The following is a 60,948-nucleotide window of genomic DNA, read 5'->3' as shown; positions in this document are numbered from 1 at the left end:
TTTTTATGAAGTTGAAGTCCAATCAACTTGAAACTTAATACACATGTTCCCTATGATATGATCTTTCTGATTTTAATGCCAAATTAGAGATGTCCTCCTGTTTTCACAGTCCAAAACATAGAAAATGAAAGTGCGTGTACTGGGGACACATTCTTGTTTTAGCATTAACTTGGCCTAACTGCAGAAACCAGCATATACATGTACCTTGGAAATAAAAAAAATATATGAGTTATTTCCCCAATTGGTATATCAAAGGCTCTTTATATCATAGCTCAGTTTAAATATCTGTAAGTGTTGAGATCATTTCAAACTTGACATATACTTTTAACGCTGTTTAAATTGAGTTTTTATAAAATGTGTAGTCATTATTAACATGAATAGGCTTAAACATATTGTTTTCTTTATATATGATATTTGTAATCGGATGCTTTTCCTAAGTTGGATATGGTACCTATTCAATTATATCAGTGGTTTACAAATCTGCAGTTTTCTAATAATTGAATTATTTTTATATTGTAGATGATGTTTTTGGGATATAGCTGAATTTAAAAGAAGGGGACAGCTGTAGATGAAACTTCTGAGGTAGAAGATCATATGTTGTACAAAGAAGACAGTTCTGCTGAGAGTAGTTCTGCTGATAGTTTTGTGATGTAGAGGTTAGAGCTTCTCTTACTATAATTTGACTTAAAAATATTGGTAGTGTTATTGGTTAAATTAGACATTTAAAAAATAAGGATGTTTTTAAGGGCTGATGATCCATTTCCTGTATTTTCTAAATATACATGTTCCCAGAAATGAAGTCTGCAGATGACTTATTGCATTTAACTACATCCCGAATCCTGTGAAGAATCGGCTTACTACTTTACTGTTAAAAAGTCCCCAATTAATAAGTTATAAATGTTTATATATGTTTATTAAATTATTATGTTTCTTTTTAAGTAACCACCAAAATTAAGTTGAAATTATGCTGAGATATCAAAATATTAGAATTTCCCCCAAAAAACTCCAGCCTAATTTATATTACACATCTCTTGTTGGCGCGGCGGTATATTTAAGAAAAATGAAAAAAGTTTTAAAAAAATGTAGAGAACTGAAGAAAAAATTATGGTCCTGCTGAAAACCTGTGTGATATATAGAGGTTTGAGTTTCTCTAAATTGAGTTAAAAGAAATTGATTATAAGATTTGTTAAATAAGACCTTTATAATATGTTTTATAAGGCCGCAGATCTATTTCTTTTATTTTTCATTACACTAGAAATAAAGTCTGCAGATGATTTATTGCAGTTTTAACTTCATCCTGAATTTGACTTTTAACTTTATCTTTTAAAACCCTAATTGTTCAGTAGATTCAACAGCCATTGAAATTAAGGGAAAAATTTGGATAAAATAATAAATTTTAAAATTTCCCAAGAATAACTAGCCTTTATATTACACATCTTTTCTTGGCACAGCAGTATATTTAAGAAAAATGAAAAAAGTAAAAAACTGAAGAAAAACATGATACTGCTGAAAACCTGTATGATATAGAGGTTTGAGTTTCTCTAAGTTTGAGTTAAAAGAAATTGATTTGTATAATTATACAAGACAGTTATTTTTACAAGTGTTTTATAAGGCCGAAGATCTATTTCCTTTATTTTTTAATACACATGCTTCCAGAAATGAAGTTTGCAGATGATTTATTGCAGTTTTAACTACATCCTGAATTTTAGTTTATGAATCATGGGAAGAATTGACTTATAAATGTATCTTTTAAAACCCTAATTATTCAGTAGATTCAACAGCCATTGAAATTAAGGGAACATTTTTGAAAAATATGAAATTTAGAATTTCCCAAGAATATCTACTTTTATATTTCACATCTTTGTTTTTGATGGGCAGTAAGCGAGAGAAAAACATAATGGGAAAAAAATTATACTGCTGAAAATTTATAAAATTTTTATAAAATTTGATTAGATTTTTGGCATTTTAACTCCACTTTTAAGCAACGCATTTAGGCTATTTCGTGGCGATCAGTTTTTATTGGTAGAGAAAGCCAGATTTCCTGGAGAAAACCACAGACATTCGCTAGGAAAACTGACAATCCTAGTCAATTAAGAGCGGAGTCAAATGCACCCACGCAAGCAGGTTCGAACTCACAACCTCAGTGTTGACTGGCTAGTGATTACAGTAGTAACTAATTCGGCCACCGAGGCCCCCTATAAAATTTGAATATAAAGATCTATTTAGTATTAAGGATCATGTACAGTCAAGCCTGTTTTAAGCATGTCACTCATGGGAAGTATCAAAAGTGATGACTAGAGAAAAGTGACTTTAATTCAAAAGAGGTTCTGAAAAATTCCCAGTCCAAAAAAAAACATGTGGCTGGTATTGAAACTTGGTTTATTTTTATAGTTGGAAGATTTATTGTTCATTTGAGCAGACAAATATTAAATGGTGGACTCTTATTTTTCATCATGATTATAATCATGACAATTGGTACTAGTAATTGAAAACAGTAAAGTGACGATTTCGTGCATAAATAAGGTGACCACTGAAATATATAGAGAAAATGCTTTAGGTGGTATCCAAGAGACTGTTCGAGATAGTTGACCTCTTAAACAAGGTGGTGACCTTAAGGCAGGTTTGACTGTATATGATTTTTTTTTCACATCTAAAATTTTTGTTAAGAATAAATCATGTAAAGAATGACTAAACTCTATCAACTTGATCATTAACAATCCTTATTTCAGAAGTTTCTTTTTAAAGCAGCAACTTTTTTTTTTAAAGGAAATACCTGAATGCATGAGATGCAAAGAGTGAAATAATTAGCAAGGAGACATGAAATTCATTTACAGGTATAATTGGATTGCTGCTACATAAGAAAAGTTCACAATGGGGAAATTGAAGTCTCTTTTGTCAAATAAATAGCTCTCAGCTGGTCCTTGCTGATGGCTTCTGGGCGACGGCAAGTAATGAAGTACAGCGCCGTATCTGTTGTATCCTTCTTCTGGATACTTCAGTGGGTTAGTTGGGATCACCTTTTAGTTACCTTTTAAGAGATCACCTACATTGTGGAATGGGAAATTAAGGAATAATGCTTGATTCTTTTTATCCTTGATTAGTACCTGTATGGAGTCTGCCTTAAAAGGGGCAGGGTTCCCATAGCAATGTCAACATTTTTTATTTTAGTTCTTTTTTAAATTTTTTAATAGTTTTCTTATTAAAACTTTTTCCGGTTTTGTCCTTTTTTCAGATTTATCAAATTTCCCCCTCTTCAACATTATTTCATTATTTAATTATTTAACTTTTCTCATTCTGAATCAATATTAAGGTCTGCAGCAATGCATTTAGAAATTTAAATCGTTATTTTCCTTTAAATTTACAGTTTATTAATTATGAGATAATTATATTATCTCTTTTGGCTTTTTAATGATCATGTCAATTGGCTGAACAAAGTTTTGGTCTCTGGCAATCTTAATGAAGGTTATTCCACTAACCAGTTGGCTACACTGAAAATTGTAACATCCATTCATTTAAGTTTATGAAATATTTTAATTTCTTTAAAAAGTTATACTTGTCCCTCCATGTCTAGTACTTCATTTAAAAATCTTTTCATTCTATGAAGTATCAACACTAACCTGGGGGGTTACTAACATGATACTTCCTAAATAGGATGTTAAGGTATTAGTGGCGTGATAGAGTGTCACAAGGGAGAGAGAGATTGGTGTATGACATTCTAGTAAGGGTTTGGGGTACTAACCAGATGGAGGGATATGGTTGCTTTGTATTCATTAAGTATGTGTGCAGAATTGAATTTATTGGGTTGAGACTGACTGTCGTTAGTAAATAACTTTCAAAAGACAAAGTGCCATAAATTTAGTCTTGCATGATTATAACTTCAGATAAATACCTAGTACCTAAAATTCAGAATGGGACAGTTAAATGAGCAATTTTTTTTGGGGTGATGAAATGTAAAATTTGAAAATTTTTCTTTCTTTAGACCTATTCATGTTTAGAATTTTTTTATTTCATTTGTTCTTTTCAATTTCGATTGACCATTTTATCATATTCAAATTTCAATTTGATGGGGAACAGATAAATCAGGCCACCTTCTTTTTAAAATCAATTTATCACCAATTTAATATCATATTTTTGGAACACAGTTGACATTTCTATAGGAACCAACAACTGTAAACCAACTTATTTTATGGACATTTTATTCGTGTTGCGCCATTTCTATCGATTTTCGCAGTGCTTTTTTTTTCGTGTATCAGTCCTTTCTATCGTTTTTCACATAGGATTTTTTCCTGTGTATATACGAAAAAAGAAGATGTAGTATGATTGCCAATGAGACTTTACACCCCACAAGAGACTAAATGACACAGAAACTAACAGCTATAGGTCACTGTACTGCCTTCAATGATCAAAGCAGAAAAAAGATGTGTTATGATTGCCAATGAAACAACTCTCCACAAGAGACTAAATGACACAGAAATTAACAGCTATGTGTCACTGTATGCCCTTCAACAATGAACAAAACCGATACTTTTTCTCTCACAAATATATAAAGAAGGTGTGGTATGATTGCCAATGAAACAACTCTCCACAAGAGACTAAATGACACAGAAATTAACAGCTATGTGTCACTGTATGCCCTTCAACAATGAACAAAACCGATACTTTTTCTCTCACAAATATATAAAGAAGGTGTGGTATGATTGCCAATGAAACAACTCTCCACAAGAGACTAAATGACACAGAAATTTACAGTTACATGTCTCTGTACAGCCTTCAACAATGAGCAAAGCAGATACCACATAGTCAGCTATAAAAGGCTCAGAAATCACAAATGTAAAAATTAAAACGGAAAGGATCCCATATAGCCTTTTTTAGCATATTTTGCATGGATATGTTTCGTGATTATCTTATTTTTTCGGGTTACTTCATTTAACAGACAATTCTATTTTGAAATATTCGTGATTTATATTCGGCTTATTTCTTTTCGCTCGAAGTCTCGTTAATAAATTGTCTGAAAAATGAGTTGGTTCACAGTATGCTCTTCTTCTAGTCTTGGTTTCCCCCTGCCTTCCTCCCTCCCCCTTGTAGCAGTCTCAATAATCCTTTATTCCCCGCCCCACATGAGTCAAAGGCACAGTCTTAAATTGCATATGCTATGATTGCCAATAAGACAAACTCTTCATCTGAAGACCAAATGTCAGAGATTGATGCAGGGTCTTTAACAATGGAGCAATGACCTAATATTTCAACAAGTAACAAATATGGAGATGTGATATGATTGCCAATAAGACAAACTCTTCATCTAGACCAAATGTCAGAGATTGATGCAGGGTCTTTAACACTATGGAGCAATGACAGTGACCTAACAAGTAACAAATTTAGAGATGTGATATGATTGCCAATAAGACAAACTCTTCATCAAGCCCAAATGTCAGAGATTGATGCAGGGTCTTTAGGAATGGAGCAATGACCTTATATTTCAACAATACAAATATGGAGATGTGATATGATTGCCAATAAGACAAACTCTTTATTAAGACCAAATGTCAGAGATTGATGCAGGGTCTTTAACAATGGAGCAATGACCTAATATTTCATATTCAAATCACATTTACATATAAACATCAGATGTGGTATGATTGCCATTGGGACAAGTATGTGGCTGGTTTTAGATATCCACCCTATCATTCATCTTTACATATGTAGTAGACTTGATTCAGAGGCTTCTTGGGGATTAACAGAGGAACTTGCATTGTACTTTTACCTCACATTCCCCAATTTAGGCGTTTCTTTTTTCAAAATTCAAAATTACTTTTTTATTTTTTTTATTATTGATTTTCATTTATATAAAGATAATTCAAAGTTTGTTGACATTATTGATTCCTTCTGTAAATCCTACATTATATTTTATAAGCTAGTTGTAAGGAGCATCTGATACAGGACGAACTGGCTCATATCTTGACCTTAGCTTGGGGGTTGTTGGTGAGGTCAGTTGGGAACTATAAAAAATTACAACAAAGGAGACTTCTTTTTTTCTGATTGTGAACCTTCTATTATTATGTAGCAATAATCCAGGTATACTTGTATATATGGATTTTGTATCTCCATGTTGATTATTCCACTCTTTGCATGTGCTGTACTGGGTAACAAACTAAAACCGAGGGAATCACATCAACTATTAGAGGAAAACAACAAAACAACAGAAACACTGAAGTGCAACAAAAATAAACTGTAATGGAACATAGATAGAAACAACAAAAATGACATAACAATTAAAAACTCTAAGTTACTGTATAATCTTTAACAATGAGCAAAAGCCATATGTATAGTCAGCTAAAAAAAGGCCCAAAAATGACAAATACAAAACAAACCAAATAGGGTTTAAACTGGTTTGATGGGGCTTGAACGCTCCCTTTACCTTTCACATCTGATAATTTTTTATCTAGAGCTCTTAAAAAAAAACCCAAAAAATAATATAAAAACAAAATTGTAAAAAAATATGAAAAAATAAAATATGAAAAAATAATATGAAAACAAAATGGTAAAAAAATAATGAAAAATAATGAAAAAATAAAATATGAAAAAATAATATGAAAACAAAATTATAAAAAATAAAAAAAAAAATATGAAAAAAGAAAATACCAAAAAATAATATGAAAACAAAATTGTAAAAAAAAAAATAAAAAAAAAATAAATAAAATAAAATACCAAAAAAAAATAATATGAAAACAAAAATTGTGAAGAATTCTAGATAATACACATGGAGATTGGTGTATAAAGTAGGATTATTTTGAATATTATTTATGCCCTGCTGTACGTTCATTCCAAAATTGGTCTCCATTCTCATAACTTAAGCTTAGCTTGAATTTAGAAAACAAGTACACAATGCCGAATACTACAAATAGATATAGGAAGATGTGGTATGAGTGCCAGTGAGACAACTCTCCATCCATGTAACAATTTATAAAAGTAAACCATTATAGGTCAAGGTTCGTCCTTAAACACAGAGCATTGGCTCACATCAAAACACAGATCAAGTTTAAATTTGGTTGGCGACACTTTTACTTTTAGGAATTGTGCCACTTAATATGAAATTAAGTGTATCATTTGTGTCCCATGGAGACATAATCTATTAATTTTTCAATAATATATGAAATAAAAAACATCTGATATTTTAATTATCTAGATGGAGCTTTGCATGAAAAAAAACAACCTTAAAAAAGATAATATGACAAAAAATAATATGAAAACAAAATTGTAAACACAGTTCTAGATAATAAACATAAAGGGTGGTGTAAAAAGTGGTCATATTTTAAATTTATCCAAATTATCCAAAATTGTGAATATTTTTAACAATGAAGAAGAAGTGGAAGGGTACTTATAAATCCTCACAACAAAAAAGACGCTACTGTGTAGCTAGTTCAAAGACAATAACAACTCATAAAAAAATGATGCATCTAAGACTAAAGTATCAATCAGTACACATTCACACCAATGAATTTAGTGTCAAGACGTCATTGACAATTGGAGAAAACCATGACCTTGTGCATGTTCATTTCTTTGTATGATTTATTCATGATTAACCAAAATTCTAGAAATAAAAAAATATTCAAGTATTAAATCTTATTATGTATGATAAATATAAATATAAATTCATAAAATATTTAGAAACAGCATCAAAGACAAAAGTTTGATCTTTATTTAATTTTTGTATATTACTGATGATAGACTCTCTCTCTTTTTAAATTCAATATGACTCTGACGGCAGCAATAGCAGGCGAAACATTATGTTCTGTGCAACCCCTTATGAAATCTTTAATCTTTGACAGAAATCAAACCGACTAATTCAAATGGTCCCAAACCATCACATGTTTTTGCCTGTATTTTTTTTTATATATTTATGTGTACATCATGTGATATGAACATCTGCAGACTTCAGAGGACATCTCAAGATTTAATTTGATGGACCTTCTTTGTCTAAAATCCATACAAATGTTTTACTTTTTTGGGAAATCAAGGCATTGTCCATTGGCTTTTTTTTTAACTTTTGTAAATTGTATATATGTTTTAGAATAGTTTAAAACAAATATGAGAATTTGGATCAGATTCTTGAATCAGAATCTGACAGCTAAATGTTCCATTAAAACCCAATGATTCAATTCATTATTCATAAAATTTCCATTGGCATATAGCACTGATCCAGCTGTATAAAAGTAACAACATATCTTCCAGGATTAATTTAAATAAGTACATCTAAGGACTTCATTTTGGAGGAACATGTATTCTTGAGATAAATATATATGAAAACAAAATTGTAAAAAAATAAATAAAAAAATATGAAAAAATAAATTATCAAAAAATAATATGAAAACAAAATTGTAAAAAAATAAATAAAAAAATATGAAAAAATAAAATACCAAAAAATAATATGAAAACAAAATTTTAAAAAAAGACAAAAAAAAACAATGATTCCAATTCATTATTCGTAAAATTTCCGTTTACATATACCACTAATCCAGCTTCATTAAAGTAACAACATATCTTCCAGGATTAATTTGAATAAGTACATCTAAGGACTTCATTTTGGGGAACATGTATTCTTGAGATAAATGTATCATATTTTCTTCCCTAAATACAGGAGGTGAGGAATCATTGATTTTTTTGCATTGTAGAACTAGGTCAACAAAACTGTTATTTCAGGAAATATGAATATTTTTTAACCAAATGAATGGATCACAAAACTTTTGAGAAATTCATTTTGAAATTATTTCAAGAAAATCTCACCAGTGATATTCATACCTGCCAACTTTTCAAAATGCCCATGGGGGTTTTGCTTGCAAGATGGCTGTCATAGTCCTAAAAATCTTTAAGAGGGCCTTCAAATACATTTTAATGTTGTTTTTCGGCTTCATGCTTTTATAAGCCTAGAGTCATTGTAAAATTAACTGTATTGTTTAAAATTGTGGACAAAATAATAAAATTGATCTTTCAAAATTTCAATTTGGGAGCCTCCATGGGGGAAATCCGCTGCAAATAGTGACAGTTGGCAGGTATGGATATTTGAGGCTAGAGTATTAGAAAGTCAAGAACCCAATACATACATTGAGGAACTTTAAACAAAAAATATAGTAAAACCTTGAGATTCAGAATTATGCACTACAGAGATACTGTATAGTAAAACCTTGAGATTCAGAATTATGCACTACAGAGATATAGTAAAACCTTGAGATTCAGAACTTTACACTACAGAGATATAGTAAAACCTTGAGATTCAGAACTATGCACTACAGAGATATAGTAAAACCTTGAGATTCAGAACTGTGCACTACAGAGATATAGTTAATAGTAAAACCTTAAGATTCAGAACTATGCATTACAGAGATATACTTCTGATTTAAAAAAAAGATTTTCAAAATTTAAAATATAACAGCAATTTCATTTATTTCCACACCTTTACTAAAGTACTGGCTACTTGCAATTTGCTAGTGATACTTTAAGAAGGAAAAGTCCACCAGCCATGATATGTTCAGAGGCGGATTTAGGGGGGGGGGCCCAGGGGGCCCGGGCCCCCCCTTTTTGGGAAAAAATTTGGTTGCTTATATAGGGAATCACTGAAGCGTGACTGGAGCGGGCCCCCTCTTAGGTCAGTCAGTGGGCCCCCACTTATGAAAATTTCTGGATCCGCCATTGATGTTCACAGTGATAATGATGACCCTTACTTATGTTTTTAGATTTTGGCAAAGTATGAGAAGGTAATATATATGATGGCATAATCCCCCTTCAGGGGGTCAATTGTACTAAATTGCAAATTTCAAAAGCAGTACAAATTTATTTTAAAACTAAAATCCTATTACAAACATTGAGGAGATTATTAAACCAAGAAGAATTAAGAATAATTTCAAATTTCAAACAATCACAACTTATGTTACAAATAATATGAGTTAAAAAATCTTTTGAATTATTCATGTTCTTATTCCCCCCCCTCCCCCCCCCCCCCCCAAGGGTGACTGGGGAATAGAAATATGGTCACTTGGTCTTCTTCCAACCGGCAGTAAAACGCTTGCCAAAGTGGGGCATCCGTTTGGCTGTGCAGGATGTATCAAGTTTGCAGCCAATCCGATGCTTCATGTAAAGAGGGTCCGATGGTCTTTGCATGCTAAGAACCCTTGCAACAACTCTTTGAGGGGTCCGTAGGTAGCCTGTTGCATGGCAAAATTTCTGTCCCTATCCAATATACCCTCATTTTCCAGTGGCAGTCCAAATTTCCCAGACTATCACGATGGCTTCTATAATTACAAGACCTACCTATTGTATTTATTGTTTAGTTGTTCTCGTCCTGATAATGCATGAACTATTTGCCACTTTTTTTTTATCAGTATATTTTATCTGAGACTACTGTGTTATAGTAGTCTCAGATTTTATGCAGGGGTCACTTAAAATTGAAATGAATGGGTTTGTTCAGAGAGGGAAGTGGATAGGGAACTGGATTAGAATGTCAATAACATGGCAAAAGGAAATGATAAAATGTTTTTTTCTTTGTCAATCTACATTTTTTTTGGCCTTAAAATGGCTTCCAAGTTGGAATATATAAATGGAAGTACATTCTTTTAACTAGAGATATTTGGAGTCAAAACCTATCTTCTCTATATTTTCCACTCTAAAATTGTCTTACTATTTAGCAATACTCTGATTTAGAATGACTATTTTAATACATGTTACCTTTAACATCTGATATTTTTATTATCTAGAGCTCTGTGAAAAAAAAAAGAAAAAAAATATATAAAAAAGAAATACCAAAAAATAATATGAAAACAAAATAGTAAACAGTTCTAGATAATAAACATTGAGGGTGGTCTCAAAAGTGGGATTATTTTAATATTTTTTATGACCCCTGTCTAAAAGTCTTCTAAAGTTAAGAGCACCTGAGATCACCCCTAGTTTTTTGGTGGGGTTCGTGTTGTTTATTCTTTAGTTTTCTATGTTGTGTCGTGTGTGCTGTTGTTTGTTTGTCTTTTTCATTTTTAGCCATGGTGTTGTCAGTTTGTTTTAGATTTATGAGTTTGACTGTCCCTTTGGTATCTTTCGTCCCTCTTTTATCAATTGTTTAAAACAAACAAAAATTTGAAAAGCAATTTAAATAAAAAATATAGGTCCTATTTGTAGGGACAGTGCAACTCTGCACGTTAAAGAACCCTTGCCACAACTCTTTTGAGGTGTCAGTAGGTAGTTATCAAAAATACCAGGATTATAATTTTATATGCCAGACGCGCGTTTCGTCTACATAAGACTCATCAGTGACGCTCAGATCAAAATAGTAAAAAATCCAAACAAATACAAAGTTGAAGAGCATTGAGGACCCAAAATTCCAAAAAGTTGTGCCAAATACGGCTAAGGTAATCTACTCCTGGGGTAAGAAAATCCTTAGTTTTTCGAAAAAGTCAAAAAGTTTTGTAAACAGAAAATTTATAAAAATGACCATATAATTGATATTCGTATCGACGTGACTTGTTGCAAGGCTAACTTTCTGTCCAACATTATCCTCTCTCGGCTGGCAGTAAAAATTTCCCCTCCATTCATCATCGGCCCACTTTAAAGAACCTACGAATTGATTTGTTATGATATCAAGAGATGTGAGACAACTATCCTACAGAGACCAAATGATGTTAATGTAAAATAGGTTACTGTATGGACTTCAAAAATGAGAAAATCCACGTACAATTAGCAGAAAGAGCCTCTAAGCTGGAGGATACAAAAATTTCAGCAATTTTTTTTTTTTAATTTTCATTACGAATTTAATTTATTACTTTATTAGTTCATATGGTACAAAAATCAACCAAAATAATTTATTTTGGCCCCAGTTGACTTTTTAAATGTGTATATATTGAAAAAGCTCCAAATTATCTGCCTTTGGTGCAAAAATGCCATTTTTTTTGCATAAAAATTGAAATATATCTTTTTTAACTCATCAGTGACCTATATTTTTTCATTTTTTTTCTCTCGATTAAGCTGAACTTAAAATAAACAGTTGTAAAATTTAAGCGATTTCTGTAATTTAGTTCTTTTTTTATTTCGACATTACCTCTATTTCTCCTATTAGTTCATCAGAAAAAAAATACCTTTACAAAATTGTATGTTTTTGATGAAGACCCCATTTTTGTCGAGCCTTCGACTTTAGTCGAAAAAGCGAGACTAAGCGAGACTACATTCCGTCGTCATCAGTGTCGTCGTCGCGGCTGCATCCACAAATATTCACTCTGTGGTTAAAGTTTTTGAAATTTTAATAACTTTCTTAAACTATACTGGATTTCTACCAAACTTGGACAGAAGCTTGTTTATGATCATAAGATAGTATACAGATGTAAATTTTGTAAAAATAAAATTCCATTTTTTCATTATTTTACTTATAAATGGACTTAGTTTTTTCTGCGGGGAAACATTACATTCACTCTATGGTTAAAGTTTTTAAAGTTTAAATAACTTTCTTAAACTATCCTTGGTTTGTACCAAACTTAAACAGAGGCTTGTTTATGATCATAAGATAGTATCCAGAAGTAAATTTTGTGAAAAAATAAATCTATTTTTTCCGTATTTTACTTTTAAATGGACTTAGTTTTTCTGCGGGGAAACATATTACATTCACTCTGTGGTTAAAGTTTTTAAAATTTTAATAACTTTCTTAAACTATCCTTGGTTTGTACCAAACTTGGACAGAAGCTTTTTTATAATCATAAGATAGTAAGTATCCAGAAGTAAATTTTGTAAAAAGATAACTCCATTTTTTTCTGTATTTTACTTTTAATTGGACTTAGATTTTCTTCCAGTTAACAATACATACAGTCTGCAGTTAAAGTTTTCAAAACATTTATTAATAGATTCATTAACTATCCAAAATTTTTACCAAACTTGGACAGAAGTTTCTTACAATCATAAGATAGTATCAAGAGAAATGTTTTTATTGATTTTTTTCCTCATTTTTGTTGAGCCTGCGATTTACAGCAAAAGTAGGCGAGACACTGGGTTCCGCGGAACCCTTACAAATTTTTTAATTTTCTTTTTCTGTTAAGTATATATGATAGAGTATATATGATAGAGTTCATTTATTGAAACATATAGCAAAATCCTATATTTAAAAAAAACCTGATTTATACCCATTAGCCCTCTTAATTGAAGATTTCAATCTATCGATGGTGATAAATCAACAGCCTGATTTAATTATGGGCATAATTGAAACAATGAACAGTTCAAGTATTCATTATACCCCCGCTTTGAAAAAAAGGGGGGTATACTGTTTTACCTCTGTCTGTCCTTCCGTCAGTCCGTCAGTCTGTCAGTCTGTCAGTCAGTCCGTCCATCCCATGAATATTTTTCGTCACATTTTTCTCAGGAACTACACTACCAGGATTTCTGAAATTTGGTTTCAGGCTTGATATAAGTCAGCTATACAGTGTGATGCGTTTTCAGATTCATCACTCAACAACGTCCTGTTTACCGAACACTTGTTTGATTTTACACATGATAGCCAAGTTGAAAATTGTTCATCACATTTTTCTCAGGAACTACAATACAAGGATTTCTGAAATTTGGTTTAAGGGTTAATATAAGTCAGCTATACCGTGTGATGCGTTTTCAGATTCATCACTCGACATGCACTTCCTGTTTACCGAACACTTGCATATGTTTACACAATTAATATTATCCACTTGCGGCGGGGGTATCATCAGTGAGCAGTAGCTCGCAGTTTCACTTGTTTCTTCTCTATATTGAAATATCAAATGTTAAAGATAAAAAATACAAAAAAACAATTCAAATATTGGTTGAGGGGTATACCAAAAATTAAACCATAGAAAGAAAGTTTTTCACGATAGCCATTATCATCTGATATTTTTATTATTTAGAGCTCTGTAAGAAAAAATATGAAAAAAAAAATAAAATAATATGAAAGCAAAATTGTAAACAGAGTTCTAGATAATAAACATTGATGGTGGTTTAAAAAGTGGGCATATTTAAAATTTCTTTTTATTCAATATATTTAATATGATGGTTTTTTTGTGAATTCTTTGTGCTGGATAGGTTTTTTCTTTCATAAGTATATTAACTTGTTTTTTTGTCAAGCTGTACATTTTGTATGGTATCGAACAATGGCTTTAAAGTTGGAATATTTAATTGGAAGCGCATTCGCATTTCTTTAATTTTAGTAACTTGGAGACAACATCTATTTTCTCTGAATATTACACGCTAACATTGTCTTAAAATTTTGCAATAATTTCATTTTGAATGACTTTGTTTAAACCTATAACCTTAAACATATGATATTTTTATTATCTAGAGCTCTGTAAAAAAAAAAAAAAAAAAAATATGTAAAAAAATAAGAAGAAATAACAAAAAATAATATGAAAACAAAATTGTAAACAGAGTTCTAGATAATAAACATTGAGGGCGGTATAAAAAGTGGGCATATTTAAAATTTCTTTTTACTCAATATATTTAATATGTACAACTCGTGGTTTTTTTGTGAATTCTTTATGCTGAATAGGTTTTTTCTTTCATATGTATATCAACTTGTTTTTTTTGTCAAACTACATTTTGTATGGTATCCAAAAATGGCTTTAAAGTCGGAATATTTAATTGGAAGCACATTTCTTTAATTTTAGTAACTTGGAGACAACATCTGTTTTCATGCTAATATTGTCTTAAAATTTTGCAATAATTTCATTTTGAATGACTTTGTTTAAACCTATAACCTTCAACATCTGATATTTTTATTATCTAGAGCTCTGTAAAAAAAAAAAAAAAAAAAATATGTAAAAAAATAAGAAGAAATAACAAAAAATAATATGAAAACAAAATTGTAAACAGAGTTCTAGATAATAAACATTGAGGGTGGTATAAAAAGTGGTCATATTTAAAATTTCTTTTTATTCAATATATTTAATATGTACAACTCATGGTTTTTTGGTGAATTCTTTGCGCTGAATAGGTTTTTTTCTTTCATAAGTATATTAACTTGTTTTTATATGCCCGTCTTTTAGACGGAACGTATTATGGTATACCATGGTCCATCCGTCCGTCTGTCCGTCCGTCGTCCACACTTCGGACAATAACTCAAAAACACTTTCACCAAATTCCATGAAACTTAAGTGAATTGTTTATATCTATTGACGTAAGCTCCCTTTCGTTTTTTTTTTTTTAAATTTCAGATTTGAAGATTTGGATTTCTGGGGCTTTATTCATAAAAAAGGGGGGGATTTTCAACACTTCGGACAATAACTCAAAAGGCTTTCACCAATGTCCATGAAACTTTGGTGAATTGTTTATATCTATTGATGTAAGCTCCCTTTCAATTTTTATAAATTTCAGATTTTAAGTTTTGGATTAATGGGGCTTTATTCATAATAAAAGGGGGATGTTTAACACTTCGGACAATAACTCAAAAAGGCTTTCACCAATGTCCATGAAACTTATTTTTATTATTATTATGAATAGTGCACTGTATAATTTGTAAAATGTTTATTGTGAAGTCTTGGAAAATTGTTAATCTTTAGAACTGTGTTTATTTGAGATGTTTATATTCAATCTTCAATAATGGTCATGGCAATGGAGGACAATAGAATATTGCTCTGAGAAGAAACTGACTTTTATCAAGAAAGATCCAACAACAGTAATCAATGATATCTACAAAGACAAAAGACTGAGCTATAATAGCTAAATAAAACTGAACTTGTATAATAACATGTATGTTCTATAGTAAAGATATGTTCCTACATAATGTTCTATAATGAAGACATGTTCCCACATACTGTTCTATAATGAAGACACGTTCCTACATAATGGTCTACAAGAAAGACATGTTCCTACATAATGTTCTGAGAAGACATGCTCCTACATAATGGTCTATAGTGAAGACATGTTCCTACATACTGTTCTAGAGAAGACATTTCCATTCTCAATTTTATGTTCCTACATACTGTTCTAGAGAAGACATGTTCCTACATAATGGTCTATAGAGAAGACATATCCCTACATAATGGTCTATAGTGAAGACATGTTCCTACATAATGGTCTATAGTGAAGACATGTTCCTACATAATGTTCAATGGTGAAGAAAGATGTTCTATAGCACAAACAGATGTTCCTTAGTTGCAATAAAGTGTTCAGAAGACGGACAGAGTTTCCTTTTGCAATGAAGTATCCAGAACTCATAGCTGATAAGATTTCAAGCTCTTCATTACATATTCTGCTGTTTTCTCAAGAAAAACTCAAGGTATTGATAGTTTAAGTCTGTAAAAAGTGTATTATTTGCACGCAATTTAAATTTTGAATTTAAATAGCCAAACCTGTTAGTGTGGATTGATTGTGTTAATTCTAGTTCTAGATTTATGATCCTCTTTGAATATTTAGATTAATGTGAGGGAAATTTCTCCCTTGTAATATCTTTTTGATAGTGTTTTGTAATTTTTCTTGTTTTCTTTTCTATTGATGAATATGAAGAATTGTGAAATGTGTATGACTTGATAGGATAATGAAAAGAAAAATTATATTTAAACTTTCAATAAATACTTTTTGACAATTCTTTTCCTCAGTTTAAAACATTGAAAATGCCTATAAAAACAATAGCTTAATATTTCATCAGAATGTATTGTAAGGCAGCATGCTATTTTGAATGTTGGTTATCTGTACGATCAGCCTAAACTGATTATACATAGTAAAAAAATAAATTGAAAGCTAACAAGGGTAAATAATTTATCAAATTTTAAAAGAAAAATACCAGTAAGCACTTGAAAAAAGCTTAAAAGTAAGAACTGTACCAGGCTTACATCTTACTGCAAGTTAAAGTTGGCACCAACTACCAAAGTGAGGGAGTTCTTTGCAAAATGCGAATCTTCTTTCAACCATTTATTGAAAAACTAATAACGAACATAAATAATATTGATAGAAAAAAAAAAAAATATATTTAAAAATAATTACATATTAGCTATGACATTTAGATGATGTGGTATGATTGCCAATTGAGACATCTATATAGCAGTGACCAAATGAAATCAATTAGTTTGATGATCTCCTTATAGAATTTAAAAAAACATACGGAAATCTTAATTAAATAGTTTTAATTTAAAAGATTATTTCAAGTCTTAAGTATGTGAATGCCATTCATAAAAATGAATTATTTTTATTCCAGATTTCAATGTTCAACCTGAAAGTCGAAATTCTTAAAATTTATGCTGGACATCTCAAATCAAGGATCCATCACAAAAGTACTGGATATCTACAGATATTAGACTTGTGGAGAATATTCTGATAAATTAATGGTAAGTGTTTACATTAAGGAATCTGGTGGGTTGATTGTGATCCCTTATGTATACAATCACCAAAATTAACATGGAATTGGAACCATTTTACAGCACTATAATAGAAGCCAGCATATGCTTTTTAATATTCAAAACAAACAAAAAATCTATTTTCAAAATACCTAGTAATTTCTTGTAATTGACTGTCAATCTGTTTGGCAAATTTGATTGGATTGATAAAAAAGTACTGCTGGGGTAAATGTGAGATGTATTGGACCTAATAATGAGTTCAAATTGTTTTAAGTATTATAAGGGTATTCTCACTGTTTTCAAAATACTGTAAAATTCTGAATATCCTAGAGCGTGTCAATCAATAAAGCAGATAAAATAGGGATTCCCAATATGCTAAAATGCTAAACAATGTTTTTGCTATCTTTTACTGAAGATTTTTTTTGTCTTTTCTTGTTGCCATTCTAAAACAATTAATTTTCAAGCGTATTCAGCAGATTTTGAACTGTTACCTATGTATTGCAATTTAAAAGAGAGCAAGTTATATGATGTGCCAAGTAGACAATTGGTGATTAATGTATTACTCTTTATCTATAAAAGTGGATACTTATGTCTTTGGGAATAAATAAACATTGTTAATCAGATGATCCCAAAAACTAAGAAATATTTTCTGTGTTTTAGATGTACGACAAATCCTGCTTCAAGTATCAAACCAGCAAAACTACTTGATGGGAGTAAAACATACCACTGAATCTCACTTCGTACAAGGTTGATAACCAGCAAAATTATTTAATGGGAGTAAAAAATAGGAGCAGGATCTCACCTCATACAAGGTTGGTATTCTTTAACTTCCGTAGTGAATTAATTATCTGTCCATCTATCTGATGTCGCAATGTTCTAATAAAAATAAGAAGATGTGGTATGATTGCTGATGAGACAACTCTCTACCAGAGACCAAAGGATGTAGAACAACTTTGAGTTCCAATGAAAAACTAGCTGTTTCACTGGGTCAACTTATGAATATGATGTACTGGAAAATAACCAATTGATTAAAGTAACTACTTTTAATGTTGTTCTTTATCATAACAGTTGCTGCAGTGTCTTCAGCTATGAACTGAAATGCTTATGCTTAGCAATAATGTCAAGACGACCCCTATTGTCAACTTGAATATTGTATGTTCAATAATGGTAACATTACTCCAACTGGAGGTATCAACTGTATTAAATACCGCTACAAAATAGAAGAATATTAGAAGTGAAAGAAATTAGTCTAGATGTATTTTGGTTATTTTTCTCATACACTTCACCTCCTTGTATTCATATCTGCATGGCTGTATTGAGACTTTAATATACTAAGCCTGCTTGAGGAAACAAAATCAGGGGAAACATTTCTATGGGGATGTAATTAAGTCTAAAGAATAGTACTGAACTGCTCACCATTGTTGCTGTAAAACCTTCCAAATTCATGTAATGTTCCCATTTTCTTTTGCAATTTTTATTATCCAATTGAATTAACTGATTACATTGTTGTTTGTAGTGAGGAGGGACAATTGAAGTGATGAACTAAGAAACATCTGAATGGTGTACACAAGAAAAACAGACCACATAGAATAAGGAAAGAGAAAGATTAACTCATAGAGTAAAGGATAGATGAAATTAGAAAAAAAACCCTGAAATTAACCAACATACCAGCTGACTTAGATTATAGCTGACTCAACTGATGAACATAGTCAACTGATAGACATAGTCAACTGATAGACAGAACCAACTTTAACATATTAATATCATAGTAAAACAATCAACATACCAGCTGACTTATCACCAACTTAAAGGTTAGAGCTGAACCAACTGATGAACATAGTCAACTGATGAACATAGTCAACTGATAGACATAGTCAACTGACGAACATAGAACAAAGTTTAACATATTAACAGCATAGTAAAACAATCAACATGTCAATATTAACAGCATAGTAAAGCAATGAACATGTCAGAGACTAATATTCTTGTCAATTAAAATATATGACTGAAATTTCATAATTGTATATGGTCAGCGGGGGAGAGAGACATGTAGTTTGGTCAAGAGTGGGAAAGGGTGCACACTGGTGTATCAGGATGAGAGAGGAGAGAGAGAAGAAATATTGCAACTGGTAAATTTGTCTTCAACCAATCACATGGCTTGTGATGATGTGTCTAATCTTAGACATCTTATATTTTTATTATCTACAGCTCTGTTAAAAAAAATGTAAAAAATAATATGAAAACAAAATTTAATTCTAGATAATATAATCATTGAGGGTGGTGTAAAAAGTTGGCATGTTTTATATTTTCTTTTTTTCACCAATATATTTATGATCATTTATGAAATTCAAAACGAGAATGTTTAATTGGACGTACAATTCTTTTGATTTTAGATATTTAGAGACAAAACCTATTGTTCTTTATTACAGTCTAAAAGTGTCATAGATTTGCACTATTCTTATTTTGAATGTCTGTGCTTATACCTCTAACCTTAGACATCCAATATTTTTATTATCTATAGAGCTCTGTAAAAAAAATAATGTAGAAAAATAACAAAAATAACAAAAAATAATATGAAAACAAAATGTGAACAGAGTTCTAGATAATAAACATTAAGGATGGTGTAAAAAGAAGGTATATTTTGAATTATCTCCACCCTCCAAATATATTTATGAAATTAAATACCAAAAGATATTTATTGGTGAATGATGCATGTTAATTAAATTGGGATAAGTTTTTTCTTTTCATTAGTGTACATATTTTAAAATGCTTTTTGTCAAGCTATACATTTTTCTTAGGCATTGAAATTGCCTTTTGGTAAATATGTTTAATTGGAAGCATATATATCACCCTTACAGTGTCTTTTATTTGCAATATTCTGATTTCAAATATCCTTGCTTATACCTTGAACCTTATACATCCAATATTTTTATTATCTAGAGCTTTGTAAAAAAAAAAATGTAAAAAAATAAAAATGCCAAAAAATAATATGAAAACAAAATTTGTAAACAGAGTCCTAGATGATAAACATTAAGGGTGATGTAAAAAGTGTGTAGGCTTCAAAATTCCCCCCCTCCCCCCCCCCTCAATATATTTATGAAATTAAATACAACATTTAATTTTATGTGAAAGATTTGTATTCAATAGGATTTTTCCTTTCATTGGTATATTAAATTGATTTTTTTGTCAAGCTGTACATTTTTCTTGGGTATTGAAAATGGCTTTAAAGTTAATATGTTTAGTTGGATGTAGATTCTTTAAATATTAGATATTGGAGACAAAACCTATCTAAGCTGTATATTACACTCTATTTTAACAGTGTCTTAAATTTGCAATGTCTTTGCTTATACCTCTAACTTTAGACATCCAATATTTTCATTATCTAGAGCTCTGTAAAAAAAAATGTAGAAAAAATAAAAAATAACAAAAATCATATGAAAACAAAATTGTAAACAGAGTTCTTGATAATAAACATTAAGGGTGATGTAAACAGTGGGTATATTTTGAATTCTTAAATTGCCTTAAAGTTTGAATGTTTAAATGGATGTTTTGAGATAAAACCTTTCATCTCTGTGTACTGTGTAACAGTGTCCTAAATTTTGCAATATTGTGAATTTGAATGTCCTTGTTAACTTAGTTAACTCTAACTTTTATTGCGAACCCAATTGTACCTTTCTATAGATTCACCTGATAGTTACCTGTCCATTTAAAATTTAGGCCCATCTAACAAATACAACTCACATGCAATTTTATAATGCCGGTAAACCTGTTATTTCTATCTATTTAACAGATTAACCTTTTACTGGGTAGATTAATCAATGAGTGATAGATTTCTCTTAGAAGAAATTTAAATGTCTCAGTAAATAAACTACACAGAGAACAATACCTGTTGTATTTGTTAGATGGGACAATAGAACTGCCAAAAGTTTAAATGGACAGGTAACTATCAGGTGAATCTATGGAAAAGGTATAATTGGGTTCGCAATAACATTTGAATTACATTCAGTATTGAAATAATATGTGATGCAAAATTTTCTTGTTATTCTTTGTTATTAAGTCCCTATTAAGGATAAAGTATTAAATGTTTTTGTCTCACCTGCCACAAAAGCTTCAGAATGCAAAACGTAGGATTTACGGCGACAGAAGCTATTTGTATAAAGCTTTATATTTCAGAAATTGATAGGCTTGGAGGATTCATACCATTAATACAGACAGATGCCATATGTTTTGAAGTTTCTGTCTGTCATATGTCTGTTGTCCTTGATCTTATTTTCATGGTTCAGCAACTGCTTGAAAAATGTTTTTCTTTTTCATTTGAATTTCTCAATGATGAGTCATAGGATTTGATATATGGGTCATTGCTATGTCTTTGTTCTTCAGATAGGGTTCACCTGACCTCAACCTCATTGATCAAGGTGAAAGTTACATGATTGGATCTGCTTCCCAGATGTTGTAAGCAGAAGTTTAACTTTGTTTGGTGTATGGAATGATTGTAAAGTGTACATGTCAGTCTGGTAGGTTTTATCTGATCTTGTCAATGATTTTCATTGTCTGAATGTTAAGTTTTCCTAGATAATATGAAAATAAGGAGATGTCGTATGATTGCCAATGAGTCAACTATCCACTTCAGTTCAAATGAAGTGGATGTAAGCATTAAAGGCAATAGTACAGCCTTCAACAGTGAGAAAAAGACATATCGTGTAGTCTGCTTTAAAAGGCCCTGACATGAAAAAAATGAACAATTCAAACGTCCTAATTTATAACGAAACTATTTGTGAAAAACAAATATGAGACATGAACCAACGACAGCCATATAACTACAGGTTACTGACTTTGTCACAGGCACTTAAAGAATGAGCCAGGGTTTAACAAGGTCTCAACCCTCCCCTAACCTGGGAAAGTCTAAGGAAAGGAGGTTTTATTATTTTTCGTTACCTCAGTCACAGTGAGTCCTTCTACCCAGAGCAAACACAAATTGCCTTACTTGCATTGCAAGTGTAAGATATCACCTAGCAGCAGATTGAGTGGAATTCATTGCAAGATGATTCCAATCGGGTCCGATTAAAAAATGAACATACTGAAAGTAGTACATATTTAAAACTAAATAGTTCCTTTAAATCTGTGTTAATTATGTATGGAATGATTGTAAGGTGTACATATCTGGCAGATTTCCTCATATTCATGGTTTTTTTTATTGATATCTAGTATTCATGATCTGTTCCTTTTATACTGTAAGCAATAGGTCAACTATATTTGGTGTTTGTTATGATTGTAAGGTGTCTTTCTGTCTTGGTTTATCTGGACATGACCCAAAACTATCAGCCTAAAATAAATTATGAATAGTATTTTCAAAGCAGCCCAGACATTTTAGCATGACTGCTCTCTTGTTTTCCTTGGAAGTGTAATGTTTAAAAAAAAACTTGATTTGATTAAACATGTCGGATGTTTATCCTTCTTGATCTAGTTTAAAAGAAATATAAGAATAAGGAGATTTGATATGGTTATGAGACGGCTACCAATATTTCCAAAAGGACGATGGTGTGAATAGTTTCGTGTAACTGTAATACCTTCAATAGTGAGCAAAATTTCTACCATATAGTTGGCTATGAATGGCACCTATTTGACCGATACAATTTAAAAGAGAACACCTAAGACTTGGATCATACAATAATCATCCAAGAACAAATACGACGAACAGCAACCAACAAAAACCACTGTATTGTAGGCTCCTAACTTGGGAAAGACACGTACAGTTTGTAGCGGGGTTGAACATGTTTGTGAGTGGTCAATCCTCCCCAAACATCAACAAGTGGTGTATTAATAAGGGGGAGGGTAATAACACTTGAGAAAAGAGTATAGGTCGGTTGGAAAGGCTTTAACTCATTGGATTGATAAAAAAATCCCCGAAAAACAGTTTACAAATCTTGAATATTACTATATACTCGCCTTTACTGAAAGCTAGTTCAAAGACAAATAAGTAGATGTGGTATGATTGCTAATTAGACGACTACCCATCAGGGTACAAATGATTCGAATTAAAGCAATTATTATATTTCAAATTACTGTAAATTCAGAAATTATTGCGATTTTTGTCGAGCCTTAGACTTTAGTCGAAAAAGCGAGACTAAGCGATCCAACATTCCGTCAGCGTCGGCGGCGGCGGCGTCCACAAATATTCACTCTGTGGTTAAGTTTTTGAAATTTTAATAACTTTCTTAAACTGTTCTTGATTTGTACCAAACTTGGACAGGAGCTCGTTTATGATCATGAGATAGTATCCAGAAGGAAATTTTGTAAAAATAAAATTCCATTTCAAATTTTACTTATAAATGAACTTAGTTTTTCTGTCGGGAAACATTACATTCACTCTGTGGTTAAAGTTTTTAAAATTTGTAATAACTTTCTTAAACTATCCTGGGTTTATACCAAACTTGGACAGAAACTTGTTTATGATCATAAGATAGTATCCAGAAGTAATTTTTGTAAAAAACTAAATCCATTTTTTCCGCATTTTACTTTCAAATGGACTTAGATTCTATGCCAGGAAACAACACTTTCACTCTGTGGTTAAATTTAAAAAAAAATTTTAATAACTTTCTTCTACTATTTTGGATTTGTACCAAACTTCGACAGAAGCTTGTATCTAGATGAATATTTTTATTGATTTTTTTCCTCGATTTTGTTGAGCCTGTGATTAACAGCAAAGTAGGCGAGACACTGGGTTCCGCGGAACGCTTACAATTTTTTTTTATTATTGCGAATAATGCGACTGGGTGATGATCGCGATAAGATGTAGTATGACACCCTATGAGACCACTATCCAACAAAAGACCATGTTAAAAGGATGTATACAAAAATAAGTTACCATACAGCACGGGGATATCTCAACATATAAACTTGATACGCAGTCAGCTATGTTTTTTTCCTTCCGAAATCTCTATCCAGGGCCCTTCATTACTGTTTTCTTTAATTTTTTATACCATTTTTCTATTTTATTTATACATTTTGCCTGTTATTCTCTAGTCTGATCTAGTCTATATGTTAGCACCTTATTCTCTATAATTTAATTTTTTGGGCCTATTTTGCTCTATTCTTTTTATTTTGAAGCCTTGTAGATTTCTGCACATTTTATTCTCTGTACACCAAATCAAGACTGTAAAGCATATATTTTATAAGAAAAGTATAGCCTATTTGTGATACCCCGGAATTACCCAGCGTTCAGACATACAGTCTGACATTTTATTTAGATGTAAACAACATGGGATCGCTCATTTTAATAAACAATTTACAAATAAATTGCTGACAATTTATATATTTAACCTGTTTGAAATTACACCATATTGATACATTTAACATTCCAAAAAAGCGAAACTAAGCATTGTCTGTGTAAACTTTTATGTAGGGAAAACTGCAAATATCTCCTTATTTTTATGCTGTTTCCCATTTACCATGAACAGTGGTGTACATCATGACATTATAATTGTATAAAATTGTTGGCAGACTAAATAACTCAGGTTTGGTTCATCATTCCTATTATTTTTAAAATCTATAATAAGAGTTAGTTATAGATAATTTATATCTTTTAGATAGTTTTGCAGTGTTTCATAAATTATACCATATAGCTTTTGTTGAAAGCCCCGGCCTTAAACTCACGAGACCGAGAGTTTTTCGTTTCCGTTCTCTTACTTTAGTTTACCACCACCAAAAGTAATGAAACTTATACACAAATGCTTATTACCACAAAATACAGATCAAGATGAATTTTGGTGATGTCGCATCAACTGTTCTAGAGTTATGCTCCTTTACGATTGGGAATATTGCTGAATTTTTCGTTTCCGTTCTCTTTAGTTAGGCTCAACCAAATGTTACGAAACTTATACACAATGCTTATGACTACAAAATACAGATCAAGTTGAATTTAAGTGGAGTCACTTATACTGTTTTAGAGTTATGCCCTTTTTTTGCTGAATTTTTCGTTTCGTTCTCTAACTCAAGTTTGCCTCAACCAAATGCTATGATACTTATAAATACACAATACTTATTACCACAAAACTCAGATCAAGGACAAAATTGGGTAGAGTCACTTTTACCGTACTTTATAACTTTATATGATATGCATATGATATGCAAGCGGGGCATCATCTGTGTCCCATGGACACATTCCCAATTAATTTGGCGTTGTCAGTTTATTTTCGACTCAAGAGTTTGAATACCTGGTATCTTTTGACTTTCGTGGAAAAACAACTTTAACAAAAAAAACTAACTGCCTGATTTATATACAAAACAATCGAAAAACTATTACTATACACAGCAACAAACGATTATCACTTCTGACTTCAGACAGACACATACTGAATGTGACCGGGTTAAACATGTTTGCGGGTGTCCACTGACTTGTGACATTTGTGTAACACCACAACATAAGAATAAAATAACAAGCAATAAAATCAGCTGATAAGTGAATTACTAATCAGATAAGTAAAGTTGTGAACCGCTGACTCGGAATATAAAACTGTATCTTTTTGAAGTTTCTCGAGGTTCTACATTTGGACCTTTAATATTCCTGGTTTATATCAAAGACTTACCATAAACTTTAGAATATACATAATATGATTTTGTTTTTCAATCATTTAATTATATAATGGTCAAAGAACTAGAATGGATGAAGAATTTTATTTCTTATTTATTTATTTATTTATATCGATACAAATCACATTTACAACTAGCAAATTAAACACAAAAGACTAAGTACAGATCTTAGAGCACTTGCGGTATTTGGCAAAACTTTTAGGAATTTTGGTCCTCAATGCTCTACAACTTCTTACTTTATTTGGCCTTTTAAACTTTTTTGGATTCGAGCGTCACTGATGAGTCTTTTGTAGACGAAACGCGCGTCTGGCGTATGTACAAATTTTAGTCCTGGTATCTATGATGAGTTTATTTACTACTCTATTACCAAAAGATAAAAGGACAGACACCAAAATCACAGTGCTGGGAACTGTACGTTTTTATTTTGGTCATGAGGGAGACTCAAGCGGGCCACCGACATTTGAAAAACAACTAGTTGCAGAAAGTTTTGATTAACGCACACGTTACAGTACTAAGTTTCTACTTCAAGATTTGGCAATGAAAACTTTTTACATAAATATAGAGACCAATCAAATACTGAAAACGACATATGCAACCAGACGTTTACCCTTAAATGGTTGACCTCCGAGAAAATCGTTCAAAATTTTCCATCAACAGCGAATAAAATTATAAAAAAAGACAAACAGACAATCGTCACTACAACCATTTCTACAATTAACCCTTTTCTGATATATAGTCTAACCATTCTAAAAGTTTGAACCCATTGTCTCAGTAGACAAAAAAAAAATAAAACAATTTTCTTAATGTTTGAAAATTTCATTGACTGTACAATCACTCGGGGCTTTTCTGTACAATCACTTGAACAAAATAATAAAATAGATTGCATATTTATTTCATTGTTTTTTTTCTTCATTTCTTCACTCAATATTGATGTATTACATTGTAAATATTCTTAATAAGAGTGAACATTAATTTAGTCATTGTATGCCAATTAAGCTTCTATCAAGTACACCATTCTAACGCTCACGTAGTTTTTCTATACCAGAGAGACAGAAAATCTAAAATCAGTATGCAAGACAAAAAAGCACAGCACATATGATAACAAATCTCGATTAAAAAAATAAAGCTCGTCAGACAAAATTCAGTCATTAGTCATTATTTTGACTGATTATTCCATTATTTTCTATATCAAAACTTTAAATTGATTTTTTTTTTTAAAGTTTTCTGCATTGATTTCAAATTTTAATCACAAAACAAACTAGAGGCTCTCAAGAGCCTGTACCGCTCACCTGATTCTACTTGGATTTTGGAATCATATAAAAATATAAAATTTGGCTACAAAGTAACAACACTTGGCCAGCACCTCATTAAGAAAGGGACATTTATGCTATGTTTGCTTTCATTCAATTCAGTAGTTCTATATTAAACCAAGTCCCCTGCTGGAAGCCATCTTGGATGATGGACTGGCTACAAATTAAAGTAACAACACTTGGTCAACATACCATAAGGAACATTCATGCTATGTTTGACTTCATTCCATTTAGTGGTTCTCTAAAAGAAGACATTTGTATGTTTTTCTCTTTGGGTCCTATGTTAAACTAAGTCCCCCGCTGGCGGCCATCTTGGATGATGGATCGGCTACAAAGTTACAACACTTTGTCAGCACCTCATAAATTAGGAACATTCATACTATGTTTGACTTCATTCCATTCAGTGGTTCTCTAAAAGAAGTCATTTGTATGCATTTCCCATAGGGTCCTATGTTAAACTAAGTCTCCCGCTGGCGGCCATTTTAGATGATAAATTGGCTACAAAGTAACAACACTTGGTCAGCACCTCATAAGGAACATTCATGTCATGTTTGGTTTCATTCCATTCGATGGTTCTCTAAAAGAAGTCATTTGTATGCATTTCCCATATGGTCCTATGTTGAACTAAGTCCCCCGCTGGCGGCCATCTTGGATGATGGATCGGCTACAAAGTAACAACACTTGTTCAGCATCTCATAAGGAACAATCATGCCATGTTTGGTTTTATTCCATTCAGTGGTTGTCTAAAAGAAGTCATTTGTATGCATTTCCCATAGGGTCCTATGTTAAACTAAGTCCCCCGCTGGCGGCCATCTTGGATGATGGATCGGCTACAAAGTAACAACACTTGGTCAGCACCTCATAAGGAACATTCATGCCATGTTTGGTTTTATTCCATTCAGTGGTTCTCTGAAAGAAGTCAATTATATGCATTTCCCATTGGGTCCTATGTAAAACTAAGTCCCCCCCCCCCTGGCGGCCATCTTGGATGATGGATCACCTACAAAGTAACAACACTTGGTCAGCACCTCATAAGGAACATTCATGTCATGTTTGGTTTTGTTCCATTCAGTTGTTCTCTAAAAGAAGTCATTTGTATGCATTTCCCATAGGGTATGCCATGTTTGGTTTTGTTCCATTTAGTGGTTCTCTGAAAGAAGTCATTTGTATGCATTTCCAATAGGATCCTATGTTAAACTAAGTCCCCCGCTGGCGGCCATCTTGGATGATGGATTGGCTACAAAGTTACAACACTTGGTCAGCACCTCATAAATAAGGAACATTCATACTATGTTTGACTTCATTCCATTCAGTGGTTCTCTAAAAGAAGTCATTTGTATGCTTTTCCCATAGGCTCCTATGTAAAACTAAGTCCCCCGCTGGTGGCCATCTTGGATAATGGATCGGCTACAAAGTAACAACACTTGGTCAGCACCTCATAAGGATCATTCATGTCATGTTTGGTTTTGTTTCATTCAGTGGTTTTCTAAAAGAAGTCATTTGTATGCATTTCCCATAGGGTCCTATGTAAAACTAAGTCCCTCCCCCCCTGGCGGCCATCTTGGATGATGGATCACCTACAAAGTAAGAACACTTGGTCAGCACCTCATAAGGAACATTCATGCCATGTTTGATTTTGTTCCATTCAGTTTTTCTCTAAAAGAAGTCATTTGTATGCATTTCCCATAGGGTCCTATGTTAAACTAAGTCCCCCGCTGGCGGCCATCTTGGATGATGGATCACCTACAAAGAAACAAAACTTGGTCAGCACCTCATAAGGAACATTCATGCCATGTTTGGTTTTGTTCCATTCAGTGGTTCTCAAAAAGAAGTCATTTGTATGCATTTCCCATAGGATCCTATGTTAAACTAAGTTCCCCGCTGGCGGCCATCTTGGATGATCGATCGGCTACAAAGTAACAACACTTGGTCAGTACCTCATAAGGAACATTCATGCCATGTTTGGTTTTATTCCATTCAGTGGTTCTCTAGAAGAAGTTAAAAATGTAAAAAGTTAACGACGTCGACGACGGACGACGCCGGACGACGCCGGACGACGACGGACGCCGCCGGACGCCGCCGGACGACGACGGACGACGCCGGACGACGGACGCCAAGTGGTGAGAAAAGCTCACTCGGCCCTTCGGGTCAGGTGAGGTAAAAAGGCGATATTCAGATTCTTTGATCGTTCCCCTTGGACTGGAGATGCTTTATCCAATATAACAACAATATACAAGGATTTATGAGGTCCTTTTTGAAGAAGGAAAACTCCAGCAAGGAGATGCAAGGTTTAGCGCTGGAGATAAAAAAAAATCCAGCAATGAAGATATAAACTCAAGCGCTACAGATGTTACTGTAGATATTTTTTTATATACAAAGTTAAACGATGGAGATGTGAATTTTGGCCCTGTAGATGTCAAATCAAGCGTTATAGATTAAAGTCCAGCGGTAGAGATGTACATTTCCAGCACTAGACTTTTATATGTCTTTAACGCTAAACGCTGGACTTTATATCTACAACGCTGAAAAGATGAAAGAGACATAATCACGCTTTAAACTTAAAAAAAATATATTATTGAAGACTAAAAGTTTAGTGAGTGCTGAAAATATAAACTCCAGCGCTGCTGATGTAAAGTCTAACTTTTAAATATATAACCAGTTAAACGCTGGAAATGTGAAGTTGAGCGCTATATTACATAGATATCAATTCAAGCGCTGTAGATTCAAAGTCAAACACTTTTAAGATGTACATCTCCAGCACTCTAGACTAAAACGCTGGAATTTATATCTACAGCGATGAAAATATGACTAAAAGAGACATACTCATGCTTTAAACTTAAAAAAATATATTATTCAATTTTGATTAATTTCGATCCTTATAATTTAGAGATGATTTCTACTATTTGTCTCATTTAAATAAAAGTGGTTTTGAAGTCCAGCGTCATAGATCTAAAATTCTAGCGTCATAAATCTTAAAACCCCGCTTCATAGATTTATAGCATTGCAACTGACCCCGAAAAAGACGATAAGTTAACGAGTTTAATGTTCCGGAATAACACACGACTGCAAATTATCTTAAATGATAGATTAATATCTCTGTTTTATTTTCCGTCTGGTCGTAAAAAGTTTCTATGGTCACATTTTTGTATTTCAGCCATTTACGGTTTTGGGTAGTCACTTTAAAATTCGAAAACATAACTTTTGTGTTAAATTTCCCGCTATTTGCGTAAATAATTACGATGCACATATCATCAAGGATCATCGGAATGATGAAAACATAAATATAATACCATCCCCGAGTATTATTTCAAACTTAAAGTTGACTGTTTTTTAGATGGAAATTTAACGCGTTTTTCTTTGAAAACGAGAAAACATATGATTCAAAAACAGTATTTGACATTTGAGAGGACAAAATATAATATTGCGATACTGCATGCCAATTTCGTTGGGCAAATTTAAAACACTTTTGTCAAAAACTCAAAAATAAAAACATCATTTGTACCTTTTTTAATTACGGAAATTTCCTATCCGTCAATCAGCTCCACCATTTATTTTTTCCTTCACAATGGATTTGATAGTTACGATGTGATTATGTACATTTTCTAGGATAAGTTAATTGATTTTTGAGTGATTTGAATATTTGTAGTAATTTCTTTGGTGTATTTTCTGTAAATAAGTTATAGTGTTGTTAATACAATTTTGACCTTTTATAAAAGTTAACCAAATCCTTCGGATAAGATGTTTTTCCGGATAATGGCTAGTTGATATTGTGTTGAAAAAATACATTGTATGTCAATGTTCAACCTCAGAGCAATTAATATGCATAAAAGCATTCGGGGGAAAGTACTATTGAAGTTACGTAGAGATTTGGTGCTGCTGCAACCAAGACTTAGTTCTCTTGATATTCTGCTTTCCTTTGGCGAAATAGTTGTGAATCATCAGTGATGTTATAAATAAGACTTACACCAAAAGGCAAAATTGTTGCGTCTTTAAATCAGAATCAACAAAAAGCCATATATGCGATTAAACTGATCCACATTTATCCTCACCTGACACTTTTATACGATCTCGCGCTCAGTTTCCTCCTTGTAGTTTTGGTATGAAAACAGTTTTTTTGTGTGTAAAAGCAAAACCTTTAAGAAGGACAGAAAAATACACAAAACTGAGTCTTCTGAACGTGTTGACACAAGATTGTGCTAACGTGAGTAATCTTTTATCCATGCATGGCATGGTAAAGATAATCACGAGTACAGATTTATTTTCAAATGCAGTCTACCTTTCAGCAAGCATTAACAAGTATTTATTGAAGTCAACACCTGTGCAATCAGATAAAACAGTTACTGAAAATTGGAATTTAAACTTGCTTTCAATTCATTGATAACAATTGTTAGTGATGATCTGTTCTTCAATAAAAAAAAGGTCTTTCTCATGTAGCACATCCTCAACATATACCGATCACTTTTACCCAAGATTGCCTCTGATGCTTACCAAACTACCAAACTTTAGAACAAACTAACTAGATATTATGATGCCTTACAATTCAGGCTCTATATTTGATATCACTTGGCCCGCTGTGTCTGAATTGTAAGGCATCATAATATCTAGTTAGTTTGTTATAAAATTTGTATCCTTGGTATCTTCAGCAAGCTCTAAACTAAATATACAGGATGCCAAATCTGCTGCAGGAAAATTGAAGTCTCTACACCAAGCCGTGTGCCTGAAGATACCAATGATACATTAAAAGAAGAACAATTACTTCACTCTGCCGCCAGCGCTCTTATGAGCTATGTCCTCGTTGGGTGTTTCCATGGAAAAGATGCCCGCATCGCTTCTTTAGTTCATTTGTTAGCTAATTAATAAGAAAAAATACACAAAGGCGCTTGTAAACCATATATTGTCCCTAAAGATAACAAAAATTCGTAAATGTATGTTTTTTACAAAATCTATTGTTTCTGTAGCAACATTCGCCCCATAACATTTGGGATTCGGTTTTATATCATGAATATGGGAAATGGGTCACGAACATTGGTAGAAACTTTGTAATCACATGGCTTTTGTGCATCCTATGCAGAGGTAAGACTATACCTGACAGGCATTGCCATGCACGAGTTTGACCGAATCAAGACAGTATTTACCCTCCAGATGGCAATGATTCAAAAACCCAAGGGAGATGTGTGATACAAACAGGTGCCGACAATATAGTCATTTACACGGAGACAATTAATAGTAAGGAACGTTTTATTCCATGGCACGCGCAGACTTTCAGGTTTGTCAATCCACAATTGATCCCAGAATGCGTTAGATGAAAACGAAGAGCGGTCAAGATAAAACTTGTAAATCTGTTTCATTATACCAAAGGTAAGAGAGGTCCTGTTCGCGTTTCGAATTCTCACAAAAATTCGACCGAAAAGACAAAAATGGATGAACCCCAACATTTTTCATGGGACAAATGTCATCAAATTACTTCTTTGTACCTGCAAAGGTAAATCTTTGTGCTCAAAAGCTGTGTTTGCTTTGAACAAATTCTGTCCTGCGCCGAACTTGTTCGTGTCAAAAAAGGGAAGTGTGTTGTAACGCCAATACGCGTACTGAATCCGCATATGATGACGAAGAGATTGATTCCTATTCCTATTTAATGAAGAATAGTCGATTTTAAATGACAAGTTATATAAGGGTCATGACTGATTTTAAATTACAATAGTAACAAATTGGTATTACTTTGCATTTTTTTCCATCACATCTCTAAAAATTGATGAGTCTACACTTTCTTACCAGGATTATCCCACTAAAACAATGTTCATGCCCCAAACTGACTTTGTTTTACACTCAACAAAACGCTAAATAAATCAAGTCACACTTATGATTTGTTTTAACCTCGCATTCGCCTCGGCTGACTATGGTATGTTTTGTGTTATAACTGATCTGTCCAGACTTCGCAAATACACAATATGTATGTATCTATAACTAGATACTAATTTTCACACAATACACAACCTTTTAGATGCAAAATCAAAAACACTATTTCAGCGCTTGAATTTTTTTTTCAAAGATAGCAAAAATATAGAAATAATTTGATTAACTAATGTTTTATAGTTTAGAAAATAATTCTGTAATATACTGTAGTGAAAAATTATAATCAATATGAAAGTTTATGGATGTGAAAAGGTCAAAGCCACTTCTTCTTTTGCTATGTCATAAATGGAAACAAATCAGAAGATTCCAGATCAACGCCATTTTGTAATGGCAGCTCTTCATATAAGTAGTTAAATTTGTCGTTTTAACCTTGTTTATAGCATATGCTTATGATTGAATCGTTTTTGTTGCAATTAAATAAATTTTTGTCCTAGTGGTTGAAAAATTAAAATTTTTAGGTCTGACCTTTGACCTCAATTTCACAAAAATGTGACCACTCTGGATTTTTACGACCAAACTTTTCTTATTGTACACGTTTTCTTCTTTCCATCCATGTATAATTTAGGTATGTGTTCTTTCGGAACATTAAGTTTAAACTAGAGGCACTAAAGAGCCTGTGTCGCTCACCTTGGTCTTGTGCATATTAAATAATGGACACGGATAAATTCATGACATAATTGTGTTTTGGTGATAGTGATGTGTTTGTAGATCTAACTTAACTGAACATTCTTGTTGCTACAATTATCTCTGTCTATAATGAACTTTGCCCAGTAATTACAGTGGAAAATATTTTCTACAAATTTACAAAAATTTATGAAAAATGTTAAAAATTAACTATAAAGGGCAATAACTCCTTAAGGGGTCAATTGACTGTTTTGGTCATGCAAACTTATTTGTAGATCTTATTTTGCAGAATGTTATTGCTGTATACAGTTTTTCTCTATCTATAATAATATTCAAGATAATAACAAAAAACGGCAAAATTTCCTTAAAATTACCAATTCAGGACAGTAACCTAACAACGGGTTGTCCGATCCATGTGAAAACATCAGGGCAGATAGATCTTGACCTGATAAACAATTAAACCCTGTCAGATTTTCTCTTAATGCTTCGGTTTTTGAGTTATAAGCCAAAAACTGCATTTTACCCCTATGTTCTATTATTAGCCGTGGCAGCCATTTTGGTTGATTGGCCAGGTCACGCCACACATTTTTTAAACAAATTACCCCAATGATGATTGTGGCAAAGTTGAGTTTAATTTGGTCAAGTAGTTTCAGAGAAAAAGATTTTTGTAAAAGATTACTAAGATTTACGAAAAATTGGTTAAAAATTGACTATAAAGGGCAATAACTCCTTCAGGGGTCAACTGACCATTTTGGTCATGCTGACTTATTTGTAAATCTTACTTTGCTGAACATTATTCATGTTTACAGTTTATCTCTATCTATAATAATATTCAAGATAATAACCAAAAACAGCTAAATTTCCTTAAAATTACCATTCAGGGGCAGCAACCCAACAACAGGTTGTCCGATTCATCTGAAAATTTCAGGACAGATAGATCTTGACCTGATAAACACTTTTACCGCGTCAGATTTGCTCTAAAAGCTTTGGTTTTTGAGTTATAAGCCAAAAACTGCATTTTACGCCTATGTTCTATTTTTAGCCATGGTGGCCATCTTGGTTGGTTGGCCGGGTCAGGCCACACATTTTTTAAACTAGATATCCCAAAGATGATTGTGGCCCAGTTTGGATTAATTTGGCCCAGTAGTTTCAGAGGAGAAGATTTTTGTAAAAGATTACTAAGATTTACGAAAAATGGTTAAAAATTGACTATAAAGGGCAATAACTCCTAATGGGTTCAACTGACCATTTTGGTCATGTTGACTTATTTGTAAATCTTACTTTGCTGAACATTATTGCTGTTTACAGTTTATCTCTATCTATAATAATATTCAAGATAATAGCCAAAAACAGCAAAAATTCCCTAAAATTACCAGTTCAGGGGCAGCAACCCAATAACGGGTTGTCGGATTCAACTGAAAATTTGAGGGCAGACAGATCTTGACCTGATAAACAATTTTACCCTGTCAGATTTGCTCTAAATGCTTTGGTTTTTGAGTTATAAGCCAAAAACTGCATTTTATCCCTATGTTCTATTTTTAGCCATGGCGGCCATCTTGGTTGGTTGGCCGGGTCACGCCACACATTTTTTAAACTAGATACCCCAATGATGATTGTGGCCAAGTTTGGTTTAATTTAGCCCAGTAGTTTCAGAGGAGAAGATTTTTGTAAAAGTTAACGACGACGGACGACGACGACGGACGACAGACGACGACGACGGACGACGGATGCCAAGTGATGGGAAAAGCTCACTTGGCCCTTCGGGCCAGGTGAGCTAAAAATGAACCCTGGTTGCAGTACTATTAAAGTCCAGAGCGAAAGATCTGAAGTCCACCTCTAAAGATTTAAGTTCAAATAACCGGGATGTACATGTAACAACTCCAGCGCTCGGCTTTATATATATGTGCGCTACAATTTTGGGATCTCAAGCGCTTGACTTTATAGATCTTTAGCGGTGCATGGACTTAAAATCTGTAGCGCTGGACTTCTAAATCATCGGCGCTGGAATTAAAAAACCGCCCTGAGCAGAAAACAAAACCTAAAATCAAAAAGATCGAAATAAAATACAATGCGAAATAATTTATTTTTAAGTAAAACAAAGGGGGTGTTTTCTTCAGTACGACGGTTTGCCTGTTCTTTTTTTATCGATAAATTTCGGAACAAGTCTATGTATCTTTTTATATAAAAGTGAAACTCCAAATTGGTAAGTGACTTTACATGCTTTGTATTACCGGATTTAACATAACATCGTTTACAAAAAGAATAACAAATGCTACATTGTATATAGCAAATCGTGCAATCCGCGCTATAAATTGAAGAGTTGAAAACGAAGTTTTAACGAATAAGTTTACTTTAGGTTTTCTCAATAAAAAACAAAGTCTTCTTCTTCCTAGTACGGAAATGACTCCGGTGCCGGCCTGAATAACATTTATCTCATAATCTTGTATTTTTATTTGTCAGATTGTTTTTTAATATTATATATTTATCTTACGTGTGTGTGTGTGAGTGCACACTTCTGTGAATGTAAATGATAAAGACGTCTCGATTACTACAACTTAGAAGTGGAAAGCAATTTTAGAGAACACGACAGCCGATGATAATTTATATGAAATAAATTATGTAGTTAGACAGTTGTATAGATTTTTAAATACGGCAGCGAAAAATACTCTGACATAAATAAAAAAAAAGGAGATGTGGTATAATTTCCAATGAGACAACTCTACAAGGAGATGTGGTATGATTGCAAATGAGACAACTCTCCACAAGAGACCAAAATGACACAGAAATTAACAACTATAGGTCACCGTACGGCCTTCAACATTGAGCAAAGCCCATACCGCATAGTTAGCTATAAAAGGCCCCGAAATGACAGTATAAAACAATTCAAACGAGAAAACTAACGGCCTAATTTATGTATAACAAGAATGTGTCCCAAGTACACAAATGCCCCATCCACACTATCATTTTCGATGTTCAGTGGACCATGAAAATTGGGTAAAATCTCTACTTTGGTATTAAAATTAGAAAGATCATATCATAAGGAACATGTGTACTAAGTTTAAGGTTGATTGGATTTCAACTTCATCAAAAACTACCTCGACCAAAAACTTTAACCTGCAGCGAGACGAACGGACAGACGAACGAACGAACAGACGGACGCACAGACCAAAAAACTTAATGCCCATAAATGGGGCATAAAAATTAACGAAAAACAAATATGCATCACATTAACAAACGACAACCACTGAATTAGTGTAACAGGCTCCTGACTTGGGACAGGCACATACATACAGAATGTGGCGGGGTGAACATGTCACGTAGCGAGATCCCAATCCTCTCTGAGTTGAATTTAAATATAATTGATTTATTAATCTCTATCTTACATATACTAATAAATGTATTGTTCAAGCATACTCTAGCCAAAATCATGACCCAAGCGACATTACAGAACTGCTCCAAGTGATAATACAACCGAAAGTTGTTTACCAACAAGTGACCGTACAGTGAAAAATATTTGGTGAAAGATTTAAAACAATTAGTGAGTGTAAACATATAAGGTTTAATCTGAGGAAAAACTACAAATTAATTCTTATTAAAAAGCTACAGAAAATTGATTTTTTTTTCTTTTAAAGTCAAAATTTTAGCCATATTAACACAACCATTTGCATAATTTGGTTCGGAGCTCTTAGTTTTATTCCAATTTATTCCCTGTTTTATTTGCCTAAAAAATATTTCTTGCAACCATAAATGTTTGAATATTAATGACAGAACCGAACATTTATTCGTATGCATTACAAGTAAGCCCCAGAGAAAGTACCGATAAAAACATTTACCTTCTCCGTAGCTGAAAATTATTTCGAATGTCGGAGACCCGCTTGAAAGTCTCCCAGATGACCAAAACATTAAAGAAACGTTCAGTTCCGTTCCCACACTGTGACCCTTGTCTAAAGAAAAAGGACAGATTACTCTGCTGTCCAAAGGAAAACGTCAGATTACTCTACTGTCCAAAGGAAAAGACAGATTACTTTTTTTCCCAAAAGCTTAATAACAGATTACTTTACTACCCAACAGCTTAAGAACAGATTACTCACTGCCCAAAGGAAAAGAACAGCGTACTTTACATTCCAAAGGAAAGAACAGATTACTCTTCTACCCTAAAGCTTAAGAACAGATTACTTTACTACCCAAAAGCTTAAGAACATATTACTCTACTGCCCAAAGGAAAAGAACAGAGTACTTTACTTTCCAAAGGAAAAGGACAGAGTACTTTACTTTCCATAGGAAAGGACAGATTACTCTTCTATCCAAAAGCTTAAGAACAGATTACTCTACTGCCCAAAGGAAAAGGACCGGAAGACATACATGATAATTTATCAAAGGAAAAACATGAATTGCCCTACATATTGGACAGTGCAATACAGATAACACCATTACTTGTCTCCTATGAACAACCAGTCTGAGATGTAAATACACTAAAATTTAGATATTTCGGTTTCAAACTGGAAACATTTTATAAAACTTTACGGGTACATAATTAAGTCAAAGAATTTTTAATACAAATTACTTATAACCTTTGATAACTGACTTCTTGTATAGATCTGTATAGGTACATAAACTCATTGGAGGTTTCGGTTTGTAAGTGTATTACTAAAGAAATACCACATCCTAATTTTACGGCGATGTTGTTCATAGAACGGAAGCGGGAGCGTTTCATTCTAAAAATGTGCGCACGGTCAACGCTTTTACAACCCTATGAAGTTACAAAAAGAAGCATTCAATACTTATAATTACATTTTTTTAGCTAGGATCATGAAAACACGATTTACATCAAGCTTTTATTTAATTTACCTGTGCACTTTATTATTGGACCTCGTGTCATCATGAATGATGAGCTTTATTGTGTAATGCAACTGCTTAAGGAATAACACGTGATGTGCAGTTAGCCAATCAGAATAACGTATTATAATGAAACATACATCTAATGTAATTATTAACATTTGCAATGAGTCTTAACCTTAAACAGTTGTCCATTACTTAGAAAATAGAGGGTGAAAAAAGTACGTCGATGATGGTAACTGTTATTTTTAAAAAATCGTCGTAACTTATTTCTGGGATGGTGGTAACTTGCCAAAAGGTAATATATAAAACGACTTTAGCCTTTATATATATATATATATATATGGGCCCCCTCACCCTTAAATAAATTTATGTTACGTATTTCGTCCTATATTATGACCCATAGTTGAGTACAACGTTTCGGTATCAGGCGCAGAAATTCAAATCCCGACATCCTGACATTTGAAATAGGATTCCCATATCCCAAAAGGATCAATCCAAAAATTCCGAGCTTAAAAACGGCTTATCTCGGAGTCCCGAAAAAAAAAAAATCCCCACCCCATATTGTGATGCCCTAAGAAGGAATACTCTTATGTCTAGCATTTCTTGAAATATTTTTGATTTTTCCTTCATTACCTCTATGTAATTTTTAACTTATATTATATATATATATATAATAGAAAATGTGGTATGATTGCCAATGAGACAACTGTCCACAAGAGACCAACATGACACAGACATTAACAACCTTAGGTCACCGTAAGGCCTTCAACAATGAGCAGAGCCCATACCGCATAGTCAGCTATATAGTTTTTTAATTGGTATAACAAGTCTTATAACACTGTTTGTGAAATTGTTGCATTTAAGAAATTCTCATTTACAAAACACTTTAATTTAAGATGGGTTATTGTGTTTCATTTCATGTATAGTGATGTTAAACACTGTATGTTCGAAAAGAAACCTCGTGTAATATAAAAGTTACCATCTCTCCGAACTATTATGATCGACAGTTACCATCATCCCATCTTGGAGTTACCATCATCATTGCATTTTTATTACGTTCAATATTTTCAGGAACGGACAGCTGTTCAAGGTTAATATTTTACAGATTCATTGCAAATGTTGATAACCAAACGACGGCTGATTAGTCTAACATTCTTATCTTCTTGAAAAATTATAAACTTTCCATTTACTAATGAATGTGCCATTTGTAAAGAAATAGAATCTATAGAGCATATATTTTTTGAATGTACAGAAAAAAAAATGGAGAGAATTTTCTAATTGGCGGTATTTAGTTTTGGGAGTAAAAATATTTTTGAATAAAGGCAGTATCATTTTAGGTGTATTGAACTCTGATGACTTAGTTTTATAATATTGTATTCTTCCGGCAAAGTATTACATTAATTAAGAATTGAATGCTGCTTTTTGTAAATTTATTGGAGTGTAAAAGCGTTGACCGAAGTACATTTTGTATGAAGCGCGGAAGCGCTTCATACTAAAAATGTGCGCACTAGATGCGAGAGTTCACAGTGATCTGAATATAAATCAGCTTGAATAACATTAAATGAGAAACGAACAGCTTAATCATGTGTAATTTACTAGTTCAGGTCATTGAAAGCTATGAAAATTTCTAAACTTCAATAAAAGCAACAGAAGAATAAGGACTACAGGATAGCACTTGGCATCATTCTAAAAAAGAATGTAGAGAAGCTGCTGCTTAATTTGATGAAAAGCTACAACTCTATCTAGCTAATGAGAAGTGATACAATGTTTATATATAAGCAGCACATAAACAGTAACAAGAAAGGCTGCTAACCTGTGAACTTTTAGACGGCAGCAATTTCAATATTTAAACTTAATAGATTGATAAAGAAAACAGAAACTACATGAGACAAATCAGACCAGTACATCCTACCCTTACTATGAAATCACATTCTCTCACAGATTTCCTCCCTCTCTAAATTCCAATTACAATCATATACCCTCATCCTCTTCATCATTTTATTTTTCTCCCTCCCTTTCTCGCACTTTCACCTTTTCGTAACACCCTTAACCACCTACATTGTACCACCTATATCCCTTCTTCTTCGTGTTAAGTCCCTATGAGAAAATTGGGTTAGTAGATGAATACGATATTATAAGATGTACCAGAAATGGAAGAATTTACATTTCAGAAATTAAATATGAAGGAAATTTAGTAATAATTGACACCAAACATAAATATATGATACTGAGCCACCTTTAAAAATGTAGTCTTATTTTCTACACATAATGGTCATCATAGCATTCGTACAAAAGATTAACAGCCAAAGTTACAGAAAGCCAAATTGTGTAATGTAAATTTAAAAAAAAAAATGCTACTTTGATTGATAAACATTATGAATGCCAAAAGTGTATATTTAACTCTCAATTTTTAAGTGTTTTGGGTGTGTTGATGAAAAAATATGTTGCAAAAAATGAGAAAAAAAAACATAAATAAAAAATGCCAAATAGTAAAACAACATGTAAAAGCAAAAGGCCAAATGAAAAAATGCCAAAGTCAAAAAATGCCAAATGATATTAAAAATACCTGTCTGCTAATGTACTAGCCAGCCGGCCTGTGGGTTAGCTGGACTTTAAGGTGCTAGTTCACCAAGACAAATGCCCACAGTGGGTCACCTATCTTTTCCTTTTGGAGTACCAGTTTTTTAGTCTCCGATTTGACTTGGGGGTTTAAAATTAACTGAGATAAAATGAAAAATATATAAAAAAAATAGTCATATGTACAATTTAAAAATGTTGTCATAAAAAAATTAAAATATCCCCTTTGACCCCCATTCCCAAATGGATAAAATTAAATTGAAATATCCCTTTTTCCCCAAATAAAACGAAGGTAAACATGATTTTTTGACCTAGCCACCAAGCGCGGTGCCTCCAGGCTAGGATCAGACCTAGCCACCGCGCTTGGTGCCTCCAGGCTAGGTTCGAGCCTCCTCACTCAGTTTGTACAAGTAATAGCAGATACTTGATACGTATGGTAGGGGACGTTACTATACCTAAAAGGGAGGTATAGTATCTGTGAACCCTAAACACAGAGCGCGGCTTAACTTCGCCATACGTATCATGAATAGTATCCAACTACTTCCTGTACTTGACTTTTAAGTCAATAGTTTATCCTGTGCATTATGTGTCATATTGCATACAACTTTAAAATACTAGAATAAAGCTTGTACTTACTGTTTACACTTGTGTATCTTATGCTACCATGCACGTACTCTTATCTTCTTTCTTTCCAAAAATTTGGTTCAAACTAGAATTGCAATGCCTTTGAGTGATACCTTTTCTGAAACTGTTGACAGTAATCTACTAAATGATAAAATAAAAAAATGGGTGTCTTTTGCCTCATTTTTTCGTAAAGTTTAATCACGAAGTTCGTGCTACAACATTACAATAATTGCCGCACCAATGCTTGGTATGGATATGAAAATACGGACTGTCATACAAAAAACAGCCCACCTTACATACATGACATAATCTTGATATTCCTATAAACATATGAAGGCTATTCTAATCTTCAGCTATCCAAAAATTAATTTTATTGCACACTAGCTCTCATATTTGAAAAATCCACAGGGGCCAAAATGCGAAACTACACACCTGATGTAATCTGTACTCTGTAATATAAATTCTGCCAATGTAGGCGAACCTCTTCCGAGTAATAGAGTTCACAACATGAATAAAAATATCTTCCACCAATACTTTATATCTTAACTTCTAAAAATTTTCTTTTTTATTCTTAGACAAAATTGTTTACACTCCTGACTGGTAAATCATGTTGCATTTTCAGTGACTTGAAAGAACTGAAACATTTAGTTAATATAACCAATATACTAGTTTATTATTCCAATATACACCAAGATTGAAAAGACTAGATGAGAGAGTTCACAGTGATCTGAATATAAACCAGCTTGAATAACATTAAATGAGAAACTAACAGCTTAATCATGTGTAATTACTAGTTCAGTTCATTGAAAGCTATGAAAATTTCTAACCTTCAATAAAAGCAACAGAAGAACAAGGACTACAGGATAGTACTTGGCATCATTCTAAAAAAGACTGTAGAGAAGCTGCTGCTTAATATGATGAAAAGCTACAACTCTATCTAGCTACTGAGAAGTGATACAATGTTTATATATAAGCAGCACATAAACAGTAACAAGAAAGGCTGCTAACCTGTGAACTTTTAGACGGCAGCAATTTCAATATTTAAACTTATTAGATTGATAAAGAAAACAGAAACTACATGAGACAAATCAGAAACTGCACTTCCATTAGACCAGTACATCATACCCTTACTATGAAATCACATTCTCTCACAGATTTCCTCCCTCTCTAAATTCCAATTACAATCATATACCCTCATCCTCTCCATCATTTTATTTTTCTCCCTCCCTTTCTCGCACTTTCACCTTTTCGTAACACCCTTAACCACCTACATTGTACCACCTATACCCCTTCTTCGTCGTGTTAAATCCCTATGAGAAAATTGGGTTAGTAGATGAATACGATATTATAAGATGTACCAGAAATGGAAGAATTTACATTTCAGAAATTAAATATGAAGGAAATTTAGTAATAATTGACACCAAACATAAATATATGATACTGAGCCACCTTTAAAAATGTAGTCTTATTTTCTACACATAATGGTCATCATAGCATTCGTACAAAAGATTAACAGCCAAAGTTACAGAAAGCCAAATTGTGTAATGTAAATTTAAAAAAAAGAATGCTACTTTGATTGATAAACATTATGAATGCCAAAAGTGTATATTTAACTCTTAATTTTTAAGTGTTTTGGGTGTGTTGATGAAAAAATATGTTGCAAAAAATGAGAAAAAAAAACATAAATAAAAAATGCCAAATAGTAAAACAACATGTAAAAGCAAAAGGCCAAATGAAAAAATGCCAAAGTTAAAAAATGCCAAATGGTATTAAAAATACCTGTCTGCTAATGTACTAGCCAGCCGGCCTGAGGGTTAGCTGGACTTTAAGGTGCTAGTTCACCAAGACAAATGCCCACAGTGGGTCACCTATCTTTTCCTTTTGGAGTACCAGTTTTTTAGTCTCCGATTTGACTTGGTGTGCTTAAAATTAACTGAGATAAAATTGAAAAGTATATAAAAAAAATAGTCATATGTACAATTTAAAAATGTTGTCATAACTAAATTAAAATATCCCCTTAGACCCCCATTCCCAAATGGATAAAAATAAATTAAAATATCCCTTTTTCCCCAAATAAAACGAAGGTAAACAAGATTCTTTGACCTAGCCACCAAGCGCGGTGCCACCAGGCTAGGATCAGACCTAGCCACCGCGCTTGGTGCCTCCAGGCTAGGTTCGAGCCTCCTCACTCAGTTTGTACAAGTAATAGCAGATACTTGATACGTATGGTAGGGGACGTTACTATACCTAAAAGGGAGGTATAGTATCTGTGAACCCTAAACACAGAGCGCGGCTTAACTTCGCCATACGTATCATGAATAGTATCCAACTACTTCCTGTACTTGACTTTTAAGTCAATAGTTTATCCTGTGCATTATGTGTCATATTGCATACAACTTTAAAATACTAGAATAAAGCTTGTACTTACTGTTTACACTTGTGTATCTTATGCTACCATGCACGTACTCTTATCTTCTTTCTTTCCAAAAATTTGGTTCAAACTAGAATTGCAATGCCTTTGAGTGATACCTTTTCTGAAACTGTTGACAGTAATCTACTAAATGATAAAATAAAAAAATGGGTGTCTTTTGCCTCATTTTTTCGTAAAGTTTAATCACGAAGTTCGTGCTACAACATTACAATAATTGCCGCACCAATGCTTGGTATGGATATGAAAATACGGACTGTCATACAAAAAACAGCCCACCTTACATACATGACATAATCTTGATATTCCTATAAACATATGAAGGCTATTCTAATCTTCAGCTATCCAAAAATTAATTTTATTGCACACTAACTCTCATATTTGAAAAATCCACAGGGGCCAAAATGCGAAACTACACACCTGATGTAATCTGTACTCTGTAATATATATTCTGCCAATGTAGGCGAACCTCTTCCGAGTAATAGAGTTCACAACATGAATAAAAATATCTTCCACCAATATTTTATATCTTAACTTCTAAAAATTTTCTTTTTTATTCTTAGACAAAATTGTTTACACTCCTGACTGGTAAATCATGTTGCATTTTCAGTGACTTGAAAGAACTGAAACATTTAGTTAATATAACCAATATACTAGTTTATTATTCCAATATACACCAAGTTTGAAAAGACTAGATGAGAGAGTTCACAGTGATCTGAATATAAACCAGCTTGAATAACATTAAATGAGAAACTAACAGCTTAATCATGTGTAATTACTAGTTCAGTTCATTGAAAGCTATGAAAATTTCTAACCTTCAATAAAAGCAACAGAAGAACAAGGACTACAGGATAGTACTTGGCATCATTCTAAAAAAGACTGTAGAGAAGCTGCTGCTTAATATGATGAAAAGCTACAACTCTATCTAGCTACTGAGAAGTGATTCAATGTTTATATATAAGCAGCACATACACAGTAACAAGAAAGGCTGCTAACCTGTGAACTTTTAGACGGCAGCAATTTCAATATTTAAACTTATTAGATTGATAAAGAAAACAGAAACTACATGAGACAAATCAGAAACTGCACTTCCATTAGACCAGTACATCATACCCTTACTATGAAATCACATTCTCTCACAGATTTCCTCCCTCTCTAAATTCCAATTACAATCATATACCCTCATCCTCTCCATCATTTTATTTTTCTCCCTCCCTTTCTCGCACTTTCACCTTTTCGTAACACCCTTAACCACCTACATTGTACCACCTATACCCCTTCTTCGTCGTGTTAAATCCCTATGAGAAAATTGGGTTAGTAGATGAATACGATATTATAAGATGTACCAGAAATGGAAGAATTTACATTTCAGAAATTAAATATGAAGGAAATTTAGTAATAATTGACACCAAACATAAATATATGATACTGAGCCACCTTTAAAAATGTAGTCTTATTTTCTACACATAATGGTCATCATAGCATTCGTACAAAAGATTAACAGCCAAAGTTACAGAAAGCCAAATTGTGTAATGTAAATTTAAAAAAAAAAAATGCTACTTTGATTGATAAACATTATGAATGCCAAAAGTGTATATTTAACTCTTAATTTTTAAGTGTTTTGGGTGTGTTGATGAAAAAATATGTTGCAAAAATTGAGAAAAAAAAACATAAATAAAAAATGCCATATAGTAAACAACATGTAAAAGCAAAAGGCCAAATGAAAAAATGCCAAAGTTAAAAAATGCCAAATGGTATTAAAAATACCTGTCTGCTAATGTACTAGCCAGCCGGCCTGAGGGTTAGCTGGACTTTAAGGTGCTAGTTCACCAAGACAAATGCCCACAGTGGGTCACCTATCTTTTCCTTTTGGAGTACCAGTTTTTTAGTCTCCGATTTGACTTGGTGGGCTTAAAATTAACTGAGATAAAATTGAAAAGTATATAAAAAAAATAGTCATATGTACAATTTAAAAATGTTGTCATAACAAAATTAAAATATCCCCTTAGACCCCCATTCCCAAATGGATAAAAATAAATTAAAATATCCCTTTTTCCCCAAATAAAACGAAGGTAAACAAGATTTTTTGACCTAGCCACCAAGCGCGGTGCCACCAGGCTAGGATCAGACCTAGCCACCGCGCTTGGTGCCTCCAGGCTAGGATCTAGCCTCCTCACTCAGTTTGTACAAGTAATAGCAGATACTTGATATGTATGGTAGGGGACGTTACTATACCTAAAAGGGAGGTATAGTATCTGTGAACCCTAAACACAGAGGGCGGCTTAACTTCGCCATACGTATCATGAATAGTATCCAACTACTTCCTGTACTTGACTTTTAAGTCAATAGTTTATCCTGTGCATTATGTGTCATATTGCATACAACTTTAAAATACTAGAATAAAGCTTGTACTTACTGTTTACACTTGTGTATCTTATGCTACCATGCACGTACTCTTATCTTCTTTCTTTCCAAAAATTTGGTTCAAACTAGAATTGCAATGCCTTTGAGTGATACCTTTTCTGAAACTGTTGACAGTAATCTACTAAATGATAAAATAAAAAAATGGGTGTCTTTTGCCTCATTTTTTCGTAAAGTTTAATCACGAAGTTCGTGCTACAACATTACAATAATTGCCGCACCAATGCTTGGTATGGATATGAAAATACGGACTGTCATACAAAAAACAGCCCACCTTACATACATGACATAATCTTGATATTCCTATAAACATATGAAGGCTATTCTAATCTTCAGCTATCCAAAAATTAATTTTATTGCACACTAGCTCTCATATTTGAAAAATCCACAGGGGCCAAAATGCGAAACTACACACCTGATGTAATCTGTACTCTGTAATATAAATTCTGCCAATGTAGGCGAACCTCTTCCGAGTAATAGAGTTCACAACATGAATAAAAATATCTTCCACCAATACTTTATATCTTAACTTCTAAAAATTTTCTTTTTTATTCTTAGACAAAATTGTTTACACTCCTGACTGGTAAATCATGTTGCATTTTCAGTGACTTGAAAGAACTGAAACATTTAGTTAATATAACCAATATACTAGTTTATTATTCCAATATACACCAAGATTGAAAAGACTAGATGAGAGAGTTCACAGTGATCTGAATATAAACCAGCTTGAATAACATTAAATGAGAAACTAACAGCTTAATCATGTGTAATTACTAGTTCAGTTCATTGAAAGCTATGAAAATTTCTAACCTTCAATAAAAGCAACAGAAGAACAAGGACTACAGGATAGTACTTGGCATCATTCTAAAAAAGACTGTAGAGAAGCTGCTGCTTAATTTGATGAAAAGCTACAACTCTATCTAGCTACTGAGAAGTGATACAATGTTTATATATGTAAACCTCAGATCTGTGTACGACCTCAAATCTGTGTCCGTTTCTCAAATCTATGCCCCCATCGTGACGTCAATCGCTAATCTATGTCCGTAAACAAGATTCGGCCTCAAATCTGTGTCCGATTTTCAATCGTGTCGTCATTCGCAAATCTGTGTCCGTTAAAAAGATAAGGTCTCAAATCTGTGTAATGTTTTTTCCAATTTGTTTCGCCATGCGCAAATGTATGCCCGTCTTATAAGTTCGGCCTTATAGGTTTTTTTTATTTTATTAAGTAATTTCCCATAATTCAATATTAAGTTGGTGTGTGTTCTCCATGTATGTGCAAGAGCTGAAGTATAGTATGCGTTTAAGAAAATCTGGCTTAATTATTTAGCTAGTATTTATAATTTTATTGTTTCAAGTACGGTCTTATATGCTTTTTGTTTTATTAAGTCATTTTTCCATGTGTGTGGTTAAATTTTTTACATGCGTGGGTTATTATTGTATGCCGTCTTTAAGAATGAAACTACACATATTTATTTTACTAAATTAAAAAAGACAGCAAATTCGACCTACTTAGTTTTGTCTTATGAATTTGTTCATATCGCTGTTTCATTGACATTTATACCACTTTATCTATGTTTTTCCTTGAATACTAGTATCAAAAAATCATTCTAAATTGATAAAAATAAAACGTTCTTTATATTTGAAATATTTGTGAAACACAATAGAACATATATCATTTGTTTAGTCTTAGCTGATATCTACAAAAAATGTATTTAGTTCAAATGTAAAACTTGTAATAATGTCTTTAATAACGAAAATATTGGCCCGAGAAGAATCATTCTTTATGTTTTGTCACATTCCTTCTCTCCAGAAACCAGATGTAAACACTGCAGTCCCTTTGTTCATGGCTGGATTTGTTTTGAATTATAAATATTCCCTTATAGTAGTAATAAGTAAAGATATCCCGATAATTGTAAGAAAACATTTCAAGAGGATAAATCTCTAGTTGAAGATTTTCCTCCAGTTTAAAAAACAAAACATCAAGCAATTTTAAACCATGTGTATTAATAGATAAAATGCTTTTGTCATATAAACCACTTGTTCCATGTTTGTTCGGTGTAAGTTAATGCTCCGTGTTAAAAGCCGTACTTACACCTGTAATTGTTAACTTTTCATTGTTTACTTAATGACGTTTTGTTATGTTTTACGTCGATGAAAGGACATAGATTTGAGCCAAAAATGGCCATAGATTTGAGTAAATAAAGGACATAGATGTGAGAAAATGCAGGACATAGATTTGGAACGTCTATGACGCAATATTAAAAAGGACATAGATTTGTAGAAAGGACATAGATTTGAGGCCGGACATAGATTTGAGGCTTACATATATAAGCAGCACATAAACAGTAACAAGAAAGGCTGCTAACCTGTGAACTTTTAGACGGCAGCAATTTCAATATTTAAACTTATTAGATTGATAAAGAAAACAGAAACTACATGAGACAAATCAGAAACTGCACTTCCATTAGACCAGTACATCATACCCTTACTATGAAATCACATTCTCTCACAGATTTCCTCCCTCTCTAAATTCCAATTACAATCATATACCCTCATCCTCTCCATCATTTTATTTTTCTCCCTCCCTTTCTCGCACTTTCACCTTTTCGTAACACCCTTAACCACCTACATTGTACCACCTTTACCCCTTCTTCGTCGTGTTAAATCCCTATGAGAAAATTGGGTTAGTAGATGAATACGATATTATAAGATGTACCAGAAATGGAAGAATTTACATTTCAGAAATTAAATATGAAGGAAATTTAGTAATAATTGACACCAAACATAAATATATGATACTGAGCCACCTTTAAAAATGTAGTCTTATTTTCTACACATAATGGTCATCATAGCATTCGTACAAAAGATTAACAGCCAAAGTTACAGAAAGCCAAATTGTGTAATGTAAATTTAAAAAAAAGAATGCTACTTTGATTGATAAACATTATGAATGCCAAAAGTGTATATTTAACTCTTAATTTTTAAGTGTTTTGGGTGTGTTGATGAAAAAATATGTTGCAAAAAATGAGAAAAAAAAACATAAATAAAAAATGCCAAATAGTAAAACAACATGTAAAAGCAAAAGGCCAAATGAAAAAATGCCAAAGTTAAAAATGCCAAATGGTATTAAAAATACCTGTCTGCTAATGTACTAGCCAGCCGGCCTGAGGGTTAGCTGGACTTTAAGGTGCTAGTTCACCAAGACAAATGCCCACAGTGGGTCACCTATCTTTTCCTTTTGGAGTACCAGTTTTTTAGTCTCCGATTTGACTTGGTGGGCTTAAAATTAACTGAGATAAAATTGAAAAGTATATAAAAAAAATAATCATATGTACAATTTAAAAATGTTGTCATAACAAAATTAAAATATCCCCTTAGACCCCCATTCCCAAATGGATAAAAATAAATTAAAATATCCCTTTTTCCCCAAATAAAACGAAGGTAAACAAGATTTTTTGACCTAGCCACCAAGCGCGGTGCCACCAGGCTAGGATCAGACCTAGCCACCGCGCTTGGTGCCTCCAGGCTAGGATCGAGCCTCCTCACTCAGTTTGTACAAGTAATAGCAGATACTTGATACGTATGGTAGGGGACGTTACTATACCTAAAAGGGAGGTATAGTATCTGTGAACCCTAAACACAGAGCGCGGCTTAACTTCGCCATACGTATCATGAATAGTATCCAACTACTTCCTGTACTTGACTTTTAAGTCAATAGTTTATCCTGTGCATTATGTGTCATATTGCATACAACTTTAAAATACTAGAATAAAGCTTGTACTTACTGTTTACACTTGTGTATCTTATGCTACCATGCACGTACTCTTATCTTCTTTCTTTCCAAAAATTTGGTTCAAACTAGAATTGCAATGCCTTTGAGTGATACCTTTTCTGAAACTGTTGACAGTAATCTACTAAATGATAAAATAAAAAAATGGGTGTCTTTTGCCTCATTTTTTCGTAAAGTTTAATCACGAAGTTCGTGCTACAACATTACAATAATTGCCGCACCAATGCTTGGTATGGATATGAAAATACGGACTGTCATACAAAAAACAGCCCACCTTACATACATGACATAATCTTGATATTCCTATAAACATATGAAGGCTATTCTAATCTTCAGCTATCCAAAAATTAATTTTATTGCACACTAGCTCTCATATTTGAAAAATCCACAGGGGCCAAAATGCGAAACTACACACCTGATGTAATCTGTACTCTGTAATATATATTCTGCCAATGTAGGCGAACCTCTTCCGAGTAATAGAGTTCACAACATGAATAAAAATATCTTCCACCAATACTTTATATCTTAACTTCTAAAAATTTTCTTTTTTATTCTTAGACAAAATTGTTTACACTCCTGACTGGTAAATCATGTTGCATTTTCAGTGACTTGAAAGAACTGAAACATTTAGTTAATATAACCAATATACTAGTTTATTATTCCAATATACACCAAGATTGAAAAGACTAGATGAGAGAGTTCACAGTGATCTGAATATAAACCAGCTTGAATAACATTAAATGAGAAACTAACAGCTTAATCATGTGTAATTACTAGTTCAGTTCATTGAAAGCTATGAAAATTTCTAACCTTCAATAAAAGCAACAGAAGAACAAGGACTACAGGATAGTACTTGGCATCATTCTAAAAAAGACTGTAGAGAAGCTGCTGCTTAATTTGATGAAAAGCTACAACTCTATCTAGCTACTGAGAAGTGATACAGTGTTTATATATAAGCAGCACATAAACAGTAACAAGAAAGGCTGCTAACCTGTGAACTTTTAGACGGCAGCAATTTCAATATTTAAACTTATTAGATTGATAAAGAAAACAGAAACTACATGAGACAAATCAGAAACTGCACTTCCATTAGACCAGTACATCATACCCTTACTATGAAATCACATTCTCTCACAGATTTCCTCCCTCTCTAAATTCCAATTACAATCATATACCCTCATCCTCTCCATCATTTTATTTTTCTCCCTCCCTTTCTCGCACTTTCACCTTTTCGTAACACCCTTAACCACCTACATTGTACCAACTATACCCCTTCTTCGTCGTGTTAAATCCCTATGAGAAAATTGGGTTAGTAGATGAATACGATATTATAAGATGTACCAGAAATGGAAGAATTTACATTTTAGAAATATGAAGGAAATTTAGTAATAATTGACACCAAACATAAATATATGATACTGAGCCACCTTTAGAAATGTAGTCTTATTTTCTACACATAATGGTCATCATAGCATTCGTACAAAAGATTAACAGCCAAAGTTACAGAAAGCCAAATTGTGTAATGTAAATTTTAAAAATAGAATGCTACTTTGATTGATAAACATTATGAATGCCAAAAGTGTATATTTAACTCTCAATTTTTAAGTGTTTTGGGTGTGTTGATGAAAAAATATGTTGCAAAAAATGAGAAAAAAAAACATAAATAAAAAATGCCAAATAGTAAAACAACATGTAAAAGCAAAAGGCCAAATGAAAAAATGCCAAAGTCAAAAAATGCCAAATGGTATTAAAAATACCTGTCTGCTAATGTACTAGCCAGCCGGCCTGAGGGTTAGCTGGACTTTAAGGTGCTAGTTCACCAAGACAAATGCCCACAGTGGGTCACCTATCTTTTCCTTTTGGAGTACCAGTTTTTTAGTCTCCGATTTGACTTGGTGGGCTTAAAATTAACTGAGATAAAATTGAAAAATATATAAAAAAATAGTCATATGTACAATTTAAAAATGTTGTCATAACAAAATTAAAATATCCCCTTAGACCCCCATTCCCAAATGGATAAAAATAAATTAAAATATCCCTTTTTCCCCAAATAAAACGAAGGTAAACAAGATTTTTTGACCTAGCCACCAAGCGCGGTGCCACCAGGCTAGGATCAGACCTAGCCACCGCGCTTGGTGCCTCCAGGCTAGGATCGAGCCTCCTCACTCAGTTTGTACAAGTAATAGCAGATACTTGATACGTATGGTAGGGGACGTTACTATACCTAAAAGGGAGGTATAGTATCTGTGAACCCTAAACACAGAGCGCGGCTTAACTTCGCCATACGTATCATGAATAGTATCCAACTACTTCCTGTACTTGACTTTTAAGTCAATAGTTTACCCTGTGCATTATGTGTCATATTGCATACAACTTTAAAATACTAGAATAAAGCTTGTACTTACTGTTTACACTGGTGTATCTTATGCTACCATGCACGTACTCTTATCTTCTGTCTTTCTTCGTAGTCTCCAAAACTTTGGTTCAAACTAGAATTGCAATGCCTTTGAGTGATACCTTTTCTGAAACTGTTGACAGTAATCTACTAAATGATAAAATAAAAAAAATGGGTGTCTTTTGCCTCATTTTTTCGTAAAGTTTAATCACGAAGTTCGTGCTACAACATTACAATAATTGCCGCACCAATGCTTGGTATGGATATGAAAATATGGACTGTCATACAAAAAACAGCCCACCTTACATACATGACATAATCTTGATATTCCTATAAACATATGAAGGCTATTCTAATCTTCAGCTATCCAAAAATTAATTTTATTGCACACTAGCTCTCATATTTGAAAAATCCACAGGGGCCAAAATGCGAAACTACACACCTGATGTAATCTGTACTCTGTAATATATATTCTGCTTATGTAGGCGAACCTCTTCCGAGTAATAGAGTTCACAACATGAATAAAAATATCTTCCACCAATACTTTATATCTTAACTTCTAAAAATTTTCTTTTTTATTCTTAGACAAAATTGTTTACACTCCTGACTGGTAAATCATGTTGCATTTTCAGTGACTTGAAAGAACTGAAACATTTAGTTAATATAACCAATATACTAGTTTATTATTCCAATATACACCAAGATTGAAAAGACTAGATGAGAGAGTTCACAGTGATCTGAATATAAACCAGCTTGAATAACATTAAATGAGAAACTAACAGCTTAATCATGTGTAATTACTAGTTCAGTTCATTGAAAGCTATGAAAATTTCTAACCTTCAATAAAAGCAACAGAAGAACAAGGACTACAGGATAGTACTTGGCATCATTCTAAAAAAGACTGTAGAGAAGCTGCTGCTTAATTTGATAAAAAGCTACAACTCTATCTAGCTACTGAGAAGTGATACAATGTTTATATATAAGCAGCACATAAACAGTAACAAGAAAGGCTGCTAACCTGTGAACTTTTAGACGGCAGCAATTTCAATATTTAAACTTATTAGATTGATAAAGAAAACAGAAACTACATGAGACAAATCAGAAACTGCACTTCCATTAGACCAGTACATCATACCCTTACTATGAAATCACATTCTCACACAGATTTCCTCCCTCTCTAAATTCCAATTACAATCATATACCCTCATCCTCTCCATCATTTTATTTTTCTCCCTCCCTTTCTCGCACTTTCACCTTTTCGTAACACCCTTAACCACCTACATTGTACCACCTATACCCCTTCTTCGTCGTGTTAAATCCCTATGAGAAAATTGGGTTAGTAGATGAATACGATATTATAAGATGTACCAGAAATGGAAGAATTTACATTTCAGAAATTAAATATGAAGGAAATTTAGTAATAATTGACACCAAACATAAATATATGATACTGAGCCACCTTTAAAAATGTAGTCTTATTTTCTACACATAATGGTCATCATAGCATTCGTACAAAAGATTAACAGCCAAAGTTACAGAAAGCCAAATTGTGTAATGTAAATTTAAAAAAAAGAATGCTTCTTTGATTGATAAACATTATGAATGCCAAAAGTGTATATTTAACTCTTAATTTTTAAGTGTTTTGGGTGTGTTGATGAAAAAATATGTTGCAAAAAATGAGAAAAAAAAAACATAAATAAAAAATGCCAAATAGTAAAACAACATGTAAAAGCAAAAGGCCAAATGAAAAAATGCCAAAGTTAAAAATGCCAAATGGTATTAAAAATACCTGTCTGCTAATGTACTAGCCAGCCGGCCTGAGGGTTAGCTGGACTTTAAGGTGCTAGTTCACCAAGACAAATGCCCACAGTGGGTCACCTATCTTTTCCTTTTGGAGTACCAGTTTTTTAGTCTCCGATTTGACTTGGTGGGCTTAAAATTAACTGAGATAAAATTGAAAAGTATATAAAAAAAATAGTCATATGTACAATTTAAAAATGTTGTCATAACAAAATTAAAATATCCCCTTAGACCCCCATTCCCAAATGGATAAAAATAAATTAAAATATCCCTTTTTCCCCAAATAAAACGAAGGTAAACAAGATTTTTTGACCTAGCCACCAAGCGCAGTGCCACCAGGCTAGGATCAGACCTAGCCACCGCGCTTGGTGCCTCCAGGCTAGGATCGAGCCTCCTCACTCAGTTTGTACAAGTAATAGCAGATACTTGATACGTATGGTAGGGGACGTTACTATACCTAAAAGGGAGGTATAGTATCTGTGAACCCTAAACACAGAGCGCGGCTTAACTTCGCCATACGTATCATGAATAGTATCCAACTACTTCCTGTACTTGACTTTTAAGTCAATAGTTTATCCTGTGCATTATGTGTCATATTGCATACAACTTTAAAATACTAGAATAAAGCTTGTACTTACTGTTTACACTTGTGTATCTTATGCTACCATGCACGTACTCTTATCTTCTTTCTTTCTTCGTAGTCTCCAAAAATTTGGTTCAAACTAGAATTGCAATGCCTTTGATTGATACCTTTTCTGAAACTGTTGACAGTAATCTACTAAATGATAAAATAAAAAAATGGGTGTCTTTTGCCTCATTTTTTCGTAAAGTTTAATCACGAAGTTCGTGCTACAACATTACAATAATTGCCGCACCAATGCTTGGTATGGATATGAAAATACAGACTGTCATACAAAAAACAGCCCACCTTACATACATGACATAATCTTGATATTCCTATAAACATATGAAGGCTATTCTAATCTTCAGCTATCCAAAAATTAATTTTATTGCACACTAGCTCTCATATTTGAAAAATCCACAGGGGCCAAAATGCGAAACTACACACCTGATGTAATCTGTACTCTGTAATATATATTCTGCCAATGTAGGCGAACCTCTTCCGAGTAATAGAGTTCACAACATGAATAAAAATATCTTCCACCAATACTTTATATCTTAACTTCTAAAAATTGTCTTTTTTATTCTTAGACAAAATTGTTTACACTCCTGACTGGTAAATCATGTTGCATTTTCAGTGACTTGAAAGAACTGAAACATTTAGTTAATATAACCAATATACTAGTTTATTATTCCAATATACACCAAGATTGAAAAGACTAGATGAGAGAGTTCACAGTGATCTGAATATAAACCAGCTTGAATAACATTAAATGAGAAACTAACAGCTTAATCATGTGTAATTACTAGTTCAGTTCATTGAAAGCTATGAAAATTTCTAACCTTCAATAAAAGCAACAGAAGAACAAGGACTACAGGATAGTACTTGGCATCATTCTAAAAAAGACTGTAGAGAAGCTGCTGCTTAATTTGATGAAAAGCTACAACTCTATCTAGCTACTGAGAAGTGATACAGTGTTTATATATAAGCAGCACATAAACAGTAACAAGAAAGGCTGCTAACCTGTGAACTTTTAGACGGCAGCAATTTCAATATTTAAACTTATTAGATTGATAGAGAAAACAGAAACTACATGAGACAAATCAGAAACTGCACTTCCATTAGACCAGTACATCATACCCTTACTATGAAATCACATTCTCTCACAGATTTCCTCCCTCTCTAAATTCCAATTACAATCATATACCCTCATCCTCTCCATCATTTTATTTTTCTCCCTCCCTTTCTCGCACTTTCACCTTTTCGTAACACCCTTAACCACCTACATTGTACCAACTATACCCCTTCTTCGTCGTGTTAAATCCCTATGAGAAATAAAGGCAACAGTAGTATACCGCTGTTCAAAACTCATAAATCCATGGACAAAAAACAAAATCGGGGTAACAAACCAAAACCGAGCGAAACGCATTAAATATAAGAGGAGAACAACGACACAACATCGAAACGCAACACACACAGAAACAGACCAATCATCAGTCAAAACACCACGAGAATAACAAATGTAACATGAAAACCAAATACATGAATTTGGGATAGACAAGTACCGTGCCACGTCTTATCTCAATATCTCAAAAATAAGAGAAAACACAAACGACTCAACGTTAAAATGCAACACAAAGAGAAACGAACAATATATAACAATGACCATCTTCCTGACTTGGTACAGGACACTTTTAAAGGGGAATAAAAGTGGTGGGTTGAACCTGGTTTTAAGGCATGCCAAACCTCGCACTTTAATGGCAAAGTTAAATATAACATTGAAATGACAACATAATATTACAGGACTACAATACAAATAAATAGGAGAACATATTAGACACAGAAAAACATGATTAATAGATAACAAAAAGCATCAGGTTTAAAATTCAATACGCCAAAAACGCGCCTTGCCCACACAAGACTCACCAGTGACGTCCAGATATAAAAGATCGAAAGTGAAAAAAGTACAAAGTTGTACAGCACTGAAGATCAAAAGTTGAAAAGGTTTCGCAAAATACGGCATTGTTTTTATGCCCGGGATAAGAACATTCTTATTATATAGAACAATTCATGCTATTGCAAACAGTAAATTTTATCAAATGAATATGAAAGAGATATACACAAAGAAACTAAAGTATTAACTAATTACAGAAAACTAAACCTGAATACATAACGCCTAGATATAAAAGATCGAACGTCAAAAAGGTACAAAGTTGTACAGCACTGAAGATTAAAAGTTGAAAAGGTTTTGACAAATACGGCATTGTTTTTATGCACGGGATAAGAACATCCTTATTATATAGAATACTTAATGCTATTGTAAACAGTAAATGTTAACAAATGAATATGAAAGAGATATACATAATGAAACTGAAATATTAACTAATTACAGAAAACTAAACCCAAGTTTATCACAAAATAGACACACATCCGAATCAGTCCAAGCGTCAACGTAATTAAAAAAATTGTGACGTCACATACGATGGCGAAAAGGCAGAAACGTTATGCCACATTTGAATTTATGAAATTTAGAAACAGCATGACGTCACATATGAAAAACTATCATTCAAAAATGAGATAGAATTAGGATTGATTTAGAACTAAATACTGATAATTCATTTAAACAAAATGCATATTGCAATACTTATTAATAGAGAAAATTGGGTTAGTAGATGAATACGATATTATAAGATGTACCAGAAATGGAAGAATTTACATTTTAGAAATATGAAGGAAATTTAGTAATAATTGACACCAAACATAAATATATGATACTGAGCCACCTTTAGAAATGTAGTCTTATTTTCTACACATAATGGTCATCATAGCATTCGTACAAAAGATTAACAGCCAAAGTTACAGAAAGCCAAATTGTGTAATGTAAATTTTAAAAATAGAATGCTACTTTGATTGATAAACATTATGAATGCCAAAAGTGTATATTTAACTCTCAATTTTTAAGTGTTTTGGGTGTGTTGATGAAAAAATATGTTGCAAAAAATGAGAAAAAAAAACATAAATAAAAAATGCCAAATAGTAAAACAACATGTAAAAGCAAAAGGCCAAATGAAAAAATGCCAAAGTCAAAAAATGCCAAATGGTATTAAAAATACCTGTCTGCTAATGTACTAGCCAGCCGGCCTGAGGGTTAGCTGGACTTTAAGGTGCTAGTTCACCAAGACAAATGCCCACAGTGGGTCACCTATCTTTTCCTTTTGGAGTACCAGTTTTTTAGTCTCCGATTTGACTTGGTGGGCTTAAAATTAACTGAGATAAAATTGAAAAAATATATAAAAAAATAGTCATATGTACAATTTAAAAATGTTGTCATAACAAAATTAAAATATCCCCTTAGACCCCCATTCCCAAATGGATAAAAATAAATTAAAATATCCCTTTTTCCCCAAATAAAACGAAGGTAAACAAGATTTTTTGACCTAGCCACCAAGCGCGGTGCCACCAGGCTAGGATCAGACCTAGCCACCGCGCTTGGTGCCTCCAGGCTAGGATCGAGCCTCCTCACTCAGTTTGTACAAGTAATAGCAGATACTTGATACGTATGGTAGGGGACGTTACTATACCTAAAAGGGAGGTATAGTATCTGTGAACCCTAAACACAGAGCGCGGCTTAACTTCGCCATACGTATCATGAATAGTATCCAACTACTTCCTGTACTTGACTTTTAAGTCAATAGTTTATCCTGTGCATTATGTGTCATATTGCATACAACTTTAAAATACTAGAATAAAGCTTGTACTTACTGTTTACACTTGTGTATCTTATGCTACCATGCACATACTCTTATCTTCTTTCTTTCTTCGTAGTCTCCAAAAATTTGGTTCAAACTAGAATTGCAATGCCTTTGAGTGATACCTTTTCTGAAACTGTTGACAGTAATCTACTAAATGATAAAATAAAAAAATGGGTGTCTTTTGCCTCATTTTTTCGTAAAGTTTAATCACGAAGTTCGGGCTACAACATTACAATAATTGCCGCACCAATGCTTGGTATGGATATGAAAATACGGACTGTCATACAAAAAACAGCCCACCTTACATACATGACATAATCTTGATATTCCTATAAACATATGAAGGCTATTCTAATCTTCAGCTATCCAAAAATTAATTTTATTGCACACTAGCTCTCATATTTGAAAAATCCACAGGGGCCAAAATGCGAAACTACACACCTGATGTAATCTGTACTCTGTAATATATATTCTGCCAATGTAGGCGAACCTCTTCCGAGTAATAGAGTTCACAACATGAATAAAAATATCTTCCACCAATACTTTATATCTTAACTTCTAAAAATTTTCTTTTTTATTCTTAGACAAAATTGTTTACACTCCTGACTGGTAAATCATGTTGCATTTTCAGTGACTTGAAAGAACTGAAACATTTAGTTAATATAACCAATATACTAGTTTATTATTCCAATATACACCAAGATTGAAAAGACTAGATGAGAGAGTTCACAGTGATCTGAATATAAACCAGCTTGAATAACATTAAATGAGAAACTAACAGCTTAATCATGTGTAATTACTAGTTCAGTTCATTGAAAGCTATGAAAATTTCTAACCTTCAATAAAAGCAACAGAAGAACAAGGACTACAGGATAGTACTTGGCATCATTCTAAAAAAGACTGTAGAGAAGCTGCTGCTTAATTTGATGAAAAGCTACAACTCTATCTAGCTACTGAGAAGTGATACAGTGTTTATATATAAGCAGCACATAAACAGTAACAAGAAAGGCTGCTAACCTGTGAACGTTTAGATGGCAGCAATTTCAATATTTAAACTTATTAGATTGATAAAGAAAACAGAAACTACATGAGACAAATCAGAAACTGCACTTCCATTAGACCAGTACATCATACCCTTACTATGAAATCACATTCTCTCACAGATTTCCTCCCTCTCTAAATTCCAATTACAATCATATACCCTCATCCTCTCCATCATTTTATTTTTCTCCCTCCCTTTCTCGCACTTTCACCTTTTCGTAACACCCTTAACCACCTACATTGTACCAACTATACCCCTTCTTCGTCGTGTTAAATCCCTATGAGAAAATTGGGTTAGTAGATGAATACGATATTATAAGATGTACCAGAAATGGAAGAATTTACATTTTAGAAATATGAAGGAAATTTAGTAATAATTGACACCAAACATAAATATATGATACTGAGCCACCTTTAGAAATGTAGTCTTATTTTCTACACATAATGGTCATCATAGCATTCGTACAAAAGATTAACAGCCAAAGTTACAGAAAGCCAAATTGTGTAATGTAAATTTTAAAAATAGAATGCTACTTTGATTGATAAACATTATGAATGCCAAAAGTGTATATTTAACTCTCAATTTTTAAGTGTTTTGGGTGTGTTGATGAAAAAATATGTTGCAAAAAATGAGAAAAAAAAACATAAATAAAAAATGCCAAATAGTAAAACAACATGTAAAAGCAAAAGGCCAAATGAAAAAATGCCAAAGTCAAAAAATGCCAAATGGTATTAAAAATACCTGTCTGCTAATGTACTAGCCAGCCGGCCTGAGGGTTAGCTGGACTTTAAGGTGCTAGTTCACCAAGACAAATGCCCACAGTGGGTCACCTATCTTTTCCTTTTGGAGTACCAGTTTTTTAGTCTCCGATTTGACTTGGTGGGCTTAAAATTAACTGAGATAAAATTGA

General features: G+C 32.8%; 1 long non-coding RNA gene across 1 annotated transcript; it reads left to right on the top strand.

The window, feature by feature from the left end:
• Positions 1–13,104: 13,104 nt before the first annotated feature.
• Positions 13,105–19,169, top strand: LOC143055963 (uncharacterized). The gene is made up of 4 exons (XR_012972180.1): positions 13,105–16,258; positions 17,174–17,303; positions 17,973–18,124; positions 18,829–19,169. It is a non-coding gene; the product is annotated as an uncharacterized LOC143055963 (long non-coding RNA).
• Positions 19,170–60,948: the final 41,779 nt, after the last annotated feature.

This window comes from Mytilus galloprovincialis, chromosome 13 (genome assembly GCF_965363235.1).
Source record: "Mytilus galloprovincialis chromosome 13, xbMytGall1.hap1.1, whole genome shotgun sequence".
Lineage (NCBI taxonomy): Eukaryota > Metazoa > Mollusca > Bivalvia > Mytilida > Mytilidae > Mytilus > Mytilus galloprovincialis.
The sequence above is the reverse complement of the archived record's forward strand: the minus strand, read 5'-3'. Positions and strand labels throughout refer to the sequence as shown.